Here is a 71855-nt window from a genome sequence, read left to right as displayed (position 1 = left end):
GGCCTGTTCCAGGCTACAAGCTCCATCCTGAGGCTCTTTTTCAGTGGAACGCCTCATTGGCTCTCTTCCCTGGAGGTCCAGGATTTGCCCTTGTCAGGGCTCACCTTCAGAGCGTGCTCCACCTCAGTGGCATCTCCATCACTCTCCAGGTTCCCTTCCCTGCTACTCACAGAGGGACTGCAGGGTTCTTTTCTCTCTACCACAAGCTTCCTCTCTTTATAGAACCCACACAGCTGGACTTCATCTTTAATTAGGCCTGGCTCAGCCTCCAGGTGCAACCAGATGGGTTAATTGGCCTCTCAGGTCCACATTATCCTTTCACCTTCTGCAGGGGGTAGACATCCCATCAGAGGCCCATTCTTCTCAGTTGTCATAGGATACGGGAGGGTCTCTCCTCCTAACCATGGAGTCCTCACTGCAGGCTGGGATCCCTCCTCCTCCTCCTCAAGGGGCCACTTGTCCTTGCTTTTAAGATAAGATCATAGCAATCTGCTAGGGATGCTCCTGAGTGACATCTTGGTCCCTCTGCAGTCATGGGGAGTTTTGCCATTGATTTCAACAGAGCAGGATTTCACCTCTCTGCATGCACCCAGAATGTCAGCCCATCAGGAGGTGTGCCCCCAGGCCCAGGTTAACCAGTGTCCACTCAGTGCACTTACACAGAGCCCCATCTCAGGGGGAACCCCTGGCCACTGGGGGTCGGGAGGCAGTGGACACACAAAAAACTGCCAACTCAGGGCCAGGAAGGGGACCCTGCCTGCACACTGTGGGGAGAGCCAATGAGCTGGAGTGGGGAGCCAGCCCAGCCCCTTGGGGCAGGAGCCACTGCGGGATGAGTGGGATGGGCTCACTCTACAACACCTCCCCCCCAGGGACAGGTCATCACCCCTCTGAGGGCTTTCACCCTTCAGGGGCAGGACCTGACTCCCCTTCCCAGGACCCTCTCCTCCCTCACCCCAGGGCCTCCCACTCCTTTGGGGTAGGGAAGGTGGGGGGCATTTGCATTGTGCACAGGGCCCCAAAATGTGGTAATCCAGTGCTGGGTGCATCTGTGGCCTGGGGAGCACAGCGATGCATGTCACCTGATGCACTCCCTCAAATAGGCAGTAGTGACATGATTCATCCTGACGGGGGCTCAGAGGGAGGGGAAATTAAATTATTTATTAGACAATTATTGTGAAAATTGTCAGTTATAAAACACTGCTCAGCACCTCACAGAAATGTCTTTGAGGCCTATAATTCCTGACGGGCTCTGGCCTCTCCTGCTCTAGAGGGTCCTATTGCTAGTGAACATACTGGGTCAGATTCTGGGCTCAGTTACAACCACGCAACACAAATCAAGCTGTGGCCCCCTATTAACACAGGGTGGGTCTATGTCTCTCTCTTCTGGTGGGTCCCCATAAGCGGTTACTGAATCTGCTTGTGCTTGCAGCTACTGAACTCCATTCTGCAATCACCAACCGGGTTCAATTGCTGCTGCTGACCTATCAATGCTGGGTGCTCAGCAGCTGTCAGAACAATCCCCTTTGTTTGTGGCACACATCTTTTGTTGCTTTCTATGAAGGTGTCCAGGAAGCAGTAAGTGAAAACACATTGGTGAATTATTCTGACAAGTTCAGTAACCAAGAAGAGCTCACCACCTCCTCCCAGGCTGCTGCTGCAAAGCTAATGTGATCCCAAGGCCCAAAAGCAAGCAGGCATGCTGGCTTGTATGTTGGATAATATAGGAGTATGCCGCATGGCTGTTATCAGAGATCAGGCTCAGACCTATGTGCGGGGTGTGGGGAAGCTTATCCCACATCTCCCTGCTGCAGAATTTTTACACCTTCCTCTACAGCATCTGGTACTGGCCACTTTCAGGGACAGGATACTGGGCTAGACACTCTGACCCAGCCTGGCAATGCCAATGTTCTTTATACTGCGCATTGCACGTTCTAGTGCCACAGTCCTGAATGGGCGCTGCCGTGGAGAGCTGAGCTTTTGTCCACTGCCATGTATCTGCCGTCCATGTGAACTGCACTTGGCTGCATTTTCATCACTCTGGCTGAGCAAAAAGTTGATAAATGGAACACTTGAGAAGGGACAGAGGCAGGACATGCTCTGGGTTACTCACTGAGATAAAGGACTGTGGCTGGGGGCAAAGGGGGGAAACAGAGGCAGCCTTTGGGTCTAGACAGGGCTTGAGGTAACTGCGGGTTATTTATAGCCAAGGTTGGTTTGATTGCAATGGGAACACCTGGCGTGCAGTGTCTCTGAGCACCAAACCACTCTCTAACTATGGTACATCTGAGGGAAGGGAGCAGAAGGAGACTCCACCGACTGGAAGGCATGAGATGCACTGTCCTAGGGATGGGGGTTCCACAACCACCGCTCCTAAGAGAAGGAGGTGGGTGCTGGTGGTTGGGACTCTCTCCTCAGGGGGACTGAGTCATCTATCTGCCGTCCCGACCAGGAAAACCGAGAAGTATGCTGCTTGCCAGGAGCTAGGATTCACAATGTGATGGAGAGACTGCCGAGACTCATCAAGCCCTTGGAGCACTACCCCTTCATGCTTCTCCACGTGGGTGCCAATGATACTGCCAAGAATGACCTTGAGTGGATCACTGCAGACTACGTGGCTCTGGGAAGAAGGATAAAGGAGTTTGAGGTGCAAGTGGTGTTCTTGTCCATCCTCCCTGTGCAAGGAAAAGGCCGGGGTAGAGACCGTCAAATCGTGGAAGTCAATGAATAGCTACGCAGGTGGTGTCGGAGAGAAGGCTTTGGATTCTTTGACCATGGGATGGTGTTCCAAGAAGAAGGAGTGCTAGGCTGAGACGGACTCCACTTAATGAAGAGAGGGAAGAGCATCTTCGCAAGCAGGCTGGCTAACCTAGTGAGGAGGGCTTTAAACTAGATTCACCGGGGAAGGAGACCAAAGCCCTGAGGTAAGTGGGGAAGTGGGATGCCGGGAGGAAGCACGAGCAGGAGAGCACAAGAGGGGAGGACTGCTGCCTCATACTGAGAAAGCGGGACGATCAGCGAGTTATCTTAAGTGCCTATACACAAATGCAAGAAGCCTGGGAAACAAGCAGGAAGAACTGGAAGTCCTGGCACAGTCAAGGAACTATGATGTGATTGGAATAACAGAAACTTGGTGGGATAACTCATGTGACTGGAGTACTTTCATGGATGGATATAAACTGTTCAGGAAGGACAGGCAGGGCAGAAAAGGTGGGGGAGTTGCACTGTATGTAAGAGAGCAGTATGACTGCTCAGAGCTCCAGTATAAAACTGCAGAAAAACCTGAGAGTCTCTGGATTAAGTTTAGAAGTGTGAGCAACAAGGGTGATGTCGTGGTGGGAGGCTGCTATAGACCACCAGACCAGGGGGATGAGGTGGATGAGGCTTTCTTCCGGCAACTAACAGAAGTTACTAGATCACAGGCCCTGGTTCTCATGGGGGACTTCAATCACCCCGATATCTGCTGGGAGAGCAATACAGTGGTGCACAGACAATCCAGGAAGTTTTTGGAAAGTGAAGGGGACAATTTCCAGGTGCAAGTGCTGGAGGAACCAACTGGGGCAGAGCTCTTCTTGACCTGCTGCTCACAAACAGGGAAGAATTAATAGGGGAAGCAAAAGTGGATGGGAACCTGGGAGGCAGTGACCATGAGATGGTCGAGTTCAGGAGCCTGACACAAGGAAGAAAGGAGAGCAGCAAAATACGGACCCTGGACTTCAGAAAAGCAGACTTTGATTCCTACAGGGAACTGATGAGCAGGATCCTCTGGGAGAATAACACGAGGGGGAAAGGAGTCCAGGACAGCTGACTGTATTTTAAAGAATCCTTATTGAGGTTGCAGGAACAAACCATCCCAATGTGTAGAAAGAATAGTAAATATGGCAGGCGACCAGCTTGGCTTAACAGTGAAATCCTTGCTGATCTTAAACACAAAAAAGAAGCTTTCAAGATGTGGAAGACTGGACAAATGACCAGGGAGGAGTATAAAAATATTGCTCAGGCACTGCTACAGACTAGGGACCGAGTGGCTAGGCAGCAGTTCTGCAGAAAAGGACCTAGGGATTACAGTGGATGAGAAAACTGGATATGAGTCAACAGTGTGTCCTTGTTGCCAAGAAGGCTAACGGCATTTTGGGCCGTATAAGTAGGGGCATTGCTAGCAGATCGAGGGATGTGATCATTCCCCTTTATTCGGCATTGGTGAGGCCTCATCTGGAGTACTGTTCCAGTTCTGGGCCCCACACTACAAGGAGGATGTGGAAAAATTGGAAAGAGTCCAGTGGAGGGCAACAAATATGATTAGGGTGCTGGAGCACATGACTTATGAGGAGAGGCTGAGGGAACTGGGATTGTTTAGTCTGCAGAAGAGAAGAATGAGGGGGGATTTGATAGCTGCTTTCCACTACCTGAAAGGGGGGTTTCCAAAGAGGATGGATCTAGGCTATTCTCAGTGGCACCAGATGACAGAACAAGGAGTAATGGTCTCAAGTTGCAGTGGGGGAAGTTTAGGTTGGATATTAGGAAAAACTTTTTCACTAGGAGGGTAGTGAAGCACTGGAATGGGTTACCTAAGGAGGTGGTGGAATCTCCTTCCTTAGAGGTTTTTAAGGTCAGGCTTGATGAAGCCCTGGTTGGGATGATTTAGTTGGGGTTGGTCCTGCTTTGAGCAGGGGGTTGGACTAGATGACCTCCTCAGGTCCCTTCCAACCCTGATATTCTATGATTCTATGCAGATGTCTGATGCCAGCCCCCCAGTTTGATATTGCTGGCTTATGTGAGTTGTTCAGGGCCAGGGAGGGAGTTAAAACCAGTGCTAGGATGAGAACGCAGCAGGCCTTTATGGGAGAGCCTATAGAATTTCAAAGAAAACAAGAACCGTGTGATGGGTCGTTGTGTGTGGTTTTTTTTTAAAACCACCCTCTAGAATTATTTTTCTGCTGTAGAAAAATTAAGGATCCTTCAAAAAGCAAGAGGAAGGAGTAGGCTCCAATGGCTTTTCCAGACATTTCTGCAGAGCCCCTTTATGCTGCTATCAGCCACCATTTGATTCCCCAGGACCATTGCAGGTGCATGTGTAGACTGATTTGATTGGACTGTTCCCTGGGGAAGGAGGGGGACCAGATGCTATCTGAGTCGATAGGCCTGCCTGTTCCATGCATGGAGGGTGTGGAGAGGGGAAAACCATATTCGATTTGATAGGACAGCAGGCTGGAATAAGCAGATAGGAGTCCCATGGGCCTTTCTGGACCAAATTCTAAAGTGACAGGAGCCATGGTGTAACTAACACATTGTGCCCAAATTGGGCCAAGCATGGTGTAAAACAGTGAGCACCAAGGTGTAGGTTCTGTCTAGCAGGTGGGCAAATGAGTATGGCTGGCACATACTGGGAGGTGGAGGAAAGGGGTGGCTGGAAGCAACTATCAAGAGGTGTAAGATAAAGCAGATCCACCCCTCCCCATTTTAATTTACAAACACTGCACCATCTTCAGCACGTCTCACAGCAGAGAGAGGCAGTACAAGAACCAAGAGCTGGAAGTTAAAGCCAGACAAACTCAAAGTAGAAATAAGATATAATTTTTTAACACTCAGGGCGATTAAGCACTGGAACGAAGCACCGAGGAGAAGGGAGTCTCCATCTCATGATGTCTTTAAATCCAGACCTGAGGCCTTTCTGGAAGATCTGCTTTAGCCAAACACAGGCTACTGGGCTCAATACAGGGGTGAGCAGGTTAAATTCTCTGGCCTGTGTAATGCAGGAGGTCAGACTAGTTGATTTAATAGTCACTTTGAGCCATAAACTCTAGGAATGAATCATTGGGTCACTGCCTGGCACCTTGGGTGCTCCTTTACACTGGTGAAAAGCCAGTGTGGAGCATGCCCCACTCCCATTGGTAGGATTTACACCTCCTTAGCTTGGACTTTGCACTGGTGGAGGATTGGGGGTGACAGAACAGGCAAGTGATGGCAATTCAGGCCAGTTGTGTTTGACACAGTGAGGCTGTGCTGAGATCAGCTCCTTCCTTTCCTGCACACAGGCATACGTACACACACAGAACTATATGTGGTGATGAGATATCACAGAGAACAAGCAGTGAGGCAGGTACAGGCTGTAGATAACCATCACTGTTGGGCTACACTTCTTGTTTCCTGCAGGCACAATTCTCAGCCATCTGCTTGCCTGGTGTAACTTTAGCTCTCTCCCTGCTGCCTTCAAGCCAGGTGCTGTCTCAAGTGCTGCTAATTGAAACAGCATAGCAATGAGATTGGCAGGGCAACAGCAACTGGTCTGATGGGAACTAAATGTGTTGTTAAAACCCAATTGAATTAAGATATTTCCTCTCTGTGCATGCCTCCCCCAGAGAGCTCAGCTCTTGCTAAAAGCCGTGGCTGTGATTGCCACCCAGCCCCTTCCATAACCACTCTACTTTCATCTTGCTGTTCCTGCTCTAGGTGGCTGGAGTTGGGTGGGGAGTGGGAGGCTATGCCTGATACCCTGTGGATGCTGCTCTGCTGTGGGACAGCTATACTGCACTCACTTGCACTTCAAGACTCAGCACTCTGCATGATGGGGCAGATCCCCAGCTGCTGTGGATGGATGTAGCATCCTTGAATGGATCTAGTTCTGTCCAGCTTTGGGGTGAAATTGCTCAGTGCTACTGCTGAAAAAGGCTTATAGCAAGACCCGAACCAGGCAGTGTCTGGGCAGGTTGCTCATCAATGATCTATATCAATTATAATGCAATAGTTGCTGTGAACACCTTCTAGTGGTGGTTGTAGTTACATTATTTCTCAGTACAGCACAGGAGATGGCTGCTGGGCCACATACCCAGTCATGGAGTAGCACATACTGAAACAGGTCCTCACACATGCAGATTCTATGGCCTACTGGAGCACAAGGGTCAGCCGCAGCCCCAAAGTGCTTGGGAGAGACATGGTTTTCACAAATATGTCTGTAAAACCCATAAAATCACTAACTTCAGTGAGAGACGTACTCAGCACCTCTTGTGATCTGAGTCGGTGGCAGCCGTGGAACTGGGAATGATTTGATCAGACAGGTAGCACTGAGTCCGCATACCTATTTGCTGTTAAACACAGGGAAAGCATCACAATAGCAAATTCATAAAACTCAAAGTCCTGTCCTGTGGGAGGAACTCCAGGTGAGCACACACATGTGCAGGTTTTTTACATCAGGTCATTCTTCCCTATACATCCTTACTATCATAAAAAACATTCAGCATATGATCCCACCACCTGAAAAAATACAGTGCTGTTATTACGGCACTTCAATCACCCTGACATTAGCTGGGAGAGCAATGCAGCAGTGCACAGACAATCCAGGAAGTTTTTGGAGAGTGTTGGGGACAACTTCTTGGTGCAGGTGCTGGAGGAACCAAAGAATAGCAAATATGGCAGAAAGAATAGCAAATATGGCAGGCGACCACCTTGGCTTAACAGTGAAATCCTTGCTGATCTTAAACACAAAAAAGAAGCTTACAAGAAGTGGAAGATTGGACAAATGACCAGGGAGGAGTATACAAATATTGCTCAGGCATGCAGGAGTGAAATCAGGAAGGCCAAATCACACTTGGAGTTGCAGCTAGCAAGAGATGTTAAGAGTAACAAGAAGGGTTTCTACAAGTATGTTAGCAACAAGAAGAAAGTCAAGGAAAGTGTGGGCCCTTACTGAATAAGGGAGGCAACCTAGAGAAAGAGGATGTGGAAAAAGCTAATGTACTCAGTGCTTTTTTTGCCTCTATCTTCACAAACAAGGTCAGCTCCCAGACTGCTGCACTGGGCAGCACAGCATGGGGAGGAGGTGACCAGCTCTCTGTGGAGAAAGAAGTGGTTTGGGACTATTTAGAAAAGCTGGATGACCACAAATCCATGGGGCCGGATGCGCTGCATCCGAGGGTGCTAAAGGAGTTGGCAGATGTGACTGCAGAGCCATTGGCCATTATCTTTGAAAACTCATGGCGATTGGGGGAGGTCCTGGGGGACTGGAAAAAGGCTAATGTAGTGCCCATCTTTAAAAAAGGGAAGGAGGAGGATCCAAGGAACTACAGGTCAGTCAGCCTCACCTCAGTCCCTGGAAAAATCATGGAGCTGGTCCTCAAGGAATTAATTCTGAAGCACTTAGAGGAGAGGAAAGTGATCAGGAGCAGTCAGCATGGATTCACCAAGTGCAAGTCATGCCTGACTAACCTAATTGCCTTCTATGGGGAGCTAACTGGTTCTGTGGATGATGGGAAAGCAGTGGATGTGTTATTCCTTGACTTTAGCAAAGCTTTCGATATGGTTTCCCACAGTATTCTTGCCGCCAAGATAAAGAAGTATGGGCTGGATGAATGGACTATAAGGTGGATAGAAAGCTGGCTAGATCGTCGGGCTCAACAGGTAGTGATCGATGGCTCCATGCCTAGTTGGCAGCTGGTATCAAACAGAGTGCCCCAGGGGTCGGTTCTGGGGCCGGTTTTGTTAAATATCTTCATTAATGATCTGGAGGATGGCATGGACTGCACTCTCAGCAAGTTTGCAGATGACACTAAACTGGGAGGAGTAGTAGATACGCTGGAGGGTAGGGATAGGATACAGAGGGACCTAGACAAATTAGAGGATTGCGCCAAAAGAAACCTGATGAGGTTCAACAAGGACAAGTGCAGAGTCCTGCACTGAGGATGGAAGAATCCCATGCACTGTTACAGACTAGGGACTGAATGGCTAGGCAGCAGTTCTGCAGAAAAGGACCTAGGGGTTACAGTGGACGAGAAGCTGGATATGAGTTGACAGTATGCCCTTGTTGCCAAGAAGGCCAATGGCATTTGGGGCTGTATAAGTAGGGGCATTGCCAGCAGATTGAGGGATGTGATCATTCCCCTCTAGTCGGCATTGGTGAGGCCACATCTGGAGTACTGTGTCCAGTTTTGGGCCCCCCACTACAGAAAGAATGTGGACAAATTGGAGAGAGTCCAGTGGAGGGCCGTGGAAATGATCAGGGGGCTGGAGCACATGACTTACAAGGAGAGGCTGTGGAAACTGGGCTTGTTTAGTCTGCAGAAGAGAAGAGTGAGGTGGGATTTGATTGCAGCCTTCAACCACCTGAAGGGGGGTTCCAAAGAGGATGGATCTAGACTGTCCTCAGTGGTGGCAGATGACAGGACAAGGGTCAATGCTCTCAAGTTGCAGTGGGGGAGGTCTAGGTCAGATATTAGGAAACACTTTCACTAGGGGGGTGGTGAAGCACTGGAATGGGTTACCTAGGGAGGTGGTAGAATCTCCATCCTTAAGGTTTTTAAGGCCTGGCTTGACATAGCCCTGGCTGGGATGATTTAGTTTGGGTTGGTCCTGCTTTGAGCAGGGGGTTGGACTAGATGACCTTCTGATGTCTCGTCCAATCTTAATCTTCTATGATTCTATATTTAATCCTCCATAACCCTCCAGCCTAATAAAAGAATTTTGTTATTAATCAAGGCTGTTGTTAATATGGAAGAACAAATAAAGCTACATCACCTCATACAAAGACCTATGGGGATGCAGTGTTGTCTAGTGGTTACATTACTGGACTGGGACTCAGAAGACCTGAGTTTTCTGCCATTGGCAGACCTCGGACAAGTCCTTTCATTTCTCTGTGCCTCAGTTTCCCCATCTGCAATATGGGGATAATGAGACTGACCTGCTTTGTAAATCACTTTGAGATCTATGTCTGAAAAATGCTATATAAGAGCAAGGTTTTATTATTAGTGCTCCATACTCAATTCCCCACAATCAGCTTGAGCATATATGAACAGAGCATCTCAGATTTGTGCAGCATGCCAGCACAGACTGAGCCAGCAGCACTGCCTGTGTTAGTGCAGGGGGTGGTGCCAGTCCAGCTGCTTTGGTGCTGCACTCTGGACTGAAAATGTTGCCTTTGCTTTTCCACATTATGTGATATGCATTAGGCAGCTCTTATATTTGCTATGTTAGTTACCGAGGGTTAACAAACACTCCACCTTGCTTTCAATCTCCTGAATGCACACCTCTTGACCACCCTCACCTGCTGAGCATATAACCACGTCTGTATCTCTCTGGGTTGGTGCAATACTTTTTTAACACAACACATTCAACCTGTGGAACTCACTGACACTAGATCATGGTCACTGAGGCCAGCAAGAGCTTAGTAGGTTTAGACATTTATATGGACTAAAGTTAGAAGAGAAGTTTCTGCCCTGAGACAGGCTTTACAACCCCTAACTGACAGGGGTAAGGACGGAGCTTCCTCAATGGGCAGATTATTCCATAATTGCCCACTAATGAGGCTTCGTGCATCTTCCTCTGAAGGACCTAGTGCTGGCCACTGTCAGAGACCAGACACTGGACTGGGTGGACCCTGGGTCTGATCCACTCTGGCAGTTCCTTTGCTCCTAATGAGGCAAAGGTTTTGTGACCCAGAGGAAAAAGTGAGTCTTCAGGGTCTCTGGATTCCCGGTGGGGACAGAGATAGCATTAATGTCAGTGGAGCTCAGTGCAGACAGGATTCCACTCCATGATGATCTGCTAAGGTTTGCACCAGCACTGAGGAGTATGGTGAACTCCCTTATGTTGGGCTAGACCGAGGCTTATTGAGGAGGACTCAGAACAGGCTCACGGGTTCCATCACCAGCTCCTGCCCAAGTCAAGAATCCTGATTGCTTACATTTGTCCATCCTTCCTGGTGCATCAATCAGTGTCACATGGCCCTGTGCTATACGGGCACTCTGCCACAACAGCCCCAACTGTGGCCTTCCTGGCAGCATTGAGTGGTAACTAGATGGGCTACCAGCACTGACAGGGCTATTGCCACTCTTAGCCCTCAGGGGGCGGGGATTGGTGATGCAACATCGGGGCAAGCTTAGCCTAGAGTTCCAGGAAAGATTCCTTTCTTCTCCTAAAGTTCTTCAGCCCCCTTTTTCTCGCCCCAGCTCTCGAGAACAAGTTGGTCCCATCAAATGGGTGGTCACGGTCCGGACTCCACATTCGTGCTCCCCCTCCCCCATTGGAGATCCTCTGCAAGTGCTTGGGCACTACGTGCCTGACTGATGCACGGTGAATGCCACACACTGCTTGTCCAAGCCTCTGTGGGCTGTAATATTTGAGTCTAGCATGCAGGTGCTGAGTGGTGTTGGTGCCTGTAACATACAGGGGGGAAGACTGGATGTTCTGCTGGTCCCCTCTGGCCTGGAACTCAACGACTCTGGTTCTGTGAAGGTGCTTGGGGCATCTCTATCTCCTCAAGGCAGCTGCCTCATGACTGCCTTCCAAAAGCTGCAGCAGCCAACCCTTTCCTGGTTAGCATGCAGTAGGGTTGCCAACTCTCAAGGATTGGCCTGGAGTCTCCAAGAATTAAAGAATAATCTTTTCAGAGTGACCTAGACAAATTGGAGGATTGGGCCAAAAGAAATCTGATGAGGTTCAACAAGGACAAGTGCAGAGTCCTGCACTTAGGAAGGAAGAATCCCATGCACTGCTACAGGCTAGGGACCGACTGGCTTAGCAGCAGTTCTGCAGAAAAGGACTGGGGATTGCAGTGGACGAGAAGCTGGATATGAGTCAGCAGTGTGCCCTTGTTGCCAAGAAGACTAACAGCATATTGGGCTGCATTAGTAGGAGCATTGAAGGCAGATCGAGGGAAGTGATTATTCCCCTCTATTCGGCACTGGTTAGGCCACATCTGGAGAATTGCATCCAGTTTTGGACCCTCCACTACAGAAAGGATGTGGACAAATTGGAGAGAGTCCAGCAGAGGGCAAGGAAAATGATCAGGGGGCTGGGGCACATGACTTACGAGGAGAGGCTGAAGGAACTGGGGTTATTTAGTCTGCAGAAGAGAAGAGTGAGGGGGGATTTGATAGCAGCCTTCAACTACCTGAAGGGGGGTTCCAAAGAGGATGGAGCTCGGCTGTTCTCAGTGGTACCAGATGACAGAAAAAGAAGCAATAGTCTCAAGTTGCAGTGGCGGAGGTCTAGGTTGGATGTTAGGAAACACTATTTCACTAGGAGTGTGGTGAAGCACTGGAATGGGTTACCTAGGGAGGTGGTGGAATCTCCATCCTTAAGGTTTTTAAGGCCCAGCTTGACAAAGCCCTGGCTGGGATGATTTAGTTGGTGTTGGTCCTGCTTTGAGCAGGGAGTTGGACTTTGGCCTGGTCTACACTGGGGGGGGGGAGGTGAATAACGTAGCTGAAGTCGACATACTTAGATTGACTTACCGTGGTGTCTTTACTGTGACTACTGCCTCTCCCCCATCGACTCTGCCTGCGACTCTCGCTGAGCTGGAGTGCAGGAGTCGACGGGAGAGTACTTGGGGATCGATTTATTGTGTCTAGACTAGCTGGATCGATCACTGCCCGCCAATCTGGCCAGTAGTGAAGACATACCCTAGATGACCTCCTGAGGTCTCTTCCAACCCTAATATTCTATGATTCTATGATTTAAGATGATGTCATGTGATGAAATCTCCAGGAATACATCTGACTAAAATTGGCAACCCTAGCATGGGGTGAGAGCTGAGCCCTCCCTGGCTTCCACTCTGAGCTAAGGCCTAAAAATGGCAGTGGCACTAGAGGGCTGATGGGCTTTCCCCTGGGGAATGATGGGAATTTGACCTCTTCTCCCACAATTCCTGAAAGGTCTTTCAAAATTTTCCAGAGGCCACTGCTTCAGAAAGCTATACCACAGGAATTTTCAAACTGGGGGTCATGAGGTTATTACATGGAGGGGGTCGCAAGCAGTCAGCCTCCACCCCAAACCCTGCTTTTCCTCCAGCATTTATAATGTGGTTAAATATATAAAAAATTTATAAGGGGGGGTTGCACTCAGAGGCTTGCTATGTGAAAGGGGTCACGAGTACAAAAGTTTGAGAACCACTGCTATACCAGGTACCCAGAAGGTGCAATACACTGGTAGTGTGAATGCAGGACAAAAGTAAAACCACACTGGCCTTGCATGGCTAGCATGGACTCATTGCACTGAACCGCTGGTAACTGCATTTCTCCAGCACAGACTAAGGCACCAAGTTCCCAGAAGGAATCCTAGTGGGTGAGGGATGCAGTGGGGGTGTGGCATTTTGTCCAGGCTCTGTGTTTCAGCTGAGAGAAGAGGGAGATGGGAGGGTTAGCAAAGTTCTTTCCTGGCATAAAATTGCTTAGACAGAAGGTCCAAGACTATGGATAAACCAATAGTATTTAATTTATTTTTTCAAAATAAAAAACGGAAGGAAGTTAATAAATAATGTAAGATGGAGAATGCATTAATGAAAGAGAGCGAGAGGGAGGAAAAGAAAGGAAGGGCCAGAACGGAGAACGAGAAAGAGAGAGAGCACAAGAGGGGAGAGATTCCTGCCTTTATTGATTGTACATGATTACATTAGGCCTATCAAATATTAATACTACATCCCACAAGAGGTCCTGGTGTTTGCTTTTCCAAGTGAGCCTTGCCTTGGCGATGGGAGCAGACTCCAAATGGGCAAAGGCTATGACATCTTGAGCTTCCTGTCCCAGTGTCTCCAGCTGGCAGGAAGCATAGGAAGCACATGACCCTCAAGCAATGTGGCTGAGCAGTCTGCACAGGAAGGAGGATCTGGGATGCAGATCCAGAACAGGGCTGAGTGGCAAAACAACCCTTATGTCTACCAGCACTGCTGCAATGTTAGACCCATTTTCCCACGGAGAAGTCCCAGCCACAACATTTGGAACCAGAACTGGTTCCATACTTTGGATTGAACCGTTTTAGGTACCAGACTTTGGATTGAACCGTTTTAGCTAGACCGTAATGGATCAATGTACTCCACATAACATACAATTATTGTACACACCACACACAGCAGGGGAAGTGGCACTAAAACCATTGCCATCCAGCTCCAAGCACACAAGCTTCCGCTCCTTAGACTAAAGGAATATAATATCAGGAATATACCCCTTATTTTGCCAGTGGGCCAAGTCTCTAAAAGGCAGTATCACTCACTCAAAGCTAGTAAGTTATAATAAAAGTCAGCCACAGTTTGGATTTGGACAGAGACCTGAACACGAACTCTGCTCAGAAAGAACTGAGGACGGTCAGATTTGGGCTTTTAGTCCAGGCTCATGTCTGCCCACAACATCTATTGCCACAAAAGCAGGGAGAGAGGATGGCCTGACACCTTGGGCTGCCCTAGGATAGCTGCATGTTCTAGGATATGTTTAGCGCTAGGCAAGCAGTGGTGGTGGCGAAGCATTGACCATGACGGGGACATGCTGAGATGGGCCAGGAAAACCAACATCAGAATCTTGCCTTAAGTATCATAGTTTCGCGTTCACATTATAGCCCATTAAACATCATGGGCCAGATCCTCAGGTAATGCAGCTCTATTAACTTCAGTGAAGCTCCATCACTGAGGATCTGTCTCTATTTCCCGTTTTAGCCCATTGAACTTAAGGTTCCTCCTCCACATCCACCACTGCTGTTTCACAGGTCTTTGAACAGCCCTTCTCCCAAGGAACAGGGATCAGCTGTGTCAATCACTTATGGTGTTACAATGAGCTCTGCAAACTGGGCTTATCCTTGTACATCAATTAAATTCTAGATAATGACAAAAATTCATGTGCCTAGGCATTACAATAGGGAGAGCACTGATCCCTTGAGGTCTGGGGACAAATACTGTGTTGGGAGAGAGTTGCGCTAGCGGACTGAGCACAGACTCAGTCCAAATTCCAGCTCACTGTGGGACAAGTCCCTCCTCTGCTCTGGGGCTCAGTTTCCCCATCTGTAGACAGGGGCCAAGGACACTGGTAGGTCTGTCAAGAGAAATTTGGGGTCCCACTACCTCATGTTTGCCTCCCCTTTCATTTTATTTACACAGATATTTGGGGGTGGGGGCTGAGCTTGGGTCCCCAGTACAATTGTCCCCCCTCTTGTCAGCCTGGATACTGGCCAGTCTCACAGAGCAGTGGTGCTGATGGTGGTAAAGCTCTCTGGGGATGGAAGGAGCTGTGCAGTTTCCATATTCACAATTAAATTGCAGGCCTGATTGCAAATGGAAGGGATGCCACCTCTCAAGTGACTGACTAGATACCTACGTGCCCTTCACCCCTGAGTATCTGAGCACCTCACACTCGCAAATGGATTTGAATGCCACAGCCCTGGGAGGCAAGGAAGCAAAAATGATTAGGGGGCTGGAGTACATGACTTATGAGGAGAGGCTGAGGGAACTGTGATTATTTAGTTTGCAGAAGAGAAGAATGAGGGGGGATTTGATAGCTGCTTTCAACTACCTGAAAGGGGGTTCCAAAGAGGATGGATCTAGACTGTTCTCAGTGGTACCAGATGACAGAACAAGGAATAATGGCCTCAAGTCTCACAAGGAGTAACAGTCTCACAAAACTAACTGATTGGGCAACAAAATGGCAAATAAAATTTAATGTGGATAAATTTAAAGTAATGCACATTGGAAAAAATAACCCCAACTATACATACAATATGATGGGGGCTAATTTAGCTACAACAAGTCAGGAAAAAGATCTTGGAGTCATCATGGATGGTTCTCTGAAGACGTCCACGCAGTGTGCAGAGGCGGTCAAAAAAGCAAACAGGATGTTAGGAATCATTAAAAAGGGGATAGAGAATAAGACAGAGAATATATTATTGCCCTTATATAAATCGATGGTACGCCCACATCTTGAATACTGCGTACAGATGTGGTCTCCTCATCTCAAAAAAAATATACTGGCACTAGAAAAGGTTCAGAGAAGGGCAACTAAAATGATTAGGGGTTTGGAACGGGTCCCCTATGAGAAGAGATTAAAGAGGCTAGGACTTTTCAGCTTGGAAAAGAGGAAACTAAGGGGGGATATGATAGAGGTATATAAAATCATGAGTGATGTGGAGAAAGTAGGTAAGGAAAAGTTATTTACTTATTCCCATAATACAAGAACTAGGGGTCACCAAATGAAATTAATGGACAGCAGGTTTAAAACAAATAAAAGGAAATTCTTCTTCACACAGCGCACAGTCAACTTGTGGAACTCCTTGCCTGAGGAGGTCGTGAAAACTCGGACTATAACAGCGTTTTAAAGAGAACTGGATAAATTCATGGAGGTTAAGTCCATTAATGGCTATTAGCCAGGATGGGTAAGGAATGGTGTCCCTAGCCTCTGTTTGTCAGAGGGTGCAGATGGATGGCAGGAGAGAGATCACTTGATCATTACCTGTTAGGTTCACTCCCTCTGGGGGACCTGGCATTGGCCACTGTCGGTAGACAGGATACTGGGCTAGATGGACGTTTGGTCTGACCCAGTACGGCTGTTCTTATGTTCAAGTTGCAGTTGGGAAGGTTTAGGTTGGATATTAGGAAAAACTTTTTCACTAGGAGGGTGGTGAAGCACTGGAATTGGTTACCTAGGGAGGTGGTGGAATCTCCTTCCTTAGAGGTTTTTAAGTCAGGCTTGACAAATCCCTGGCTGGAATGATTTAGTTGGGGATTGGTCCTGCTTTGAGCAGGGGGTTGGACTAGATGACCTCCTGAGGTCCCTTCCAACCCTGATATTCTATGATTCTATGATTATCCCCCCATTCCAGATGGGGAACCAAGGCCCAGGGTAGATTGCGTGGCCTGCCCAAGGCCAGCGTGGCTATGGTTGAGCCAGGAATTAAATCCAAATCCCTTATGGCCTAAACCAGTGCCCAGCCTACCTGTCCCAGGGCAGCACCTCCAACGCCAATAGTCTCAGGGGAGCTTTCCCCCAACCAGCGAGTTATGTGGCAGCACTCAAAGTTTCTCTTGTCTCACTCAGGAAAGCTCCACAAGAGGGGCTCTCTGGATGACTTTGGCAGGTAGTAGCTGAGCTTATTCAGCAAGGGCAGCCATCACTAAGGTGGGCGCTTGAGTTGTGAGTGGCACTGGTCATATTTGAATTCTGGGACTCCCACCCTTTCATGGTCTTGATGCAGAAGCCTGTGAGAATCAAAGGCTGCTGCGATCAAGCAAATCCAGTCCAGGCCCCTCCTCATCTCCTAGGAGAGGCTGTGTCCATGCAGGAGTGCGCTGTGGTGCCACCAGGGATCATACATGAGCCAGATCCACCCATCTGTCTGCCCAAGTCACAAGCGTCTCTAACTTACCCTGCTTTTCCTGCCCTTCCCAGCATTCCCCTCTGCTCTGGACTGGCCTCACTCAGGGGCAGGCGGAATGGTGTCCTTATTACTTCAAAGCTCAATGCAGTCAACAAGGGTCTTTCCAGTGCCTCCTTGGGCCTTGGATGAGGCCCCTGAGACATCCCCCTTGTCTGCCCTATACCCTTAGACCTGGTTGAAATACATCTGGTTTGTTCCTTTAAGTGTTTCTCTTTCACCTCCTCAATGCCTCCGGAGTATGGAGACCTAGGCCTGAGTCTTGCCTCATAGGATACCTCAGTGGGAGTCACTTGTCTCCTACAGGAGAGATTCAGGAGCTTTGTTTCTATTCCCAGCTCTGCCACTGGACAAGTCCCATCCCCTCTCTGTGCCTCAGTTTCCCCCACCTGTTAAATGGGGATGCTGCTGCTAACCTGGCTTTGCAAAGCATGAGGCTGCGAAGGGCTCAGTGTGGTTATTTTCTCTCTGTGCCTCTCTCTTGCTTAAACTGGAATTTTTGAATCAGCTTCTGCATGCCGCAGACTGGAAAGCTTTCCTGCCCTGCTAGCAGCCAGTACTAAATTATTCATGACTGACAATGAGGAGCTTCAGCCCAATCTATCTTCCCCCCATAGAATGGGCCATGATAAGTGAAGCAACCAGATTAATAACATTTAAATAAAGAAAATCGCTCCCTCTGCCTCCTTGCTGTGGAGTAACCGAGATGGCCACAGGAGATTCACTTTCTGCCTGGCAGGGCTACTGCTGAATTTGTTAACACACTAAACCTGTGCTAAAGTCAAGCTAAGGGAGGGAGAAAGGTAGTAGATGAGCGAGAGAGGGAGAACATGTGTTCTAGCTCAGCTGCTCTGTCCCACCCCAGAGGAGGCTGCACTTCAGTGGTGTGCGGGTTAGCCTACAGAATGGAGGGTGCTATAGATAAGTCGAGGACACTGTGATGTAAGTATTTGAGGCACATCAGAGGCACCTTTTCTTCTCTTCTGTCCCATTACACCCCCACAGCCTTCCGTCTCCTCATCCTCACAACACCTTCTAAAGGGACCATGCCTCCCATACATTCATGAGTGTGTTCTCCCATCTCTGCTCTTTGGTGGTGGGGATGGGGTGTTATGTGGCCTTCATGTCTAGCAGTGGCAGTAGAGGCCTCTTCTGGGGGAAGCTGTGCGTAATGTCTCCGTGGGGCTTTGAACCTGGCTAGCACTAGCAAAAGGCTGAATATTAAAAAGAAATAAAATAACCCCTCATTTGTGCTATTCTGGTCAGGCTGTTCCACATGCCCATTGCCATGGTATCTCAGTGCCTGGGGGAAGTCACACTCCAGATCCATATCTGCACCCCAGCGTTAACCTTGTTCTTGTGTAAATTATGCAACAAATTTAACCAATCCCCAACAGAACCATATCCCTTCTGCACACTCACAACAGCATTCCAGCCAGCCCTCTAACCCCACCTCCTTGGAGCCCCCAGACCTGAGACCCCACTGCATCCTCTCTGCCGAATCACTGCACACGGCACCCAGGAACTGCCAGCACCAAGACCCCACTGCATCCCCTCTGCCAGATCCCTGCACACGGCACCCAGGAACTGCCAGCACTGAGACCCCACTGCATCCCCTCTGCCGGATCACTGCACACTGCACCTAGGAACCGCCAGCACCCAGACCCCACTGCATCCCCTCTGCTGAATCACAGCACATGGCACCCAGAAACCACCAGCACCGAGACCCCACTGCATCCCTTCTGCTGGATCACTGCACACAGCACCCAGGAACCGTCGTACCCAGACCATACTGCATCCCCTCTGCCGTATCACAGTACAGAAGTACCAGTATATCACCCCTACAGTGTCACAGCACTGGAAGCCCTGGCTCTGGGACATGACTGCATTGTCTATGCTTCTAGAATGACACCACATGGGGGAATCTCCAGCAGTGCATTGTATGTGCTCTGTGTTATCTAGAACCTTGCTGGACCCAAGACCCATGCTATTGCACCATTGCTAATCCATATCCTAATGCACCTTCCACCCCTCTGCCTCCCAGCTCCGCAAACATCAGTGCAGCTAGAGACAGAAATGCATTCTCCTGTTACATTAATAAAAATTTTACAGCACGGTGGCAGGAAATGCATTTTCAGTTCATCTGCTGCAGCTATTAGCTTACCAGGAAATGGCTGTCTGGCAGGCAGCCACGGTCTCTTACTTAAAGGGCAGCACACACCCAGAGGAAGACAGGGAGAACGAGAGCAGGAGAGCTGCACTGGTCTAATGGACACATTGCTGAGACACTGTAAGTACCTGCAGCTGCCACTCAGAAGGGGGGTGGGGACTGGGGAGAGAGAGAGAACATCTGGACACTTGAATGCAGATGTAAACTCACATGTAGCAGAGACACCAGGAAGCCGAGTCAATCTCTGGCTGGAAATGCTCCCGCACTGGTAGTGGATAGCGGGGAAAGGATGGGTTTGGCTTGTTCCATTTACTTATTTTTGGATGAAGCTGGGCTTTGTGAAAGCAACTCACTGAGAGCACTGGTAGAACCAGGGGAAGGAGTTGAATGGGAGGAGATCAGTAAACTTCCTCCACGCAGCTCTATGGATGCTCCTCAGTCCTCACCTGCAGCCCACGTGACTAATCCAGCTGTGGGTGCCCAGTACAGCTCTGTCAATGCATCTCAATCCTCCACCACAGCCCCTGCTATTCCAGTCCTGGCCTCGTATACAACTCTGCCAATGGACCTCCATCTTGACCTAAACCCTCTGGCTCAGATCCAGAGGTATGCCCTACATGCTGGCGCCCAGATACCATGGTGATGGGCAGAGTACAAGAACCTGAATAGAACAGAAGTGATGCTATTGAGAGAATCACAGCAGGCTCTGTTATTAATTCGTGGCCTTAATAAAGTACATGGGGGCCAAAATCTTCTTAACATCACCTTGGCCAGATGTAGAGCTCACCGGAGGTGTGCAGAACTGGCTGGGCTATTCCAGGCCAGTGGCTGGTTAACAAGAAGGGACTGCACTGCTGGAGATTCTCACCTAGCTGTCAGTATCTTTACAAAACTGGCTGAGGCTGGGAAGTCTGTCCGAGCTCACCTGTGACAGAGCTGAGGCCTGAACCCTGGATCCCCATCTAGCACCTTAGCACCAAGTGCATTTTTCCTCCCCTGCTAAGGGGCAGTCAGTAATGAGCCTACAACACTTCTATAAGAGAGGGGTAACAAAGGTTAGAACCCAGCCCCCAGCTGTTTCATCTCTCCAGGACTAGCAAGAGTTAGGTCAGTAAAATTTTCTGGGTCAGTAAAATCAGAAGATGCACAAAGACCAGATAGGTTGGTGTGATGGGGTGCACTCACTGCTAGTGGTGCTGCCTCCTGCTGGCTCTGGGGATTAGCACTGGCCAGGCGTTGCCCCCTCCTCTGGCAGTGTCTCTCCCAGCGTCCTCTAGCCATCTGCCACTTGGGGGCATCTCTTTGTGACTCAGCCCTGCAGCCAGGTCACCACATGTTTCCCCTTCTGGAAGATGGAGTTAACATATAACATTTATCTGAGTCTAGCTCATCTTTGGTGCTTGTCATCAGTTGATCTCAGAGTACTTTACAAAGCTGGCCAGTAGCATCATCCCCATTTCACAGATGGAGAAACTGAGGCACAGGAAGGTGAAGTGACTTGCCCAGGGTCACCCCATAGCAGAGCTAGGAATAGAATCCAGGTTATTTAATCACAGCCCAGAGCACTGTCCCCTACACCGCAGCCTCCCTGCTAACAGCCAGACACCTCTTTGCTTTCCACCCTGTACCTCTCCAGTCTGGATGGGGACAGACAGGCCCAGTGACACGGGGGTAAAAGCAACGGAATGAGTTAAATTTCTGTCCTTTAGAAAAATGAACGCCGCAGGTGGGGACAGGCTCACAGTCTATAAATACCTTCAAGGTAACAGTATTAATGAAGGAAGGGAATTGCACACAGCCCCTGGAGATGGCTAGGCAAAGGGGCAAAGGCTCGTAGGCAGGGAAGGACAAGTTTGTAGGCTAGCTGTAGTCGTAGAAGAAAGTCCTTAGAGGTGACCGCAGCCATGTGCAGAATGCCCCACACTGAGGTGGGCAAAGGTGTTATTCCAAACTTTGTGCTGGCTTCCCCTATAGTCAGGCCAGCCAACCTCGGCTTAGCTCAGATGGGATGCTCCCAGAATGCATCACACTCCAATGCCAAGGGCTGAACACAGGATGTTTGCTGCCATCCCATTGGTCACTAGGCTGGTGTGTTCCACCCCTTCCCCCACCTTGCGTCTGTCTGGTCTTTGGGGCAGGGACCACCCGCTACCCTGTGTTTGTACAGGGCCAGATCCTCAAAGGGATTTAGGTACCTAACACCAACTGAACTCAATGCTTAAGTCCCTGAGGATCTGGGCCACATGGCTGAGCACATGGGGCCCTGGTCTCAGTTGGCCCTCAGGCACTGCTGTAATAGACATCATTCATAATATTCACGGATTTTTATTCAAGGAATTTTCTAAATGATTATCTGATATCAGCATGCCCTGCTGGGCTTCCCCAGTTCCTCCTGGGGCTGACCCTTGTTTTCCCTGGAGCACAGCATTCATATCCTCCCATTCCTCCAGGGGTGCTGGGTCTCCCTCATCCTCGGCCGCAGCCGGCAGCTTCCTCATTTGCTCCTGGGGTGAGGCACAGGGCCTCCCTTTTAGCAAGATGTGCCATTGCACTCCCACCGTTTTCTGCTGGGTGTCATCTTTCTTGTGGGGCTGTAGTGAGCTCCTGGGAGGTGGGGCCATGTCTCTCTGCTGGGGTGCAGCATTAGGGCTTCCCCAGTTCCCCCATGGGGATCCCCTTTCCTGGGCACAGTGGTGAGCCCCCGAGTCGAGTAGAACAGCTGAGGACAATAGGAAACAGCTGTGTTTGGAATGCAAATACAATTCTAAAGCAGGTGTCTCAGCCCAGCCTCCTGAGCCCATATTCCTGGCTCCTTTCACCCTTGTCTTTTGGGCAGGAGGCTAGACTGGCAGTGGCCTTCGGTGTTTGCTTGGCTGGTTGCCACAAGAAGGTGCTGAATCCCTGTGCTGGAAGATTTGGGTACCCACTCCTGTACTTGGCAGGCGACTAGGCAACCTCAGTCGTGCCACATTTCAACCGGTCATCAGGTATGCAGGGCCCAGAGTGCATCCTGGGTGTCCCCTGCACAACCAGCCCAGGTAACAACCCTTCACTTTCCCCCCAGCCAGGCAGCTTCATTGGCTGTGATTGTCCTTCCTGTGGCTCATGATGTCCTGCAAAGGTGGCCATGAGAGGGGGCTGTGGGGAGGGGAAGGAGAAGGAGAAGGAAAGAAAGGATGGTAGAAAGGAGGGCGAAAAGAAGAAAGAAAGACGTGACAAGGGAAAGAAAGGCATGAAAGTAAAAGCTAGGCAGGAGGGAGAAGAACAAGGACGGAAGGTCTGTGATACATAAGGGAGAGGTTTATTAAAGTTTAACAGAAAAGAAACCCCAGTTTGAGAGGAGGGGCCCAGCTATATTTAGTGTTGGGTAGGATGTCAGCTCTGAAAATAGCCTGTTAATGAAATCCTCTCTCCCTCTGTCACATAGAGCGGGCAGGGGAGGGCTGGAACACTCTCACACCTGCAGCTGAGGAGCTCCTGACATTCACAATGACTCGTCCTTTTTCATTTTCCGGTTTCTCCTATTCTTAACTTCTTCTGCCTTACGTTAAGCAGAGGAGTTGCACTGGCCAAAAAAAATGAATGTGGGGGCGGTGATGCTAAGCGACTGCCAAATCTCCAACAACATGTGACCAGATTGGCAATTTAATACCAACTCTCTCTCACACACACTGAAGTTAAAGTCACATTGAGGCTTGAACTTAGAGTGCTGAAAGCAAGGAAATTCAGAAATGCCCCCACGCCAGCCTGAGTGATATTATCAGCCACCCCTGGCTTTAGGGGACTGGCAGAACGTCGGGGAGGTGGATTGCATGTGCATAAGGACTGGAGCTGGAGGCAGAGGAGCAAGTTCCATGTTTCTTAGGGCTGGAGACAGAACAAGGAGCAGGGAGGCAGGTTGCATGGGGAGGATATGCTGTGGGAACTGAAGAGGGATCCAGCACTGGGTAGCTAGCGCATGCAGAGAGTTCATGTCCATAGGAGTTAGGGATGGAAGCAGCAGCAGGGAGGCAGGTCATGTAGGAGGACAAAGCTATAGGAGTGGGGGATTAGAGCAGGCAATGGAGAGGCCGTTTGCATGGGAAGTGCATGTCTCCTGGATTCACTGGTGGAATTGGCAGCTGGAGAGAGGGATGCTTGGGAAGTTCAGGCACAATGATTCACAGGGACAGCTAGCTGTGAGCAGCGCACATCCCTGGCAGTCGGGGGGAAACAGTAGTCAGGAGTTAGGCCATGTGTGGGTCAGGGAGGGAGTCAAACAGCAGAGAGGCAGGCCACCTGGGAAGCACGTGTGCACAGAAATCAGCAAGCATGCCTGGAAGGTACAGAGGTGAATTGGGTCATGTGAAAGGGATGCATGCTGGGCACTGGGGACTGCGGCTAGAAAGAGCTCTCCAGTAACACTCTCAGTGGCCCATACTGTGAAACTTTCAGGCCTGCTAGAGCCCATCCACCTAAGACACAGCCTGTTATCTAAGGTTAAAGCACCTGTTGGGAAACCTTGCCATGTCCTCTACACAGAACACATTATCTTCCTTTTGCCTGCATCTTCTGTCCCTCTCCCTCCACCCTTGACTTCTTATCAAGGATAGTTGTGGTCCACTTCCTAGTGGAAACAATCTTCTCCATCAGAAAAGCACTACAAGTGATGTTATTTGGCGCCAGCATTGGCAGTCTGAGTGGAGAGGCCAAGAGCTGGCTGGGATATGTAAATGCTATTCCCTTCTCCATGGTAGAGGTGGCCTCGCCAGATCTGGGTTGGGCATATGGGCAGGACAATGTGGGGGAAGCTTGCCTTGTTGCAGCCTACCTGCCCTGTGGATAACCAGAGGCCTTCTGTCTGCAGGGGCGGCCAGTCTGGGACCCTTCCCCAGCACTACATGGGCAAAATAAAAAGAGGGCACCAAGAGAAGGTCATGGCATTGTGGTGGTAATGAGTTTTGTCACAGATGACTAATGGGTAGAGCTGGCTGCTGCAAGCATTGTGGAAGAACTGCCACCCTATGGTGTGCCCACCCTGGAAACGTGGGCTGGAAGATGTGGTTCAGAAATCTCCCAGCAGTGACACATTTCTACAGAAGAACCCCTTACGGGCACCATCCATTTTGGCAACATACTATATGCCTAATCCCTTGGTTGCCACAGTCCATTGCATTAGTGCATAGTTAGTTTTGTAAAGGGACCACTCATTGCAACAGAAATAAGTCTATTCACAGGACTGCAGACTGGGAACTTGATGCTTTATTTAATTGCATCACAACAGTGTAGGTATGAGGGAGAAAACACCACCTGATTAAACAGTACGTTAGAGAGGGGTGGAGCCTGGCTCCATCCCGTAATACTCTGGTAACCCAGTTAACCCTCTCATGACCACCTTACTACAGTTAGAGAGAATCAGTGAGAGCCAGTACCAGCAGGTATTCAGGCAGAAAGCATGTTTGGGTCTTGGGTGGTTAAAGTAGGTGACTCAGAGTGTGAAGCTCTGGGTTCCTTATCAGGGTCTCTACAGACTCGCTATGGGACCTTGTGCAGGTCACATCCTCTCTCTGTGTCTCAGTTACTCCATCTGTAAGATGGGGATGCTAATGTTAATTTACTGCATGCTGGCACTGTGAGGCTAAATTTGTTCATGTCTGTAATGTGCCATGAGATCCTCAGAGGAGGGGCTACACAAGTGCAAAGTGTCATAGCACCAACAACATCACAAACAGGAAAAGGAGGCAGGTTAGCAGAGGGACGGTTTGTGTTTGATTCTTCATGTTCTTGCAAAGCCTTGAGCAAGCTGTCAGATACCCACAACAAGGCACGGGGAAAGCACAGCAACTACAGCTACCTACACATCATCATCATTATACACTTAGCTGCTGCTTCTGTGTTTGTGTATTAGTACAGAGGAACTGAAATGCTGTGACAGATGTAGAAGTCTGTTAAAAATCACTGCAAGCAGGGCCTTTCCCCACCTGCCCTACAACCATAGCCCACATGCTGTGTAGAATAACCCCCCCGCCTCCGGGTTTGGCTTTATCAACAAAGCAACAATAAGAAAAAATTCAGCTCAAACCTACTCCCCAGGATTGGGTGCTGCTATGCCTCCTCTCTCTCAGCCCACACCCTGGATCCTCTTTTCCCAAATAGCCCCGCCCACCTCCCTTCTATAAGTAGCAAATTGAGCCACCTGCCTTAATGGGTCAGCAAAACCCACTTAACCAGACATCATCTGCTTCAGTGTGGGATATTCTCTCTCCCCCTACACTGCCTGCTACTCTTCAGTGCTTCCGGGCTGATTCATGGTGGTTAATTATTAGACTGTCTGCACTGCAAAGATGGTTAGACAAAGGTGGATGGACAGCATGTCTAGAAAATAATGCTAGACTCTGCCTTAGCCTTGTTATGTTAAAATGGAAACTCATAACTAAGTAGTTTAAGCTCCAAATTTAGCTATTTTGTTTTCTTTAACATTTTTGTGGATTGAAAAAGGGGAAAAAGAGCAATGAAAATATTTTTGTGGGGAAGGGGAATTAATCCACTCCCTGAAGGATTGGAAATCCAAACACAGGAAGTAGATAAGAATCTGAAAGTGAAACTGATTAGAAACTGAAAGTGAAACTGACTGGTCTAGTTTCATTGTCCCATTGGAGGGCTCAGCAACAGGTGAAGGAAAGTAACTGAGATTTCAGGGTTGATCATGGGGCACTTCCATCTTCCTCTGAAGCAATGGGTACTGGCCACTGTTGGTGACAGGACACTGGACTAGATGGGTCTGACTGGGTCTGGAAGTGCCTATGCTCCTTTCAGTGTTGCTAATCTCAGGAGTTATTAACACACAAACACACACATACATTAGGGGCCAGATCCTCAGATGGTATAAATTGGCATGATGGGGAAAATGATAAAGGATATAAAACATGAATGGCCTAAAGAAGGGAGACAGAAGGGAAATAAGTGCCCTTTCTCATAGCACAAGAAGGAGACATTTAAGGAAATTAAAAGGTGGCAAATTCAAAACCGAATAAAGGAAATCCTTTTTCACATAATGCAAAATTAGGCTGTGGAACTCACTGCCACAGGCAGTCATTGAGGCCAAGAATTCATCAAGATTAAAAAAGGGATTGGACATTTCTAAAGATAACAAGATTATCCCGCTATAATAGTTAAGGCTAACAAGTTGTGGAAGGGATATTAAACCCCCTTCAGGGTTTAAACAAACCTCTAACTAGTAGGGAACAGGATGAGACCTAATGTAGGGAGCAGATAATCCCACATGTGCCATCATGGGGCACTTCCACCTTCCTCTGAAGCAATGGGTACTGGCCACTGTTGGTGACAGGACTAGATGGGTCTGACTGGGTCTGGAAGTGCCTATGTTCCTTTGGCACTGAAGCTCTGTGGGTTTGTGGTAGCTCAGGATCTGGCTCTAGATTTCTGTTTTGACAGTTTCTCTGAACTTTCTTGCTTTGTAAATTCATCTCCGACTCCCAGCCTTGCTTCTCAGACAGAGAAGTTCAATAACTCACCAGGAGGCTGCTATTCTCCCTCCTATTCCCACCCCTCCCGCTGGTGTTAATATTTCTGCATTCATCTCCTCACCCTCCCGCCTTAGAGCATGAGGAATCATGGATCTCTAGCTGAGCACAAAGTATGCTGTAATAGGGACATTGTGAGCCGAGAGGAAAGCTTGAATGGCCAGAATCCCACAGTGGGAGTGGTGGATTTAGGCTGTGGCTTTCAAAGTCATCTTGGGAAGCTAGATGCCCAAATCCCATTGAAAGTCAACAGGATTTAGACACTTAGCCCTCTTTGAAAATCCCATTTTAGCTTGATGCACATATGAGGGGGAGGGGGAAGAGTTTTGAAGGATGCCAGTGCAGTGGGGGTAAGTTCCAGAGGAAAAGGGCCCTCACTGGTGCAAGACCCCTGGGCCCGGAGGGATCTAATGTAGCCCCAGGAATGTTGGAGCCAGGCTGGGCAGAACTGACCCTGGTTCAGTGCTTATGCTGGACAGCCTACACCTGCTGAGCTCCTGGGGAGCCCTGGCCAGAATCTGAAGTTGCTCCCCTCAAAGGTTCTGCCAAGGGAGAACATAGTAGTAGTCCCAGGGGTGAATTTGCTTAGAGGTGCAACCTGGGCCTCCTTGCTCCCATGGAGGTGAATCTGGACATACAGACTAGACCCTGGGTTGAAATAAATTGGTAGAGCTCCACTGGAGTCAGTGGGGTTACACCAGTTTACAGCAGCCAGCTGAGGACCTGGTTTACAAGTTAAACTCCACACCCTTATACAGGCTCCTTGGATTTTCTAACCAGCAGCTCACTTTCACAATCCCTGCTTTCATTATTAATCCTGTGTCCAGCCCTCAAAGTCCATGCAACTTGTGTTCTGCACTCTCCTGGCTCATTCTCTCTCTCAAGACACCAGTGGCAAACGACAAGTATGTGATTATCCACATGTGGTCCAGATGCTGCTCAGCCATCAGCAGTGATAGTGATCAGCCTCGGGGAGGGTTCAGGAGATGGGGACCATCAAAAGGGGAGCTAGGTAACAGTGACTGGATGGCTCAGGGATTGACAAGGACCTACGGAGCTTTGTGTATCAGTGGTTCAAACCCAACTCAGGTCAAGAGTGGCTGCATGTGGTTACCCTCAGATGGCTACTTGAGGGATGGCCGTGAGTGCTATGGCCTCAGTCCAGTTCCTAAGAGACATGAATCCAGCTCCCAAAAGCCACTAGCATGACTGATGTCCTTAGCAGCCTCTGCAGAGGTACCAGGAGGGGATGTGCAACCAGCCATTAGAGGCACTCCTGTTAAAACAGGGGTGAAGTGGGTTGACAGTGTGCTGTGAAAATAGCAAGCACTGGTCATACTGCACCTCTTGTGTAGGTCAAGATAGGGCTCTTGTCTCCAGAGCTATCAATCCAGGACACATTTCATACAAAATTGGGTTGAGATACCATCACAGTTGTCCCTGTTTACAGCCTGTCATTGCACAGCTGACATGCTAATGGTAGAGGCCAAGGTGATGAGTGGGAGCATAGAAGACTCCGTCCAGCTTTGAAGAGGGGAGGAAACTTTCTCAGCTAGGATGAAATGTGATGGACGGGATGGTCTAGATCCCATTCAGACTTTGATTTAAGTGTTTCCTCTCCTTTCTGAAGGGGTGGGAGTGGCTAGATTGTTGTACGTTGCTGGCTTGGCCTATGTGAGAGTGTTGTAGGGTTGCCAACAGTCTAATCAAACAAATCCAAACACTTTTGCCCTGCCCCCTTCCCTGCCCCCTTCCCCAAGGCCCCGCCCCTGCCAGCCCCTTCTCCAAGGCCTCACCCCACTCACTCCATCCCCCCTCCCTCTGTGGCTTGCTCTCCCCCTCCCTCACTCGCTTTCACCAGGCTGAGGCAGGGGGTTGGGATGTGGGAGAGGGTCTGGGCTGGGGCCAAGGAGTTCGGAGTGTGAGAGGGGGCTCTGGGCTGAGCCTAGGGCAGGGGGTTGGAGTGCAAGAGGGGGTTTGGGGTGCTGGCTCCAGGAGGGGGCTCAGGCCTGGGGCAGAGGGTGAAGGAGGTGATGAGAGGTGTGGGCTCCAGCCGGGTGGTGCTTACCTCAGGCAGCTCCCAGTTGGCGGTGCAGCGGGGCTAAGGCAGGCTCCCTACCTGCCCTGGCCCCATGCCGCTCCCGGCCGGCACGTCTCTGCAGTCCCTGGAGGGGGCAAGGGGCTCCATGCGCTGCCCCTGCCTGCAGGCATCGCCCCTGTAGCTTCCATTGGCCACAGTTCCCAGCCCCCCAGGGGCCACAGGGACATGCTGGCTGTTTCCGGGAGCAGCATGGAGCCAGGGCAGGTAGGGAGCCTGCCTTAGCCATGCTGCGCCACCGGACTTTTAGCGGCCTAAAATCTCCCAGTTTGGCTTCAGTGGCCTGTGGGAGATACAGCCCGATTCTGGGAGACTTCTGGAGAAACCGGGAGGGTTGGCAACCCTAGAGTGGTGGAACAGCAGAAGGAGCTCATTTCCAGGCTGGCCTTAGATGAGCATCTGTGCTTGCGGCTGCAGGTTTTCAGGTTTAATTTAGTACTTATTTGTATTACAGAAGCAGCCCTCCACGATCAGGCCCTCGTTTTGTTGGGCACTGAACGTGCACACAGCATGAGCCCTGAAGAGCCTATACTCTGAATAGACACGGGTAGAAGAAAGGAGAGATCATCCTCCCCATTTGACAGACAGGGAACTGGCACTGAGAGGGATTAAGTGATTTACCTAAGGTCACACAGCAGGTCCGTAGCAGGGATCTGCTCAGGCCTAATTTTTAGGCTCAACCCAGACAGGGTTTCCCAACACAGCTCCCCTCCCCAACCCCGCCCCCGGGGCGGCTCTATGTTTTTTGCCGCCCCAAGCACAGCAGTCAGGTGGCCTTCGGCGGCATTCCTGAGGGCGGTCCGTTGTTCACACAGATTCGGTGGCGTTTCTGTGGGTGATCTGCCGGTCCTGCGGCTTCAGCGTATCTGCTGCCGAATTGTCGCCGAAGCCGCAGGACCGGCGGACCTCCCGCAGGCATGCCGCCGAAGGCTGCCTGACTGCCGCCCTCACGACGATTGGCATGTGTCCCAAAATTAGATGAAGGTTTCTAACCATCAGAGGACTGACATTCTGGAACAGAATCCCAAGGGGAGCAGTGGAACAAAAAATCTAACGGGCTTCAAGACTGAACTTGGTAAGTTTATGGAGGGGATGGTGTGATGGGACTGCCTACAATGGCATGTGGCCCATCAGCCACTGCTAGTAGTAAAAATCCCCAATGGCTAGAGACAGGACAGTAGATGGGGAGGGCTCTGAGTTACTGCGGAGAATTCTTTCCCAGGTGTCTGGCTGGTGGGTCTTGCTCAGGGTCTAACTGATCACCATATTTGGGTCAGGAAGGAATTTTTTCCTGGGTCAGATTGGCCCAGACCCTGTGTTTTTTCGCCTTCCTCTGCAGCCTGGGACATGGGTCACCTGCAGGTTTAAAGTAGTGTAAACAGATTCTCTGTAATGTGAAGTCTTTAAACCAGGATATGAGGAGGGCAGTTACTGAGACAGAGGTTCTGGGTCTATTTTAGGAGTGGGTGGGTTTGGTTCTATGGCCTGCAATGTGCAGGAGGTCAGACTAGATGATCAGGATGGTCCCTTTTGAGCTTAGAGTATATGAGTTCTAGGTATCAGACTCCCCGTTTCTGGCAGGCTGGGAAGATGGTTGGAGAAAGAGAAGAGCTGAAGGGGGAAAATGGAGAAAAGAGGGTGGTCAGACCATCAGGGTAGCCAGCAGAGCTCAGCCACTCAGGGGCTAAGTGGTGGGGGTAAGCCTGGGCCAGAACCGCTGCCGGGGCAGTTTTGGGGAGGGAGGAGCGGAGGAAGGCAGCGCTCTCCAGACGGAAATATTGAAATGGAGCCTCCTTAATACGGTTAGGTTTTTTCCTCTCTCTCTTTTTTAATTCTGTTGCAGTCATTATCCAGGGAGCGGATACACGGAGCCCTATGGGGAGTTCTAATGGGCCGATTCAATTTCAGCTGGATGACGCCACTTAGCCAAGGCATTAAGAGCTCCAGCTCCGGGAAGGCGAACAACAGAGGGAGCGAACAGGGGGTCGGAGTGAGCGAGCTTGTACCAAGGAGCAGCAAACCCCTCCCCTCTCACCCATTCACAAGACGAGAGCGGCGGAGAGCTGCATTCACAAATCGCCAGCCGGCAGCCCCAGCTCCCTCCCGGCCCAGAGCCACCCCCACCGCCAGCACCTACCTGACTAGCCCCCGCAGCACCTCGCCTTGCCCAGCTCATGCTGGCTCCCTGCACCGCCCAGCAGGCTACAGCGAGAGGACGGGCCGGATCTGGGCAGGGAACCTGGGCGTCCGGGCTGCTCGCTGTAGAGCGGGATCTCGCTAGCCCTTAGCCGCGCACACATAGACCCCGAACTCGGGGAGAGGCAGCAGGAGCGGGTCTTGCCCTGGCTCTGAGGAGGACCGAGAAGGAGTTTTCATTCAGACTTTCTCCAGCGAGAGGCGGTCCGGGAGCGTGCGGGGCTCTGGCCCCAGCTGGGAAGGTGCCGTTAGCAGCATGTACCTGCACTGGCCTCGAGGTAAGCGCGCCTTGCCAACTGCCATGCGGGATGCCCGCGGAGACCCCTGGCTGTCTCCCTGAGCGGAGCAGGCTGTTGTGCGCCGGGCTGGGGGGCACAGAACCCCAACGCTCGCGAGCGATCTCGGGGCGCTACCTCTCCGGCTCCTCGCCGCCCTGCGGGGATGCGCCGCTGGCGCAGGGGCGCGCACTGGAGAGCTGAGCCGCGCAGAGCCTGCGGAGCCAGTGCGTGCCGGGACGCGGCGTGCACGGGTAGCACCGCCCTGCAGGGGCTGTGGCGACTCGGCGAGAAGCAGAAGGAGAAGCCTGGTGTATTCTCGCGGGCTGCGAGCTCCCGGGCTCGCCTCGTACACCCAGCACAGCAGCTCCCGGGCACCACGGCTGGAGGCGTGTGTTAGGCCGGCCGCTACAGTGTCCGAGACGCCGGGAGCAGGTCACCCAGTGCCCGACAGGTCCTGGAACCTCGCCCGGTTCCCAAGCAAGCCCCGCTCTGGGAGCCAGGCTGGGCGGAGGCGCTGGCTGGAGAAGGTGAACTGCCACCAGGGTCCCCGCTCTGGGGGTGGGTGCGGGAGCTGAACCGCAGGGCACTGGCCCACGGAGAAGGCTCGCGGTCCCTCCCCAGGAACATAGGGAGGGAGCCTTTGCAGGAGGCACGGGATAGTGAAGGAGAGAAAGGAGCCCGGCACCGCCAGTCTCACAATCCGGGGTAGAGGCGATCTCCCCGCCCGGCCCCTGGGAAACTCGTTCCTGGCTGCTTGGCATGTTTCCTGCGGCTGAAAGCGTCTGTGAATCATTTGCCTTTACAATCTCGCCCTATGGCCCATTATCGCACAGACTTCACAGGGTTTTGGGTAGCCCGGGGCCATAAAACTGCCAGGCTTCCGGGGCTTGTCAGGCAGCGATCATCAGCGTGGGAGATAGCGGCGTCGGGCTTGGGGGAAGGAAACCTGGGGCAAAGGGTCTCATTAGAGTACCCTGCCTGTTAGCCAGGTGGTTGGTCTGGGCTCTTCACTAAGGAGCTAATAATATGAAATACACACAATACTGTAGTCAGGAGGGAAAGCAGACTCAGAACAGAGGCATGAATGGCTGTGCGCACTCAGGTTTTCAATGGGGTTATGGGGGTGTGTGGAAATAGGACTAGACCTGCTTAAGTCAATAGTGAAACTCCCAGGCTGCCATGGGAACTGCACTGGGCACCAGGTTTGGGGAAAGTGGGTATTTCAAGGCCCAGAGGCGATACCAAGCTCCTTTGGTACAGGAAAAATCAGATGTAAGGCGAAAGTGACAGCAGCAGGCAGACTTCAGTGGGCTGTGGGCCTCCTGGACAAAGGAGTGGGAGTGCTGTCCTTCAAAGCCATGGCTTTAACCCCCCCCCCCTTCTGCCTCCCCTTTTCCTCTGCCAGGGAAAGGCTGAACTAGAAGGCAGGCAATGGGTATCACCTCAGCTGGAGTTGGGGTGGGGGACAGGGTAGTGCCAGACAAGACCCAGGTGTTCTGGACTGCAAAAGGGGGTTGGAGAAGAAAACTGGCAATTTAAATTATGACACCAATGAACAAATATTTTTGATGGAAAAAGTGTGATTTTTTTTTTCATGCTCTCAAAAGCTTAAATGCTCTCGTGAAGAATACTATACAAACTCCTGAGAGACCGAGAGAGAGAGGTATGAGGCTAGATAGACAGATCTATCTATCTATCATATATGGGGTGGACAGACTGGGCTAGACATACATGCACACACATATAAAAGAATGGGTATGCGGATAGACAGACAGACAAAGGAGCTTGTACATGGATGGATAGACAGACATACAGAGAGATGGAAGGGTGTGTTTGGGGTAGATAGATACACAGACAAAGATAGCTAGCTAGAGCTCATAAATAGGTGCATGGATTTTGCTCACATTTTCCCATATAATTCACCTTTGGGTTGAGACCCAGACTGGAAAAGTTCAGCTGACAATAACCCCTCCCCACAGCTATGAGGAATTTGTTATGGCAGTGGGTTTGCAACTTCAACCATGGGCCAAATCCCCAGCTGGGCTGAACTCCTGCAGCTGCCTCTGAACCTGCTGGGAGTCGCAAGTCCCCAGCCCTTTGCAGGACATGGCCCCATAACACTAGCACAGATAGTCTTATAGGACGCAACAGATGCTGGAACTAGGAGGCCTGATGTGGTTTCCATCATATATAGGGTTTAGAGTTTGGTTCAATGGCTCTCAGCACCCCCACTATACAAATTGTTCCAGTACCCTTGGATCCAGAGGAAAGCAAACCCCAGTAGGGTGACCAGACAGCAAACGTGAAAAATTGGGACAGGGGATGGGGGGTAATAGGAGCCTATATAAGAAAAAGACCCAAAAATCAAGACTATCCCTATAAAATTGGGACATCTGGTCACCCTAAGCCCCAGTGGCATCTAAATACACAGTATTGGGGCCACCTCCTTAGCTGGTGTGAATCAGTGCAGCTCCACTGAATTCAGCTGAGCTCTGAAGAGGATCTGGCCTGTGAATCTCTCACCACACTGATCTGTGGTGGCATGGGTATGGCTAGGTAGATACATTAATAGACAGAAGTGCGTGTGTGTGCGTCTCGAGCCCACCCTACCCCATCCCTGGTAAATTTCCCAGCTCCTGTTGCTGCTGCTACTCCCTGCTGAATGGGCTGTTCTCTTGATCTGAAACAGGCTGTAGTAGTTTTTTCTCTCTGCGGCTGCCAGTTCCCTGCCTATTCATCCCTGACTTTTTTCCTTTACCTGCGCCTGCAGTATCTATTTCGGTCCATCCTGCCGGCTGGATTGGATTCATCACATCCGGAATGGCAAACAATTTATTGTCATTCAATCCATTTTTATCCTGTTGGTCATCGGGAGCCCTGCTGGGTCCTAGTGCCCATTCTGTCCAGAATCATATCTTCTGAGCCCAGCCTCCACCAAGCCTTGAATCACATCCTCTTGGCCCTGGCACCCACCGGGTTTGGCATTGTAGCTACTGAATGCTAGATTCTAACAGGTCCAGAATCAACTCCACTGAGTCCCAGTGACCAAGCAGGTCTGGAAGTGTACTGTAGTTACTAGGCCCTAGCCCACATTGGGTCTGAAATCCTCTCTGCTGTGGCTCCTGCCCAGGGATCTGGAATCCTCTCCAATGTGTTTGAGTATCCTGAATCCTATCTGCCAGATCCCAGTCCCCAGCAGGTCCTGAAACCTGCTGGATCCTTGATCTCACCGGTTCCTGAATTCTATCATCTGAGTACAAAGTCCTGTCCACAAGATCCTAGTGCCCACCAGGTCCCAGAATCTAGCCATCAGGCCCCAGTGTCCAAGCCCTGCAGGTCCCATTGTCTTCTGAGACCTTTATCTTAGTTCTGCTGGTCCCAGTGCTCTTCAGTTTCCATGTCCTTTCCTTTGGGTTATAGTAACTTCCAAGTTCTGTATCCTAGCACCCAGTCATACTGCCCTCAAAAATGCTGGGTTTTACTGTCATCTCAACCCTCACATCCTACCTTTTGGGTCTTGGTTCCAAACCCTATGCTCTCTGGGTCCTGTTTCTCTCCAGCTAGCTCATGCTACCTGCATGGGATCTAGTGTCCAATGGGACCCAGATCCTACCCTCTGGTGCCTTTCTAGATCCTGAGTGTGATCCACTGGGCCAGGCCCTATACTGACACACAGCCATGGAATTAGCAGCAGTACTGCTAACATGCCCTGGACAAAGTCATAGAATCATAGAAGATTAAGATTGGAAGAGACATCAGAAGGCCATCTAGTCCAACCCCCTGGTCAAAGCAGGACCAACCCCCCAAGTAAATCATCCCAGCCAGGGCTATGTCAAGCCGGATCTTAAAAATCTCTAAGGATGGAGATTCCACCACCTCCCTAGGTAACCCATTCCAGTGCTTCACCATCCTCTTAGTGAAATAGTTTTTCCTAATATCCATCCTAGACCTCCCCCAGTACAACTTGAGACCATTGCCCCTTGTCCTGTCATTTGCCACCACTGAGAACAGCCTAACTCCATCCTCTTTGGAACCCTCCTTCAGGTGGTTGAAGGCTGCTATCAAACCCCCCACCCCACTCTTATCTTCTGCAGACTAAATAACCCCAGTTCCCTCAGCATCTCCTCATAAGTCAAGTGCCCCATCTCCTAGAACTGGAAGGGACCTTGAAAGGTCATTGAGTCCAGCCTCCTGCCTTCACTAGCAGGACCAAGTACTGACTTTGCCCCAGATCCCTAAATGGCCCCCTCAAGGATTGAACTCACAACCCTGGGTTTAGCAGGCCAATGCTCAAACCACTGAGCTATCCCCCCCCCCCCTAATAATTTTTGTTGTCCTCTGCTGGACTCTCTCCAATTTGTCCACATCCTTTCTGTAGTGGGGGGCCCCAAACTGGACCCAATACTTTAGACGTGGCCGCACCAGTGCCGAATAGAGGGGAATAATCACTTCCCTCGATCTGTTGGCAATGCTCCTACTAATGCAGCCCAATATGCCGTTAGCCTTCTTGGCAACAAGGGCACACTGTTGACTCATATGCAGCAGAACTACCACTTAGCCAGTCAGTCAGCCTGTAGCAGTGCATGGGATTCTTCCATCCTAAATTCAGTCCCCTCTCATTCAGCCTGTCCTCCAGGCACTTGTGCTCTCCAAATTCATTCTCCAAGTTCCCTCTGTGTGATCCTACATACTGTATTACCAGTTCAACTGGTTGTTCATAATCTGTGGTCTCAAGGACTGTAGCTGTCCAGCCTACACATTAGTGGTGCAGCATAGAAGTTCTATGAGCCCATGTGCCTTCCCTACCCAGCTTTCTCTAGACATCCAAGCCTACCTTGGGTTCCTTAGGGCCAGCTGTTTGCTCCCATATACTGGGTTGGGTGTCACACAGAAACCCCCTGGAATTAGCCATCCCAATGGTCAGCATCCTTGTGCCTCACTAGCTCAGACTACTATTTACACCTAATGACTCTGTACCCTTCTGAACCCATGCAGTCAATAATGTACACTTCTGGGGAGAAGCTCATTCAGATTGTCCATTACACAGTGGACATGGTGAGCACATCTCGTTAGAGTCTGGTGCATTTCATGGCCATTCTGTATTCATCCTGACATTTGCTGGATCTTATTGCCCTTCACCCCTCCCTCTTAAACTAGTTTCTTCTGGTCTTATTCCTGGCTGCTCATCTGACTAGGGACCACCTGTCTGAGAAAACCCCACATTTATTGTCAGTGCTACCTGGTCTGGCTCATTAGCCAGAACGGCACCCCCTTTCTCCCCTGTGTGCCCCCCTCCCCCCCGCGGTGGGATGGTGGCTAGAGAGAAGGCATTATAAAGATACTGAAACCACTTGTCCAACGCTTATTAAGAAATGTTGAAAATCCACTGTTGGGCAAAGGCAGTCCTGACACATCTTTGAAGTCCCTTTAAGCAGCTGATCCTAATCCCTTCCTCCCATAAAGCAGACTGGAGATTTTAGCAGCACAATACAATACAGTGAAATCAGATTGGTTGCCTTTTCTTTCCTTCCGGAGACTAGGGACAGGACAGATCTTACTTTAACAATCAAAGTAAGTTGCCTTTGCTCTTGTCTGTTCTTTCAAGGGCAGCCTAGCTAATGAAAATCAATCTTCTCTCCACTTTGTGTACTGCATGGGTAGTATTTTACCCATAGTTCCTGGCCTACAGGCAAGTCTCCTCTGCCATCATCAGACTGGTTTGCTGAATATGTCTAAAGCCAGTGAAGGGGGTCAGTATTTAAATAGCTTCCTTCTGCAGAACTGTGGGCTGTGAAAACATCCATGCAGCTTATGGTTGCCTGTAGAACTTGCAAGATGAGGACAGATTGTCCTAAGAAAGCCAGAAAATACTACACAGCAACCCATCTGTCAATGGAAAATACATACTGTTGATAGGTACCACCAATAGGTACAGTAAAAGATCATGACTTTAAATGATTTGCAACCGAGGCTGGGGTTGTTTTCAGTGTACGACACAAAACAATTAACTTTCCCTCCTTAGGTGGTGTTGGGTCACTTCCTGTACCCCAATTTACACACAGCAGCACTATAAGAACTATATAGCTTTGGTTCTCCCTGCCATGAGGCTGTAACTAGAATCCATAGGCACACAAATCCTGTTCATGTTTTTCTTCCTCCTCCCCAAGGACTGCCCATATTCTATGGTCACAGGTGTCTCGCTACAGGCCATACCCAGGTCCAGAAATGCTGTCATCATGAGAGAGCATTAATCCCTGAAGCTGAGTCAGATGGCAAATACCTTCCACCCATGGATCTTCCCCTGAATATTGGTCTCACCTTGAGGCTCCCTTAAACAGCATGGTTGGAGGCCATTCCCATCCCTGCGACCACTTGGCATAAAGCCAGAATGTGTTTCCAGTGCTGCAGTGAGAATCAGGAAAACAAAATCCTGGCAGCCTCTATGCAGGTAGCATATCCTCTGACAAACCCTGATGGCCTGGAGCAGATCTGGTTAGCACGAACATTTTCACTATTGAGGGGAAAAAAATGCTTTTCTCTGAGTGTTCATGAAGGAGGTAATCATGATCTTTGTGTCATGGGGTATGAATGGAAATGCTCTGGAGACCCCAGCAAAAAACAATGTGAAACTAAGTCTGAATCAAAGATATCAGAGATTGAGATGTTGGCTCATTTTGTTCATCCCCTGGCTAGTGCAGGGATTGATCCATAAAGTGTATGTTCAGCATTTTGTGCAAGTGAGGGAAGGGTGGGGTGGGGTGGGGTGGAAGCCACAGGACAGATCATCATTCTCTTCCCAGCTCTGTCCCAGGCTCTCTGTGTAGCTTGGAGAAGTCACTTCACATCTCTGGGCCTCAGTTGCCACCGCTCTAAAACAAGGACAATACTTCCCTACATTGGAGGTGTGGGACTTAATTCCTCAGTATTTGCAAAGTGCTTTGAGATCTGCAGCTGGGAGGCACTAGCAAAGATCAAAATATTACTCTTTGCTTGAGTGACCCTGTGACAGGGCAATAGACCTCACCATTGAGAAATGTTTCTTATTGCTGACTAAGCTGACTAAGTCTTCCTGTCCTCATATTCAGTCCAGTCCTCCCAGTTATGCCCAGTGGAATAATTCCTCTCCCTCCCTGGTGTTTATGTTCCTGTGGTAGCTTGTCCGTGGCTCTCCCATCATCCTTTGCTTCCCAGTTTGTTTCAGTGCTGGGGTTACGGTTGTAATTCAGGTGTCTTTTCTCTCTCTCCTGCTCTGTCTCTCTTCCCTAGGATTTTCCGATGTGCCCTGATGCTGCAAGCCCTTGTTGCTCTCATCCAGCGTGGCTGAACTCAACAGTGACGAGACAATGGATCTGCCTGCTGAGGACTTCCAACAAGTCCTCTCCATTGACCAGATCTGCTCCATCCGTGCCAGTAATGACTATGTGGAGAGGCCCGCCATCTCCTTCAAGCAAGCTCTGTCCAACCCATCCCTCTCACAGCAGGCCCACAAGCAAGAGTGGTCTCAGGACTGCCTGGTGTCTTCCACCTTCCAGGACCTGCGCCACAGCCACAGCCACCACCACCAGATGTCGGCCTTGCAGCAGCACCTGAGTCATTCCAGCACTGCCAGCTCTGTGTCTCACAGCACCACCACCTCGGACCAGCGGCTGCTGAGTGGGGTCACGCCCTCAGATTCTGGTCACTCCCTCATCCGGACGCAGCCCAGAGCGGGCGACCTGAAGCCCGAGGAACCACTGAAAGGTGTGGTGGAGAAGGCCACTCTCCACTCTGGACACCTCTTCATCTGTGAGGAGTGTGGGCGTTGTAAGTGCGCCCGCTGCACAGCCACTCGCAGCTTGCCCTCCTGCTGGGTCTGCAACCAGCGCTGCCTCTGCTCCCCAGAGAGTCTCATCGACTATGGGACTTGCCTGTGCTGTGTCAAGGGTCTCTTCTACCACTGCTCCACTGACGATGAGGACACCTGTGCCGATGACCCCTGCTCCTGCGGCTCGGGGTCCTGCTGCGCCCGCTGGGCTGCAATGAGCTTCCTCTCTCTCCTCATGCCCTGCCTCTGCTGCTACTTCCCTACGCTGGGGTGCCTCAAACTTTGCCAGCAGGGCTACGACAGTCTGAAACGTCCTGGCTGCCGCTGCCAGAACCACACCAACACAGTCTGCAGGAAGATCTCCTCCTCCAGTGGCACGCCTTTCCCTAAGACTCTGGATAAGCCGGTATGACCTTCCCAGGGAGCAGAATTGGCTATTTTTCTCCTTCACTCCCTCCGCTGCATACCCCCTTTGGGCACAAAGCAAACAGATGAACAATCCGCCAGCCACCAAGCCCCACAAAGGGAGTGTGAAGCATGTTCTTGAGACAAAGGAATTGTGCTTCTGTGCCCAAGCCAAACGTGACGGGGTTTGCACATTTTGGCAAAGGACTAGGACAGAGGGAATCAGATGCTGACAATGCACTAGTGATCAACGGGGGGCTTTCAACATGGGAACTGGCTCAGGACTCTGTGACCTCAGAATGCCTTAGGAGCTGTTTTTCTGTAATGGGTTTCAAAAGGGTGACGTGTCCAAGCACTAGAATCCTCTGGGGACCAGACCACAGAACCCACATCTCTTTCATTCATTTTCTCTCTGCAGCTTTCCTAAGTGGCACCTCCCACAGGCTTTTCCTCAGTTTTCTTTGCTGTTGTGCTATAGGCCAGTCCCTGCAAAGGGAGATGAGCCACTGCACTGTACCAACCAATGGCAACACCTTACTCCCCTCCCCTTAGCAGATCAAGAGATAAAGCTCTCGATAATTTCAAGGTAAAAAGGAAAATGTGAGCCCAAATATCCAGTTTTTAGGGGCTCACTGGTCAGTGGAAATAGGACATGGATAGATTAAGGATCATGCTGGCATGGAAAGGGTGATGTGGACAGAAAGGAGTCCCACTCCCACTTTCGTACATCAGTGGGCCTTCAGCAAGGGGAATTGACTGTAGTAATTGGTATTTCAAAGTAGATTTGGCTAAGAGTATGAAGCAGGTTAAATCCCAGGCTGAGGGGCGGGGGACTGGATACCCTGAGGGAGTGGTAAAGGTCTGCTTGCAGAGACTTACAACTTGTAAGGTGTCACTGTGACTCTAGCCCAGGTTGGTCGTGACTGACTGGTGACACCATCTGTTTAGTGGTGTGTTGGTGGTTTCAGTCCATCCATTGGTGGTAAGCCTCTACCACAAGTGATACTCCTGTTGGCAGGCTCAGTGTAGAGGCCAAGAACTGGGTGGGCCATGGAACCTGGCCTTCCTTCTTACCTCTGGATGTCAGAGAGAGGTATATGAGTATGTGTAGGAAGCTTGCCCTTCTGCCCTGACCAGTAGATCAACAGAGTCCTTCAGTCTCTGGGGCTGCCAATTTGGTACCTTTCACCAGCACTGAATTCACTTTAATAAAAGAAAAGGAAAGCTGAACCTTAAAAACAATTAAGAACCCCAAATTCTCTCCTTGTGCTGATGCTATAAAAATGATCACTTCCTTGCCTGGGCCTGAAAATGGTGCTTCGCTGAGGCTCCAGCTTTGGGCTGGTGGGGAAAGGGAGATCTGTGTGTTAGAAAGCAGAATGGGATGGGTAATGCATGAAGCCAGCCTTCCCTCCCCAACTAAAGCACCTCAGCATCCTCACTCATCTCCACATGTTAGACAGAAAGCTACACAAAAGCAGATTGGCTGCACAGCTATGCATCCTATAGGCAAGCCTGATGTTGACACAGGTGTTCTGAGACAGGAGACACCTTCTGCAAACTAGAGATGGGTCTGAACCAAATCTTCAGACTATGGGGAGGTTTGGATTTGGGTGATGGTTCATGGTCAATACCTATAATAAACCAAACCAAACCCCTGTATCTGAACGTTCCTGGTCCTTGAGGAAGTTCAGATCCAGATTGTAATCTGAAATTTCTGGCTCACCCATCTCTGCTGTAAAAACATGGTGCCAAACTCTCAGTTACAACCCCAATGACTTCAGAAACTTGGCCTGTGGAATGAAAGCCAGGTTGACCCTTCAGTGCTATATCCCACCATCACATCCGTCCTCGGAGGCACGTGTGTGTGGGTGTCTGAAGAGAAGAAGGCATAATAACCTTCCTGTTCCATTGGAGTAAAGGTTCAGGAGGGCTACAGGAGGTGCGAGAGCTGGAGAAATACATGCAACGAATCCCTCAACAGTCCCAAAACTTCCTCCAAGGCACTCCAACGTTTAGGGCACAGACGTTGCACACACCTATCCACTGACGACTCCTCTTCATTTAGAATTACTTTGATATATTTTTGTTTATATAAGTATAATGTTATGATGGCTAGGACTATTATAATAATATTTGTGATATTGCTGTGAATGGTGCCATATGCAAGGTTTGGCTTCCTGGTACATTTACAAACTCCAAAGGAATATCTCCACTCTGTTATGCTAATCCTAGATCTTGGTTTATAGGTAATCTGGGGTATTTTATAGGCTCTCCTAACAGGGCTCTGTACTAAGTGGGCTGGTGAATGGGAAGGGTAGGTGGAGAAGTCAGGAGTTCTATCCCTAGATGAAAGTTTGCTCATTGGTGAGGGTCTTCCCTTTCAGCCAAGTCCAGAACCATATTGTGGGAGTTTGCTTGTCCCATTGGAAGCTGGGAAATGAATTTATACAAGCTGTGGCATTCATATGGCACACACACACACACTCTGTAACTCACTTATAGTGAAATTCAACTTACAGTGAAGTAAGATGTGCAATTCCAAGGATAGCAGAGTGATCTGTGAAAAACACCAGGTCTTCCCTGTGAGAGTTCCACTAGAGGTGTGTGGATCTGTGTGTGTATAGATGATCAGTCCACATCTCTGTTCCATAAATTATATAATGGATTGCAAACGTATTTATATATATATGACAATAATTGGTCAGATTTATAATTCCAATTTCTGCTGTCAGATAAAGAGTAAGGTACACAGAGACATGTATATTGGAGGGACTTCCATAACGAGACACACCTTACTTCTTTACTAGCACCATTCACTTGTCACCAGAGTTAGTCAAACATTTTCTGTCATAAGAATTTTTTTTAATGGAAAATGACTTCTTCCACAAAATGAAAATTTTAATGTAAAAAGCCCCTTTTCATGGAAAAATATTCTTTTTTGTTATTTTAATAAGAACCCAACATATTTAGAAAAGGTTTATTTGATGAAAAATCAGTGTAACTTTTCATTGGGGGAAAAAAACAAATATCCCTCCCTCACATCCCTGATCAGCTTTGCTTTTCATGGTTTCCTTTAAAGGGGTGGGCATGTCCATTCAGTCAATGCCTTTCTTCCTTCACGGTCCATCTTTTCCTCTCACTTGCTCATGGAATTACTTGATAATGGGTGTGACTTCTTGAATGTTTCCACGGAGAGGAATCATGATGTCATGAAAACACAATGGTGAACTCGTCAGAGTGCTGGAGAAGTTGCCTGGTGAGAGGAAGGGCCTGATCTTCCAGTCCCTGTGCAGGCAACATGCCTATGGAGTATGAGTCTATGGACATTATGCTTCTGTTATTCCACCACAGATACCTCCAATAATTGTCAGAAGATTAGTGGCAGGTCATGGTGATTTCTGTTTACATGTTCTTTCTTCTGTGTCAGTGTGAAAGTTCCCGCTCTAAAGAGCACATTGTGCCATATCATGGGTGTTATGGATCAGGAAATCTGGCTTATTTTGTAATATTTTAGAAATATTTTGTAATTTATCAATTTTTTAGCAATACATTCTGTAAAATATGGAACACTTGAGTGGAAACCAGAGATTGGACTGAGTCACAAAACATCAGATCCAAGGCTGTTCGGTACCAGGGCCTTGGTTGGGCCATTCTTGGTGTCAGTTGTGAAATTCAGAACCAGGTTCAGGATCTGAGTTGTACCCCTTCAAAGTTCAGATTTGTTTGGATCCAGGGGCTTAGTTGGGACTCACCTCATCTCTATTGAAAACTATCAATTTCCTCTTCCAGGGGAGGGGCAGCAGGAGAATCTACTTATTAGACAAGGACAGAAAACACAAGGCCAGGATTTACCAAAATCTGTCTGAAGGTGAACAACATGGGCTAATTGGTTAATTAATAACAAGTAGCCCATCTTCAAACTGGGTCTCCCTGTGAGTTTCTCAAGATCTCCAGCTTGGTAGAGCTTTTTTCATTTCTGTCAAAACATGCAGTTTACCATCAGATATGGATCTAGTGCCTGCTGGGACCACCACAAAGTGGGAGGGATGGGATCGGCTCTAAAAGTGTGCAGCAGGTTGCTCTAGTGTTTTATGTTTGATTTACCTCGGTGTCCAAATGTAAGTTACAGTTGTCCTGTGACAGAGAGTAAGAGCTTTGATTGGGATTCCCAGAGTTTGATTATTAGACAGCTCCATATGTGGAAAGCTATGCTCAGTGCATGTGGTGTTCTGCATCTGATCTCATTCAGAAAATAAAAGCTGGTTGGGGTAGGTTTTCCAGCTGAAATTAGAATAGGCAAAGTGCATTACAGCGTACTTAGATGGGGGAAAGGGACTTATGTCAAAGGCCCCTGTAGGGCTCCAAGCTGCTGAAAGGGGGAGATGCAGGGGTCTGAGCTGCCTCCCTGTCTGGTCCCACTGTTGGAGCAGAGAAAGGAAAGGAATCTGCTATGGCTTCTTGCCGCCCCATCTCATTCTACTGCTAGAAAGAGACAGAGCTGGCCTGTGAGTTGCAGAACTTGCATGAGACAAAAGGGCCCCAAAAGAGCCAGGCCTTTAATAGCCTCTTGCTTTGCTTTTGCCCCTCTTTATATGAGCTCCAAACACCACTTGGAAGTTTGCACCTTGCAGCTCTCCTCTCTTTTTCACAGGAAGGCGAGGTGCTGCTCACCTCCCACACTCCTGCACTGGCCAGAAGGGGGCACTGCAGAGTGATGTGAAGTGCCCCCTCCTGCCACAGCACTATGAGGGCAGGCTAAGAGACAAAGAACCACATCCTTGTCCGCACCACGCCCAGCACCTGAAACACCTTTAGTCTCATTCCAGAAGCATGACCCCTTTGAACAGAGTATCTCCAAGGGGCTTCTAGCTGATGGCTAGTCTCAGATTCACTCACTCCCCACCCTTTGCTCTAAGCCCACTGGCCTGACCTCTTTCTATCCCCACTTGTGGCCAAAAGCACAAAAGAGCAGTTTCAGAACAACTGCATTAGTGCAATAAACCCCACTGAATTTGCATGGCTAGACTGGCCTGAAGATAAGCAGATGGCACATTTATAATTTTCCCCACTCTCCAGCACACACTTTGTTACTGATCTCTCTAGCTGCCTCTTGCAACTGTTGCATTTCCAGTCTGATGGAGCCTGCAGAAGCCAGGGGAGCTCCACACCTGGGAAAAGGGAGAGTGGACTTGCTCAATATCCTATTCCAGGTGGTCAAGCAAATCTAGTTCAGGATCTTCTGCATGAAGTATCCACAGTCTATTTCTGCTGGGTGCTCACATGCAGTTGAAATACAGTACTCAGCCTCCATTCCAGGTGGGCAAAGCAATACTATTTAGCATCCACCGCCTTATTCTAATCTGCTTAGGGGTCCTTCTTAGTTTGAGACACTAGACACTAGTGCAGAGCTCATTAGCAAATGCTTTCTGTCACTGACAGCCTGAGATCAAACCCAGCCTGCATTTCTGGGCCCACCTGAAATTGATTCTTTGTTCCACCCCTTACAAGCTACTTCAGAAGATGCTCAAAGGGCACATCTAGAAAGACGATGATAGGAAACGGTGCCAAAGATCTTTCATTTTTGTGTGGAGTGCGGTCAGGAAAGACTTTGGATAGATGGGAGCCAAGTCGAACTAAGTCTCTTTCAAACAGTCCCTTGCAGGAAACCTTTCACAATGCAGACCACTGAATGTATCAGTGCTGACCAAAAGGGAATCAAGTTTTGCATGTAATGCAACTGGGTTTGGAGAAAGAGGGCCAGGCCCCACTGCTACTGAAGTCAGCAGCGAGACATGCGCCAACTTCAATGGGAGTAGGATGGAACCTGTCAACAGCAAACTCAGGGATTTGTGGTGAATGCAGCTTATGTTGCTCGCCTAGCATCAGGGCATAGTTCTTATGCGCACTGAAGACCTAGGCTGTGCTAACCCCGACCTCAATAGTGATGAGCATTGTTATTTGTGGATGCGGCCCATTCAGTTCCCCCGCACTGCTGCTCCAATCCCCTTTCTCGTCTCTCTCCAACTCCCAGCCTTTGTTCGAAGGCTCCCTCACATATTCTGCTGCCTCCTTATACCCCAGCTGTCTGTAGCATAAACTCCTTCGAAGACTCATTCCCTCTTGACTTCAAAGGAAAGCCCAGTACCAAGGACTGAAGCATCTAACTCTCTGTTTATCTGGTACAAAAGGTATCCTGTACAGTGTATAACGAGAGCCCCTCCCGCAATTGTCATGTTGAGATTCTTTTGCCTTTCTAGACAGTATAATACCTGGCGATAACCCTGTTACTGTTTTTTGACAATACTCTTGTACCAGTTATGAAAAAATAAAGTATTTATTTGAAAAGTTTATTTTAAAGATAAAAAAAACTACCTATTTATTTTAAAGCACCCTCTTCTGTTTGGTTTTCTTCTCTTGCAAGCTAATAACTGTTACTGAACCACTGCTGAAATAAAAGAAGTAATTCTATGTTTGGCTTTCCAGGCCACTGAAAGCAACTATTCAATAAAATATATATATTAATTTTGAAACCTCTCTTGTTCTTGTCTCAGGGGGAGGGGTAGGGAGAGGCAGGTCATGGGCATGACTCAGTCTGCTGCTGCCTTGGCAGAGGGCAAGCTGGCACATTAGTGGTAGGTCTACATGGCACACTAAGCCCGGGTCTGTGGGACCCAGGCTTGTGGACTCGAGTTTCCAAGCCCACACTTGAGTGTCCACATTGCAATGGAAACCCAAGCTTCACACCTGTATGCAGACCCAAGCCTGAACTTCTGCCATGGTGGCTGTGCACTATCATATACTGCACTGACTGTTGGAGTTCATGCTGGCATTATCAGGGAGCTGTGAGGTGGGTACTGCTCATGCTGGCACTGATAGGGCATCAGTGTTTGGGGGTTTTAAGCTATTTTATAACCTCAAAGGGTATATAACAGTTTAAAAGAAACACTGACAATCACATGCCTAAAGGTTGCAACTTATCTGAGTCCCTATGGGCTGCGTAAATGCTCCAGGCAGGTTTTTGTTTCTGCAACCTCATGGCACAGTGGATACCACAGTGACTAGATACCATGGTGATTGGATGCAGACATGCCAAACCCATGAAAAAAAAAGCAGAAATTGGGCTTGTTTTTGGCTTAATTAGCTTGTGAGTTGCTTGTTGGGTAGTTCTTGGCTTGTAGCTTGTTGCTTGTTTGGCTTGTAGCTTGTTGCTTCTTTTTTTTGATCAGCTCCCGGCAAGCAGGGGCAAGGACGGGAGAGAGTCAGGGGTGCACAGAGGGCCCACCGCAGTCCCAGACTGCATGCTGGGGGGATCTAGACACATAGAATGTTGGGGATCTTAGGGATTGGCTTGTTTTGGCCTTGTTTTGAAATGGGATTAGCTTGATTTTTGGCTTATTGTGAAAGTTGGGGTGCTTGTTTACCATGTGAAAGTTGGCAACTGTGAGTGGATGACTAGACAGATAGAAAGAGTAGACTAGAGATTCACAGTTCATAGTATTTATGGCTAGAAGGGACCATTAGATCATGTAGTCTGACCTCCTTTGGTACATTTCACCCAGATGCCCTTGTATTGCAACCCATACGTGTGTTTGGCTAAAGCCTCTTCTGGAAAGGCATCCAGTTTTGAGGTGAAGATATCAAAAAATGGACAATCCACCACTTCAATTGTAGTTTATTCCAGTGGTTAGTCACCCTCGTGTTAAAGCTCTGTGTCTAATCTCTAATTTAAATTTGTCTGGCTTCATCTTCCAGACATACATTCTTGTTCTGCTAGGTTAAAAAGCTATTAGTCCCCAATATCTTTTCCTTGTGAAGGTACTTATACACTGTAATGAAGTCACCTATCACATTTATTTTTGCTCTTTGAGTCTTTCACTGTAAAGCATTTTCTCCAGCCCTCAAATAATTTTTGTGGCTCTTTTCTGCACTTGCTCCAATTTTTCAACATCCTTTTTAAAACATGGACACCAGACCTGGATGCAATATTACAGCATCACCAATACTGTATAAAGAGGTAAAATCACCCCCACTTATTCCTATTCATTAACCTGCTTATACATCCAAGAATCACATTAATTCTTTTTGCCACAGCATCCTACTGGGGTCTCATGTTAACTTGCTGTGACCCCTTTTTAGAGTCACTGCTTTCCAAAACACGGTCCTCTAGTCTCTAGGTATGGCCTGCCTTCCTTGTTCCCAGATGGCTAACTTTGCTATTGGCTGTATTAAAACACATTTTGTTCAAACAGGCTCAGCTTACCAAACAATCCAGACTGCGTTGTATGTCTGTCCTGGCCTCACCATTATTTACCACTCTGCCAGTCTTTGTGTCATCTCAAAATTTTATGCACAGTGATTTTGTAGATAAATGTTAAAGGATAGCTAGCTAAGTAGATAATCTATCTATCTAGCTAGCTAGCTAGCTAGCTAGCTCATCTCATCTCATTCAGAAATTTGAAGTCCTCTGAGTTATCCACAAAGCCCCAGAATTGTGTCCTCATCCTGCTTTGGCAGGGACGAGGACAAGCACACTCTATGGGCAAGAAGGGAATTGTGTCTCCATGGCTCTTTCAGTTCGTAACTACCAGATGGTGACAATACATATGGTCATTCTGAGCACTGGACACTAGCTCACAGGTAATGGGAGGCCATCACAATTCAGAGTGTTGCTAGTCTTGAGAGTTCAAAAATCACACATCAGACTCCCCCAGAATCATGAGATTGTCTTAAAACTCATGACATTTTAAAAGAATAATTAATGTTGGATACTTATATTTGCTTTCTCCTTTTTGAATCTTTATGAGTCATATTTTCAAGCTTTTCTCTCCAACCACGATGACCAGAAACTTACTATTTTTCAAATGAAAGCTGAGATTCTCATGTAATCACCTGGCTCCAGGAGCTGGGGCTTTAAGGAAAACACCAAAGATCACAAGCCTCATGATAAAGGAAAGAGACTGGGCCAACACTGAATTCATTTCATGTGGTCCAGCCAACAGTACCTTCAGTGACTACCAAACTGGGCTCAATTCCGATCAGTAGCCAGAGGCAGTGTGGGCTGGTAAACCGGGGAATGCCCTGGGTCCTATTCTCAGTTCAGCCACTGACGAGTCACTTTAATAGATTCAAAGAGTTTCAGGCCAGAAGGTACAAATAGAAAATTTAACTGTACAGTGATTTTCACTCTCTCTGATATTGTCACATGGATTTGACTCTATGACCTTAAGCAACAGAAGTAGGTGCCTTATCCTCCTCCACCACCAGCCCATCTAAAAATCTGAGCTGAACCAGGCTTTGAACCCAGGCACACTAAGCAAGTCTTATTCTCCTAAACTAACATTTTGGTGGTGCTGGTTCCCCACCCTTGATCTTGTTTACTTAGGTTGTAATTTCTTCAGGAAAGTCATTGTCAAATACCATATGTACATACAGCACCTAGCTATGGGCCCCTGATCTCAGCTGGGGTCCCTAGGGACTACTGTAATATGCATACATTAAGACTCTTTATCCAATTGTTCTGAATGGCCGCACACAGGGCCGGTGCTACCATTTAGGCCAACTAGGCGGTTGCTTAGGGCGCCAAGATTTGGGTGTGCCAAAAAGCGGCACCCCCAATTTTTTTTTTACAGTGGCCACTGCACTGGGAGGGAGAGGGAGTCTGAGCCGCCGGCAGCCTGCCCAAGGGTTCCCCTGGGTCAGCATGCCGCCGGCAGATCCCCGGGCCAGGGGGTGGGGAGCTGCCGTGCGGGGGGGGGGTGCCTCAGGGTGGAGGGGGGGTGGGGAGCTGCTGCAGGGCTGGGGTGTGTGTGTGTGTGTGCAAGGTGGAAGTTTTGCCTAGGGCGCGAAACTTCCTTGCACCGGCCCTGGCCGCACATAGAAGTTCTCTGCCGGTGTTTGGGGAAATCAGTCTGGGCCTTTCCTTTGTATGTATGTACTCCAGTCCAGTTAACTTTCCAGATGCATCTGTCACTGCTGGGAATTAGGAAAGTGTCTGAGGATGACAAAGTGTTTTCTGTGTGTGTTCAAAGTGCTGCTGTTGTTCCAGATTAAAGCCACAGCCCTAGGCTCACATGGGCTGCTTCAAGGCAATCTACTTCCTGCCATTCGCTTCCCTCCTGGGCTGGTGCTGTGATGAAGGACTTTGCATGTGGCAGCAAGATCTTTGGCTCTTGATGTGCAAATTATTAGTTGAAAAAATGACTCTAAAAAATTAAGGAATGTCACTGGGGGGGTTCTATTTATGTCTCTCTCACTGAAACCAGAACAAATTTGCCCCTTTCAAAAGCTAAATGATTTTTCCAGCTACCAGTGCTGCAAACTCCACCAAGAATCTGAAAACACAGCCACGCTCCTTTTTGCCTCTGATGTAGTCACTGGCAGTGATAGATATCCCACCACCAGCACTTAGCTGGCAGCTCTGTTAATGGTATCGCAGGCAGACTCACAACCTGTCTCCCTCCTGTAGCTGTTATAACTTGGCAATGCCGCCAACGGGAGTCAGAATTTGCTTTCATCCGTAGTAAATCAGCTCTGACTCAAAGACACACAGGGAGTGGATCAGCTGGGTAAGAAGGTGCCAGATTGCTTATGTGAGCATAAAGGTACTTTAACCATTAGGACACTGGCTAATCATGAGAAGTTTTAGCTGGAGATATGCTCCAACCCCAGCTCTGAACACAGGGGGCTTTGGGGAAGCTCAGACCATCTATAATTAGAGCATGCTGTACCAGAGATGAGGAAGAGTCTGTGGCTGGAAGCCAGAGGCCTGAATTGTCTCTTCTAGGCACATTCGGTGACACCTGCTTCTCACCCTGGCCAGGAATAGTCTCATCTACCCAGATGACTTGTCTTTCTGCCTCGTCTCTCCCTGTTGGCAGTCCTGCCCCTGCTGCATGCTGGGGAGCAAGCTGCCACAGCCAGAGAGTGTAGAGTAGGCATTGAGCCTGGAAGACCCTTTGGGCTGAGATGCTGTCTGGCAGGGAAGGTCAGGATCTGCATTTTGGCACTGGTGGAGAGGTGGGGGAGCACTCCATTGGCTTCAGTGGGGAGCAGAAAAGGAAGAGGAAGAAGGTGTGAGCTCCTTGGAGTGGGGAGAGAGATGGGAGCTGAATTTTTTCCATCCTGTCCTTCATCTGAGAGCGCCAAGAAGAAATATACTTGTCCTCACTCCTCTGAGGAGCTGACCCTGCTGTCCTTGCTCTGAAGCCTTTGAGAACGTTGCCTGAACAAGGAAAATCTTGTGGCTGATTTGGGCCTCAGAGATCTAGGTTCTGCCACTGGCTCACCACGGGCCCTTAGCAAGTCCCTGTGCCTTGGTACCCTTCCCCTACAGAATGCTGATAATATACTTAATTATCCAAGGGGCTCTTTGTCCTCCTCTAACGTGTATATTGTGGTAGTGCCCAAAGGCTCCAACTGGGAGTGAGGTCCCTTTGCGCTGGGTACTGCACCCAGGGGCCAGACCACGTAGCAAGATTGATGAGACTGACTACTCCCAAACTGAAGGAGCAGCTGTTTTAGCTTGAGCAGTAGAAGCTCATGCATTTAGCTCCAGAGATCCAGTGTTCAGCTCCAACAGCTGACCCAGCCAAGGCATCCTGACACTGATTGCTCTGATACTATTTCAGCAGGACTCTGAGGCTTCATCAGTGTTTGCAAAGAGCTTTGAGATCATCAGATTTAAGGAGTTTTTCTTATAATCTTGCTAGTATTGTAATTGTCCCCACCAATGACCTGCTGCACTGGCTGGAGCAAACTAAGTTTGGGTAGGGCCTGAAGCCTGAGGAAAGAGAAAATGTGAAAGAGAAAGGTAATGGATTTGTTACGTTTGCACACAGGGAACAGACCACACCACTCGGCAGAGGTGTCTTCTGTGCATCAGGTTCAGGGTGACCAAATGAATTGACACCAGGAAATTCTCACTGGAGATAACTATACAAACTAATTGAAAATAAATTAAGGAACATGACACCTTGCTTGCAGATCAGATATCTATAGCTTACCTTTCCCAAAATAACTGCCTACTGCATGTCATATGCAAAGGCAAAACCAGATATATATACATAAAATAGGCCACTCCAGCAGGGAACGGAAAGTCCCTTTATTCCTAACTGGAGACACCACAAGGGTTAATTAGAAATGGCCCCAACCCTGCACTCTACTTGCATGACCAGCTCCCATTGACATCAGTGGAAATCATGCATATGGATCAAGGGTGTTGGATGGCCCAATATATTGTGCTTTTGACCTAAAAAAAGTTCTCAGGTATTTCTGTGTAGCAAGGATAATGCTCTCTCTCTCTCTCGCTTGCAGATCCTAGCTCTGCCAGCCTTGTGGCTATTGACTAGACACCTCTACAAGAGGAGAGTTGTGTTGCTCTCACCCCAATAGGGTTTAGGTTAACACAAGTGATGAGTATGTTTCTTAACAAGTCTGCCCTCTAAGCTTGAAAGCCCCCTAATCACTTTTGTATGATTCGCTGCTCTTTCGATTCCTGTGGTCTCGGTGTCTCATTCAAAGGGGAGATTTAAAGAGCTAGGTTTCTTTTCTTTTCTTTTTTACAGTTTGCACATTCAAAGCTGATCCTTCAAACTGGATGCCACTCATAGGAAGTACCACCACCTGTGTGAGCTCTCAGATCACCACTTAGCCACATCACACCTAAATGACAGTCTGAATGCAAGAAATAGACATTCTCTTAGGGGGCCCATATATGCAAATTGGCCCTATACTATGTGGTTATATAAACCAACATTTTCAATCACAGGAGCCTAAATTCATTAATATTATCGTAGCCTAGAGGACCTAACCAAGATCAGGGCCCCATTGAGCTATTCACTGGACAGAGTAAGAGACAACACAGAGAATGTATGAACATAAATAGCTTGTCCAACATCATGTAACAAACTAGTGAAAAAGCAAGGAACTGAACCCAGCTCTTTTGGAGGCCAGCATAACCTTGTAGCTATCAGACTACCCCCAGCTTCTCTGAGTTTTACTGCTGATACATGGCCTGATTTTCAAAGTTGCTGTATACACACAACTCCCACTAACTTCAGGAGGAGCTGCAAGTGCTCAGATCTCTGAAAATCAGGATGTTTTTATTTTGAGGTCTAAATATGGATTTAGATGCTTAACTCTGCACTAGATCCCATGGTCATAGGGCTAAATACTTTGCGTTGTTCTGGCTGATGTGCATGGCATTATGCTGATTTACCCTAGCTGAAGATCTGGTTCTGTCTGTTTTGCAACAATCATTCCAAGCTGCAACACTGGAAGCTGGGTCTGAACTTCTTTAAAGTTCAGTGGGGGTTGGATCCAGGGTTTGGGTTCAGCCTATTACAGAAATAGGGGTGAGCTGCGAAGCTCAGATCTAGATCCTCTCAAAGTTTAGTCTGGGCTTTTTGTTGCTGCTTTTTGTTTGTGGTTTTGTGTCTTTTGCTCTTTACCTTTGAGATAGACTCCATACCTGATTCTCTTCTCCTTTGCACTGGTTTACATTTTGTTACTCCTGATTTACACCCATGTAAGGGCCAATTCATTGAATATTGGAAGGAACATAGGGACGGCCATACTGGATCAGCCAGTTGGTCCATCCAATCCAGTAGCCTCTCTCTGACAGTAGCCAGCACTAGGTACTTCATGGGACGATACAAGAAACCCAGCTATGTTGGCAGTTGTAGAATAACCTGCCCAGAGGGAAAGTTCCCTCCCTCCATCACTTAGAGGTTGGCCTTTCCTTGGAGCACATTTAGGTTTAATATTTTTGTTTAACTGTAGAGTTTAGACCCAAGCATTGGGTTTTCTTCCCCATCTCCCCAAACTGCGGTTAATTTTGGTTAAATCTCTTTTTTGATGCAATGATGCCTGGTACCCATTATTTTTTTAAGTGGATAGCATCCCACATAGGAATCTTCAGAGCACCCCCAGAGCTGTCTTAGAAAACTGAACAAGAGGAAATGACTGGAAGAATGGTATGGACAGGGTGAGCTCCCACAGTTGTCATCTCATAGTGATCCCACATCAAATGATCTCATTCTACAAACCAAAAGATGATGTTTTTTTCAACGTGCCAGTGTCACAAACCCAGCTTGTCATCTGGAAATCTTCTTAGCAGGCTTGATTCTGAAATATGCTGAGTGCTACCCACTCCCCTAGCTTCAGTAGGGATCAGAGTGCTCAGCCCTTTGCACAAATGATTAGAATAAGTTCCCTGCATGGTGGAAGGGACCTCAGGAGGTCATCTAGTCCAACCCCCTGCTCAAAGCAGGACCAATCCCCAGACAGATTTTTGCCCCAGATCCCTAAATGGCCCCCTCAAGTATTGAATTTACAACCCTGAGTTTAGCAAGCCAATGCTCAAACCACTGAGGTATCCCTCTCCCATCTTTTATTTACATGTAGTTTACATTCCCCAAGGGGAATTTAGCTGATGAATAGATGCCAGCTGGCTCTCCCATAGCTTTATTGGTTCTTTCAGGCTAACAGAACTAAGAACTTGTTTGTGTCAGCAAAGTAAATAGCTAGGATTTAAAGACATGCAGTTCACAACCATTATTCTGTTTTCTGTGTACTGCACCTTTTAAATAGGAGGAGTCTGCCTGTCTATCTGCTGTTAGGCAGGGCTGTCGGATTAATGAACAACAGGGTCATGGAAATGTATAGCTGGCAGGGACTTCAGGAGGTCATCTACTCTATCTCCCCATTTCATCCGTGATGAAGAACCTCACAGGATGAGATCTTCTGGTGACATTGGGTGAGAGCTCCAAAGCCATGTAGGGGGTTCAAAAGAGATCATGGCCAAGAGTCTCAGAAGTGACCACTAATTTGAGGTGTCTCAATTTCAGGGTGTGGATTGCTGAACACTGCCTGAAAATCAAACCTCTTCAAGGTGGCACCCAAAACCTGAGGCACTCAATGACTAGTCACTTTAGAAAACTTTGGTTTATGACCCTAATCCACTGGTATTAGTGCACATATTACAGTAGCTCCTAGAGGTCCCAGCCAAGATTGAAGCTGTGCTAGTTGCTGTACAAACACATAGTGAAACAGGTCCTCACCCAGACAGCTCAAAATCTCAAGAGACAAAGGCTACGAAGAGATACAGAGGCACAGAGAGGTGAATTGATTTACCCCATGTCACACAGCAAGTCAGTGCAGAGCCAAGAAGAGAGAGACCCAAGGTCTTCTGACTCTTAGCCCATTGTCCTATCTGATAGACCACACTCTGTCTTTAGCAAGCTCAACCTTTCTATTTAGTCTTTCTTTGTTTTTTTCTCCTTAAACTAAACTGTAAGCAATCTAGACTGAATGGACATGTGTTTGCTTTCAGAGTAGCAGCCATGTTAGTCTGTATCCGCAAAAAGAACAGGAGTACTTGTGGCACCTTAGAGACTAACAAATTTATTAGCGCATAAGCTTTCGTGGACTACAGCCCACTTCTTCGGATGCATACAGAGTGGAATAAATATTGAGGAGATATATATACACACATACAGAGAGCATAAACAGGTGGGAGTTGTCTTACCAACAGTTGACAACTGTTGACAACTTCGGATGCATACAGAGTGGAATAAATATTGAGGAGATATATATACACACATACAGAGAGCATAAACAGGTGGGAGTTGTCTTACCAACAGTTGACAACTGTTGACAACTCCCACCTGTTTATGCTCTCTGTATGTGTGTATATATATCTCCTCAATATTTATTCCACTCTGTATGCATCCGAAGAAGTGGGCTGTAGTCCACGAAAGCTTATGCGCTAATAAATTTGTTAGTCTCTAAGGTGCCACAAGTACTCCTGTTCTTTATGTGTTTGCTTGTTGCAAACGGAAAAAAAAAATAACACCCAGAAAGCAGGTACAGGATGTGGATTAAAAAGGCACTATGTTTACACACATTAGAATGATTTATAATCTGCACCAAAACTGGGTGGCCTCACCAGCCCATTTGCAAACACTGAATAGCTAAGAGTCACAGTGAGATCTCATAGTACTGTGACTTCCTTACAAACCACACCACAGTGCATCCACAGAGCACAATTGCAAACAAATAGAGCTTGATTATAGTTGTTGGCATGAAGTGCACTTGGTGATGCACCATCTTTGCTCTATAATTGTGTGCGTTCATTGAGGGCTCAATCCTGCAAGATGCTGAGCACCTGTTGAGAGATGCCAGGGCCCTAAACTCCCGCTGAAGGCATTTATGGTGTTCAGTTTCAGGCAGGAATGGAAGCTTGTTCACAAATTGACAAAGTTTAGCCATTTCCATTGGGCCTGTCAGGCATTAGAGAGGTTACTACTTTAATGGCCTTACTTAGAATATGAACAGGACAGATACTGCAAATTCCAGTCTTAAATAGAGATGTGCTAGTGATTTCTTTGGTTGTTTATTTTTCAGTGGCTCTTTCACCAACTTTAAATAGCCCAGAGAAGTCAAGATTCAGAGAGAATCTTTCAGGGGCCGACTGAGTTAGATTTAATGAAAAGAAAAAGAAGAAAAAAAAGAAAAAGAAAACCCAGTTGGTTTAGCAATGAAAACATGGGCAACATTCTGAGCTGCCCTTTGAACTTTATGATGTAGGTTGCAAGGTCACAGAAACTTGGTCACACAGTATTGATCAGGAATCTTTTTGGCTGGCATATGGCACCAGAGTGCAAAGAAAGAGCAGCTGAAAAAGAATTAAGTGGGGGCAAGAGTGGAACGTACTGATTGAACGCCTGACCCCTGGAAGTCAAAGATCACAGTGCAAAAGGCTGGGTATGGAATTGTCTGTACAATGTCAATACATAAATAAATAAACATAAAAACAATGCAGGGAAAATAAATGGCTTGGCTGAGTCTCAAACCACCAGGGAATGGTTTACTGAAACCTCGGGGATGGATGGATATACAAATGTGTGCAAGTGTATGTGCGTACATGTAAAGGTGGGTGTGAACGGATATATATATATATATATGTGGGTCTGTCTATATGTGTTTTTTTCTTTCATCATTTGAACCTCCATCCACCAGAGATAGATTTCCCAAAGAAAGAAAGAAAGAAAGAAAGAAAGATGTATCTTTTTAGCATCCAATACATTTGGGTTGTGACAGGCCTTTACTGAATGGGTGGCTGGAATATCAAACTAACTGCCAGATTCAGCAACAGGAGCGTAAATTCATTTAAGAGCTGGCAGAAGCCAAAGCAAGACTCATGTTAAAATTCTTAACAGGTTTACCTCATAGAGCATTTTTTTTTGTGTGCAAACTGCACTCTGAATCACTTTATCCAGTTAAATAACCCATCAGGCAGTGTATAGCATGACTCATGAAAACAAGGTGCTTAGAAAAGCGAGAGAGCAAGATTCTGCCCTCAATTCTACCGTACCAATGTGGCTCTCTTGTGTAAGCCAGAGCAAATTTTGGCCTTTGGTGGTGAGTAAATCAATGTTCTCAGTGCTAAGCCTGATGAAGATGTTGTAGGTCTAAGTAAACTTCTAGCTGTGTTAGCATGCGGCTTTAAGTGCCATTCTGAGGCTCTCCTGGCCTTGAATTGTCCTAGATGGGCAGACTTCTTTTCTTGTTACTCTACTGTGTATTTCAGGGTTCTATCTATTGTACTACTTTCTATTTGGAGGTTGTCAGGTGTACCAAAGAAAGCTTTATCGCTGTTCACCCTCAAGCTTCGTGTCTAAGAGAAAGAAAAGACTTGGGATGCCAATGGGACTATTGTGACATCACTTCCTGTCTCTTGTCTTCCACACCATGACACATTTCCTGTTTTGGATATAGTCAACTCTGCTGACACACTGGAGAGTCTAGCTGGACCTTTTCTTTCTCCTTTACCTTGTGACATTCTGGAGATGGTTCAATGTGCCACTAAGAGAGACTCACTTGTTATGCCCCGAGCAATGGGTGCCTGTGGTTAATATACTAAGAGAATCAATATAAATGGAAAGGACTAGCAGCTTTGCTGAGCACATTGGCTCTGGCTGGACATCTAACCTAGAATGAACCAATGTCCCCTTCCCAACTATGTACTAGATCTTGCATAAAGCCTGGGATGGAATTTTTAAGTGCTGGGATTTACTAGGTTGTTCAAAAGGCATGGTCAGGCAGGTCCACACATGAGTTCTTTTCAGCCAACTGCATAGCCCATATCAAGGGCATAGGAGTCTCCCTTCTGGAGCAAAGAATCAATAAAAGACCAAATCAGGAAAGAAGCACGAGGGTTGGGAAATACTCACTGGATCCCCAATATTGCAGCTGTGTTGGGAACTCTTTGTGATCACCAGATTGCTATCCCCTTCAGTACTGAGGACAAAAAGACATGGACACACAGACAATGGGGCTCAAATGAAGAAGCCCTGTTGTTAGTAGATGGCTATGGTATATCAATGATATCCTGCTGTCATCTTGGGACATCTCCAGCAATAAGGATGAGAGCCACCCTTTGTGCTAAGGCCTTCCATGAGGCTTTGCTGTCTCTGCTGTGCTGTTGTAACTCACGTGGCAGGCTGTGAGTCTTTGAGCATCTTTAGTGCCTGGACCACATAAAGGGTTTATGTGTCTCATCGGGCTTCTAAGTACAGGCTTAATCCTATAGCTCAAGTAGCAGCAGGCCATGCTGTCGGTGCTGAAAGCCCAGGGTTCAAATTCCACTATCAATCTGAAGGGGGTTGTGAAACAGTCCATGTGCAATGCCACACAGCCTTTAGCTTTCTTGCTATCATAGCCCCTTATGAAGAACAGCTTCCCCATATATCCTTCATACTCAGTCCAAATATTTTATCTGTACTTTACCACAAGTCTGCCAGGACAAGAAACACTCACTTATTGCTCTAGGTATCTCCTCTGCTTGGGCTTCACTGATAGGCAATGCTCTGTGTGGCATACAGGGGATTTCCTTTCATTTCTGAGCACAGGAAGAGAAGTGGATATAATGGATGTAACTGAAATACTGTATCTCTGAGCTTCTATCAGAGGATCTCAAAGCACTTTGCTGACATTGGGCTCGATTCGCCTCTCACTTAGACTTTTTACCCTGGAGTAACTCCACAGAGTTGGATGCAACCATTCCTGATTTATGAGGGATAGCATCCAAGGAGGGAAAGGAAAGGGAGCCAGAAAGGACACTTTCAAAAGAGCCTGATGATTTGGGAGCACAAATTCCATTGATTTTCCCTGGGACTTGTGCTCCTAAATCACTTAGGAGCTGTTGACAATCTGCCCAGAGATGATCACTCACAGAAGTTCTCCATTGCTATTTTGACTTTGCTGTGTGTCTCACATGACCTCTTGAGGTCCCTTTCAACTCTGATATTCTATGATTCTATGATTCACTAGGGATAGCTGGTAACTCCAGGTACTGTGTCCAGTGCATACTTGAAGTTCTGTCTATCGATCACCTTCAGAACTAATACCCTCGGCATCCTACTACAACCAGAGGCAAGTGTTTTACTTTCTCCCCTTAGACAGAGCAGGTCAGAGGAAGTCTTGGGGCACTAGGGTTAATGGTTCTTAGACTGTTTTGCTGACCTTCTAAAATGAGCTTTTCCAGTTGTTGGACCAGATCCTCAGCTGCAGTAAATCAGCATTAGAACACTGACCTTAGAGGAGCTGTGCTGATATACCTCAGCTGCAGAGCTGGCCCTGTTGTGTTATCTTATTGCTGTTGAATCCTATTTCATTGCAGTCTGAAAGTAATTTTATATAGCACTCAGCCAAGCCCTCTCTTTGGATTGTAGAGCTTTGAGGGTAATTCAGGACATCCTTAAAGGGGTGGGTTTCAAAGGGTGAGGTAAAGATTAACAGGACTTGAACCCAGCCCTGTAGGGCTCCTTGGCAACCAACAGCCTCACTCTGCCATCCAGCAGCTGCAAGCTAACTGCTCCCTGTGACCCACAAGTCACAGAGGTTGCACGCTGTGGGATGTTCTACAGACAAGTTGTCTTAGTGATTCCTGATTGGCTCCTTTATCCTATATAAACCCATCAGGTATAGAAGAAGTGTCTAGTAGCCATGTGGATCCTTAGCTAGATGCTGTGATTGCCCTGTTCTCTGCCTCTGAACTCCTGGCATTAACCTTGGCCCTGACTTGGCTCCTGACCCCAAACAACCCCCAGAACCTCAGCATGTACCTTGATACCTAGTATTACCCTAAGCTTGATTCCTTCTCTGAACCTTGCCTTGACTTCTGACTCTGGCTTTGACCCTCTGCTTGACTCTGACACCAGCTCTGACCCCTGGTGTTGGTTCCTGGCTCCCAAGCTCCTGTCACTAGTTCTGCCTACCTTTGCCCAGGATCCTTTTCAGGGATCTCAAGATAAGCATCCAAGAATGGAAGTTCCCCCAAATCTCTTCTTTTCCCAGTTCATCATGCTTAGAACCTCTCAAAAGTCACTTTACCAATGGGTAGGACAGAATCCAATAGAATAGCAATATGCTTGACTTACCAAAACGGGATCAGCTATTAAGTTCATGTATGCCCCCAGAAGTTAGATGTTTCTTTGAACTCCACACACCTCTTGGGTCTGCCAAATGGTCTGGATGGAAAGTAAAGGTTTTGGTACCTTCAATACACTCATCTGTCTTTTACCTAGAAAAGTACAGATAGAATATTGTCAGGATCACATTGTAAATTTCATAGGATATACTTAGATCCTTATGCATGATAGGAAAAAGTGGCTTAGTTTTGTACTGGCCACACACTGAATATTTTATGTGTACACATGCTTGTTTCTGTTTTCAGTTCTGCTGAATGAATTTGTGCTAGTAAAAAATGATGGACCTACAGCCCTGGAGAGTGAAGTGCTCTGTTGTCTGCAGAACAGACATAGCATGCATAGCAGCAGGAAATTTCCCTCCACACTGTTCCATTGGTGGACTTCAGCGCTGAGTGAATAATTCAATAATGAATAACTTATTCAGCCTGTGGAACCCCTACCTGCCCACACTGTGCTAGGTGTTGTACAAACATAGAACAAAGAGACAGTCCCTGCCTCAATGAGCATGCAGTCTAAGGCCTGGGCTACACTGGGGGAAGGGAGGGTTCGAACTAAGATACGCAACTTCAGCTACGCTATTCGCGTAGCTGAAGTCGAAGTATCTAAGTTCAACTTACCTGGCTGTCCTCATGGCGGCGAGTCAACCGCCGCGACTCCCCCGTCGACTCCGCTTACTCCTCCTGCCGAGGTGGAGTACAGGCGTCGATTCGGGGATCGATTTATCGCATCTAGACGAGACGCGATAAATCGATCCCTGATACATCGAACACTACCCGCCGATCTGGCGGGTAGTATAGGCGTACCCTAAGACAGATGATACAGACAGATGGGAGAGTATAAGAAAACAATGTAGTGGTCAACATAACACTGCAGCAGACAATTTGTTCACTAGTCCCAATTTCTTCACAAATCCTGGGTTTAAACAAATTTTAGCCCTTGCATTGGTACCTGCAAGTAGTTGCAAGTCACTATTTGCGCTGAGCGACTGGTCACCTAAGTCTCATGGTATTGTGTCCGCTGCCTCACTGGCTCTCAAAGAACTGTTAATATGAATGTTTGAATGAAATCATGCTCCACAGCAGATTCATGTATAAGGGGTTGTGAACACTAAAGGAATCTTCATGTATTAATCATAACTATATTTATGACTTCCCCCCACTCGCATTTACCCATTTTCTGCCTCAATGCTGCCCTGGATGACTACATCTAGGAATGAATGTGGAATTCAGTCTCAGTGGGCCTTCAGTCCTCAAAGTCTTTGCTACCAGTGTGGTGTTATTGCTGACAATAGAAGTTGGGTGTGTTCATAGTGCAGATACCTATGTCCACTAGGAATTGGACAGAAGCCGCCAACAAGTGGAAGAGATTGGTTTGGCTTGAATTCTGTTGCTGGCTATTGTTTTCATGTAATAATATTATTAAAAACACACCCATTTAATCCTGGGCATGATAAACATCTCTAACATAAACTCATTTCACATATGCTATTGAATAGCCATCCTATGGCAACAAATTCTGGTCACTGCTGATTTAAACCAGATTCAGAATGAGACCCAGTGGTGTGAGGTTTCATACCCCACTGTCATCTCCTTGAGCCAAACCAGTCCTCCAGTATGATGTACTAGGCTAACTATATGAAGAACTTCCATATCACTGAGATTGTGCATCCGGGTTCTTGTTGGGGAAAAGCCTGGGGGTATGAATCCTAAGACGAGCAGGCAAGAGAGCTCTGAGCTTGCTGGATGGCTGCCTGGAACACAAAACTATTATTGGAAACAGGAGGCTTTTATGGTAAATAATTGTAATGTTATTGGGCATTTTCCTTAAATAGTCTGCCACACTCTCACACTCAGGCAGCTGATGTTAAGGGGAGACATATATGCAAACACAAACAAGAAGGTGAACTGCTTTTGTTCAGATAAGATGTAAAATGAAGGCTTTGCCTGACCAACTGTGGTGATGAAAGATCTTCTGACTCTTTCCCCCAGAGCAGGGTGTTAGCCCTGGTTGTCCTGGCCAAATTCCAACCTGTCTAAATCCATTCCTCCTCCCTAAAATTATGAGCTGAAGGGTGAAAACATTCTTCTTCATGTCCTGTCCTGAACTGGTGCTGAGACGCATTCTGGGAGTTTTTGAGGATGAGAAGGTTCAGAGAGTTCTAAGCAAGACCAGGTGGGTGAGGTAATCTCTCTCCTTGGACCAACTTCTGTAAATGGAAGAGACAAACTTTTGAGCTTACAGAACTCCTGTTCAGCTTTCAGTTGTGGGAGGCATGAAAGCTTGTCTCTTCCACCAACAGAAGCTGGTCCAATAACAGATATTACCTCCCCCACCTGGTATCTCTCATATCCCGTGACCAGCACTGCAAGCAAGAGAATTAGGGTCATTTTCCTGTTTGTTCTGGTCTCAGTTGATAGTGCAATCTCCTTGGGGCAGGCCATCCATCTGTGACTGTATTGTAAAATATTTGTGGTGTTGGCTAAGTAATGGCCCAGATCTTCATCTGGACTAAACTGGCATAGTGCCATTGAAACCTCATAGAACGAAGTCTGCATTGTGTTCAGAGAGCTCCAACTGCATGCCAATTTTGACTTAAAAGTGTTATTGGAGGAGGATCACACTGAATTCCTCTTGTCCTTCAAGCTTTGACATCGCTCAGGCTACATCACTGCATCCTTCTAAAGGGCACACAGAATGGAACATTTGTTTTCTATGTACAGGTGAAAGGGCCTAATTATAACAACTTTCTTTTGCATGCAATTGTGTAGTACAGTGTAACCTGAATGGGGAATTGTTCACTGATGTCACAGGAGCCATTGGTGGACTTCATTGAAAGATTAGGTTCTAAAAGTGAATCAGTCTGCAGCATTAGTTTAGTGACTCACACAGCTATGTATGAAATGGGTTTGTATGCACATGAATGTCACAGGGTGTCTCTACACAATGGTAGAGTAAGGATCCAATTCTGTTTCCTGCTAGTGCAGGATCAGCCACTAATGTACATTGACTAATACATGCATGCTAGTTGACTAGGATGACGTACCCCCCACCCTAGTTTTAAATGTTCCAAGAAACAGGGTAGCCACCATTCCCCTTGAGAGATCATTATCTCCCTGTTGGGAAGTTTTTCTTGATATTCAGCCTAAATGAACTCTTTTTTATATGTCACCCCATTTCTCCTAGTTCTCCTACTTTAATAAGGCTAAATAATCCTTCATTCCCCTTCAAGTGTGTGATTGATCTTGGAGTGTTGAGCCTTGCACACTAATTTATTATTGTATGCCTACACATGCCAACATCTGACAGCTATAACTAGCCAAGCATGTGCACAAGTAGGAAAAAGGAATGCACCTTTGAACACCATTGAAATCCAGGAGCGCTCTGTGAAAGAATGCAACATAAATATTTTGCTAAAAAAATGGATATGGACTGTCTCCTCTAAATAGGCTGGTGGAAGGGGTTGGCAGCAGCATGGGCTAGTAGTAAGAGCAGAAGATTGGGAATCAAGACTCCTGGATACCATTCCAGGCTCTGCCACTGAATTCCTTTGTGGCCGCAGACAAGTTACTTAACCTCTCTGTGCCTTAGCTTTCCCAGATGTAAAAGGGGCATAATAATATTTACCTAAGTCATAGAGCCTGATCCACTACAGCTTGGAAAGTACTATGAGAGCCTCAGAGAAGAGATATTATAGAAATGTGAACTAACACCTTATTCCTACAAATATCTGCTCTAGTATAGACCCTAGTGCCAATATTGAGTCTCATGGAAGTCAATGAGGTCCAGGCATGTCAGACTGCAGAACTGGGGACTATATTATTACGTGTGTGAAGTGGGTCAGCTTTCCATATATACTCTGGAAATAGATAGACGATGCCACATATGCTTTGCATCTTCCTCTGGACTAGAATGGGATAACAGTGTGAGAAATCTTGTTATTGAGGGTGGGGGGAATCTCATTAGATGTGCTGTTAGATGCATCCTCAAGTGCATTTTCTTTTCCTCCCAGCCTGTGTTTTCTTTCTTGGAAGTAAATATAAGGAAGATTTCTAAAAGCGCCCAAGCTATTTAGGAACCCAACTCCCACTGCCCTTCAGTGGGTCTTGTGCTTCTAAATCCATTAGATGCTTTGGAAACTCTCCCATTGTATCTTATGTTAAGGACCTTGGGGCTGCTCCAAGTCTTAGTGAAGTGAATGGAAAGCATCCCATTGAGTTCAATAGGGGGAAGGTTGGATCACTCTAGGCTAGGTAAACTGTACAAATCCAAAAACCCAAATAAATCCTCCTTGCTCTCAAACCTTCCACTGATCCAGAGGTTGGATCTGGGATTCATTGGAACGTTGCAATGGGGAGAACACTTTGAAATCTTCCCTTCAGATAGGGCTAACTCCTGATAAAATAGTGAGGGCTTTTTTGCCCCTTTTTAAGAGTTGTTTTTATTAACTGGTAATTCCCATGCTGTCAAAACTTTCACTTAATCGTACACCTACCTCCCCATCCATCCATCTTGCTCCCGTTGCCCTGGAAACTGAGGCCATGACACCTTGGCCAGAGTGACAGGGCTGAAACAAAGACCTCTTTCATGGTATCAATTGGATTGAATTGTTCTAGGTCCCCCTCCCCCAGCTCTCAGAGGACACAATGTGAGGGGAGAGAGTGCCGGGGGTGGCCTGGCATAGCAGGGGGACTCCGAATACTGTCCAACCTTCAAGGGTCCTGACTTTCTCTCCTCCCCCGCCTTGTTTCTTTAGCTTTCTTTGGGTCAGAGCAGGACAAGGTTCACTGACTCGTCTTAGTTATGAAGCTAAGGTGGATTAAGGAGGGGGGTAAGGGCCCATTCTTGTTGCTATTGCTTGGCAGAGGCCAGGTCAACTGTCCTCAAAACCCCTCACACACTCTGTTGGATCCACAAGTGTCATTCAGGATGAAGGAAGCTGTCCATCAAAACCAGAGGGATTATGGGAATACCTGAGAAGGACTTGCAGAGCAGGAGATGGGAATCTCTTCAAAGATGGGGGCGAAAGGAGTGCAAAGCAGTCTACTGAGCCTGCAGAATTAAACCCCGTTCCTTGATTATATATGCAATCTGTACTGCCTCTGTGTGACCAACCTGTGGAACTCATTGCTGAAGGATACAAATGAGGGAAATAGAAAGATATCCCAGAAAGGGATTAGAGATTTATTCGAAGAAAATACTACCCAGGATAAAACTATAGGGGCTATCTAGCTACCCACTTCAGGGCATACCTGGGCCACCAGACAAGATTTCTCCTCTGATTCTGATGAGATACTAACGCACATTATGGGACATTTTTTTATTTACATCTTCTGAAACCACTGTTAGAGACAGATCCCAAATGTACTGAGATCTGACAACTCCTATGTTTCTGTGAATAACACCATTGTTGGGAGATGAGCAACGGACATGGTATAAAAAAGTACGGATATAAAACCCTCTCGACATGTGTCATACGGTGATTCAAATATATGATGCAGACATGCACAGCATCTGTGAGGCATATGGACAAATGGTGCAATTTCACGTTACAAAAATACGAGGCATGACAAGAGATCAAATACATGTTTACTTAATACACTCTGGCTGTGATGTGTGTATGATGCATATTTCATCTTTTAAATATAGGTAATATTGTATTATACAATTGTTGGGATTCTCCCTAATATGTCAGATCTACTTTACATACACACAAAGAGCTAAGTGTGTAGAAAATACATGTTCCTCCTGGATTGCTATAGTTAGGGGAACAGTGATGGGATGGAAATGAAAAACCAAGGCCCATCTCCATGGGGAATAGAAATGGTGATGCCCACCCAGTGCAGTTCAGTGGACAGGGAAATGGACAGGAAGTCAGGAAAGCTGAGTTTTAATCTTGGCTCTGATACTGACCTACTGTGTGACTTTGACTAAGTTGTTATGCTTGTGTTTAGATTGTAAGCACTTCGAAGCATTGACTGCCTGTCACCTTGTGTTTGTACAGCATTAAGCACATTGGGGCCTCTAGGTGCTATTGTAATATAAATAATTATGCACAAAAACAGGTTAAAAGAACATTATTAAGGTTGCAAAGTTGAGCACTCAAAATATGGCAAATACTAGAGTTAAGTTTGCCATTGAAACTTTAATTCGGTCTCCTTGTGCATATGAATTGTGTGACCCTGTCTTTTATTACATGATCACATACTATTTTTTCCGCAGTGAAAGTCCTTTTCTCCTCCTTGAAGCCCCAACTAGAACATGCCCTATGTGGATAGAATCTTTGGGGAATTTAGCTGATAAAATCTAAGAAGTCTCTATCGAGCATGTGAGAACTGTGATTTTTCAAAAAGCTCATAACTTGGCCAAACTTAGGTGGATTTTCATGGACAAGGCAAAAAGCACATCCCTGACACAGAGGTTGCCCCCTCCAAATTTCAAGTCATAGAATCATAGAATCATAGAATCATAGAATATCAGAGTTGGAAGGGACCTCAAGAGGTCATCTAGTCCAACCCCCTGCTCAAAGCAGGACCAATTCCCAGCTAAATCATCCCAGCCAGGGCTTTGTCAAGCCGGGCCTTAGAAACCTCCAAGGAAGGAGACTCCACCACCTCCCTAGGTAACGCATTCCAGTGTTTCACCACCCTCCTAGTGAAATAGTTTTTCCTGATATCCAACCTGGACCTCCCCCACTGCAACTTGAGACCATTGCTCCTTGTTCTGTCATCTGCCACCACTGAGAACAGCCGAGCTCCATCCTCTTTGGAACCCCCCTTCAGGTAGTTGAAGGCTGCTATCAAATCCCCCCTCATTCTTCTCTTCTGGAGACTAAACAATCCCAGTTCCCTCAGCCTCTCCTCATAAGTCATGTGCTCCAGACCCCTAATCATTTTTGTTGCCCTCCGCTGGACTCTTTCCAATTTTTCCACATCCTTCTTGTAGTGTGGGGCCCAAAACTGGACACAGTATTCCAGATGAAGCCTCACCAATGTCGAGTAAAGGGGAACGATCACGTCCCTCGATCTGCTGGCAATGCCCCTACTTATACAGCCCAAAATGCCGTTAGCCTTCTTGGCAACAAGAGCACACTGTTGACTCATATCCAGCTTCTCGTCCACTGTGACCCCTAGGTCCTTTTCTGCAGAACTGCTACCTAGCCATTCGGTCCCTAGTCTGTAGCAGTGCATGGGATTCTTCCGTCCTAAGTGCAGGACTCTGCACTTGTCCTTGTTGAACCTCATCAGGTTTTTTTCGGCCCAATCTTCTAATTTGTCTAGGTCCCTCTGTATCCGATCCCTACCCTCTAGTGTATCTACCACGCCTCCTAGTTTAGTGTCATCTGCAAACTTGCTGAGAGTGCAGTCCACACCATCCTCCAGGTCATTAATAAAGATATTAAACAAAACCGGCCCCAGGACCGACCCTTGGGGCACTCCGCTTGAAACCGGCTGCCAACTAGACATGGAGCCATTGATCACTACCCGTTGAGCCCGACGATCTAGCCAGCTTTCTATCCACCTTACAGTCCATTCATCCAGCCCATACTTCTTTAACTTGGCGGCAAGAATACTGTGGGAGACCGTATCAAAAGCTTTGCTAAAGTCAAGGAATAACACATCCACTGCTTTCCCCTCATCCACAGAGCCAGTTATCTCATCATAGAAGGCAATTAGGTTAGTCAGGCACGACTTCCCCTTCGTGAATCCATGCTGACTGTTCCTGATCACTTTCCTCTCCTCTAAATGTTTCATAATTGATTCCTTGAGGACCTGCTCCATGATTTTTCCAGGGACTGAGGTGAGGCTGACTGGCCTGTAGTTCCCCGGATCCTCCTTCTTCCCTTTTTTAAAGATGGGCACTACATTAGCCTTTTTCCAGTCATCTGGAACCTCCCCCGATCGCCATGAGTTTTCAAAAATAATGGCTAATGGCTCTGCAATCTCACCCGCCAACTCCTTTAGCACCCTCGGATGCAGCGCATCCGGCCCCATGGACTTGTGCACGTCCAGTTTTTCTAAATAGTCCCGAACCACTTCTTTCTCCACAGAGGGTTGGTCACCTTCTCCCCATGCTGTACTGCCCAGTGCAGCAATCTGGGAGCTGACCTTGTGCGTGAAGACAGAGGCAAAAAAATAATTGAGTACATTAGCTTTTTCCACATCCTCGGTCACTAGGTTGCCTCCCTCATTCAGTAAGGGGCCCACACTTTCCTTGATTTTCTTCTTGTTGCTAACATACCTGAAGAAACCCTTCTTGTTACTCTTGCTTCCAACCATGGGGGTGCCAGAGCTTTTTAATGAAAAGATCGCCAGAATTTCTTAACATTGGCAAAACAATGGCTTTTCCCCTAGCCTCATTCTTAGAAATGGCTGAACTATTTGCCTGAAATTTTCCCAAAAACTCAGACTGAGGCAAACACCTGGCTGCCAGCTCCTCTAATAATAGTGATAGTCAATTCCAACTCCTGCTCTTCTCCTGCTGATCACAGCCCATCACGGCTCCTCTTTGACATTGTTGCAGGCTCCAGTGAGGGGCATTGGGATGGATGGATGTAGGGACTCAGAAGTAAATTAGCATGCAATGTTGCAAATGAGAAAAGAGGCACATTAGCTCAGCTGTGCATGTAAGCCAGCGTCCACTTCTTCCTGCACCCATCATCTGCTTTGTTTGTAATTATATTTTGTACTTCTGTCTAGTATAATTAATTTTAGTTAAAATTCTGGGTAAGGAATACGCAAGCACTAAATATAAACCCAAACTCAGCCCCCTGTCCATAGAAATACTTGCTTAGTCAGCTGGACATATCACTTCTGGAGAATGGATTTGTAAGGACTCTTCTGCTAGCTATCCTGGGCTACTCCCAGCTGGTCCCAAAGCCCTCAGTGAGTGCTGCCGCTAGCCACATACACAGATCTATTCTTGGAGGAGAAAATGATACAAGAGCAAAATTCAACTGAAGCGTGTCACCTTAAAGGCCCTCTTCTGGGAGAGCAGGCTTTATCTAATTCAGACTCACACTATGCATCACTTCTTTAAAGAAACAGTAACACTAATGTAACCTGTCTCAGGCCAAAGAACACTGCATTCCTTTGGGATACCATCCAGCCCTCTGGTTGCCCTTATAGATTTCAAAGAGTTTTATCAAGGAGGTCAAGTTCATTACCCCCATTTTACAGATAGTGAAACTGAGGCACAGAGCAGTGATGTGACTTGCCCAAGATCACCCAGCAGCAGAGTTGGGACAGACCTCAAGTCTCCTGACTCCTAGCCCAGGGCTCTATTTACCAGGCCACACAGCTCATCATAGGACTAGAAGCCTTCTTCATCCACCCTACAGAACAGAAACAGAAGAAAGAAGGAGCAGACAGGAAAGAAAATTGAAAGCAAGAGTCACTGCATTTGAACTCCTTGACACACAAGTGATGTGCTTGAGTTACTCCTGTTACTAGCTACAGAAAAGTGTTACTCCTGCTTAGAGCTGCTCAGGGATTTTTTGACAATATATTTTTTTTCCCACTGGAAAATGCTGAATTGTCAAAACTGAAACTATTTGCAGGAAGGACCCAGTTTTGATTCATTTCTCTTTTCAAATAAAAAAAACTGAAATTGTCAAAATGTCCTCTTTCAATGGTGTCAAAACAAAAAATTCCCTATTTTTTGGATTGAAATTACTTTTTGTTTGAAGTGTAAAATGATTATAGTGAAAAAAACCTTAAAATTAAAAAAAAAAGGTTAAAATCAAAGTGAAACATTTGGAAAATGGTGAAACAAAACATTTTGATTGACCTGAACCATATTTTTTTGCAGATTGTCAGTTTCCGAAAATTTGAGTTTTCAAATTTTTGTCCAGATTTGGGATAGGAAAATTTTTTGAAATCTCATAAATGGGATGGGAAAACTGTTTCCTGCCCAGCTCTACTTCTGCACTGTCTCACCAAAACTCCTTCCCCCAGGACACCTACCCACCACCAATAAAGGAAAGTGGAGCTCCCACCATCTTACTACATGAGTTTCACTCTCGGAACATGAAGAAGCTTCCACATCTGCAATGAGCGTGTCAGTGCTCAGGGTGTGTGTAAATGCTAGAGATGGGCCCAAACTAAACTCCCAGAGCCAGAAACCTTCAACGACTTTGGACAAGTTTAGATCCTGATCTAGCTGGAACTTCGCTGTTTGGTCCCACATCTCCCCACTGACCCTATGCCACCAACAAATAATTTCATAGAATGTCAGGGTTGGAAGGGACCTCAGGAGGTCATCTAGTCCAACCCCCTGCTCAAAGCAGGACCAAATTTTTGCCCCAGATCCTTAAATGGCCCCTTCAAGGATTGAACTCACAATCCTGGGTTTAGCAGGCCAATGCTCAAACCACTGAGCTATCCCTCCTCCCTTGATGCCCCCTTACCTCTCTGCTAATCTCCTCCATATACCTCCCCTCCTCCAGCTGAATCCTACCTCACCAACCTACACTTCCCAGTTCCCTTCCCTAAGCTGCTGATCCTTTGCCTAATTCAACTTTTCCTTGCAGGTGACCTGTAGCCCCCCTCAATGCACTCATTTCTGCTGCTGAACCCCATCCCACAAACACACATTTCCTTGCTGCCGACCCCTCCCCCCCACACTTCTTTTGTCCTGTGGCTGATCGAGTTCTAAGTCAATAGCACTGCTAGAAAAATAAATACTTGTGCACACACCACAGGCGAGAGCCTTCCTCTAGGGCAGCTGTTTCTGGGAACTCCGTAGCATGATAGAGGAAGGAGCCATTATGGCTGCAGCCAGGGAGTGGGTTCTTTGTTTCCACACTTCAGCTCCTTCCTGCAATGCTAAACTCTGCTTTCCTGAGTGTGATTCCAAGCGCCCATCAATTCCCTGCAACATCCCCACCCTCTCCCCGGCCGACTTCGGGACCTAAAAATAACTCCTGTGTGGCTGATCCAGAAAAGCTCGGGGAGAGAAGTGACACACACACTCGCTCACACGCACACACGTACACAGGCACACAGCTGGGAAAGGCCGGAGCTGACTCATCATTTGAGGGCAGCAGGGGATTCTGCTGGCACTGGTATCCCACCTCATCTCTGCATCCAGAGGTACTCCCATGTTGGAGAGGGCCGTGAAGGCACCTCTGCCCAGGGATAGCAAACCCCTGGTCACGGGGTGAGGACAGGCATTGTCTCTGTCTGCCCTATGGAAATTCTAACTGCCTGTAACACCTAACGCTTGGGCCTGTTTTCTGAGGCTTGAAACTCTTTAGAGAATTTATTCATAGACAGGGGTGTGAGTCTGATGTTTTAGACCATGAAAAAACAGCATCCTACAACACAAAGCTACACTTACCCACCCATCCCCATGACACACCATACCCATCTATTGTACACCCCATCACACTGTACACCACATTCAGCTACACCTATTCACTTTTACCCACTACACACCATACCCATCTACTGTACACATTCACACCATACACCATGCACAGCTACACCAACCCATCTATCCCCATGACACACCATATCAGGGGTGAAAATAATATTAAACACTTACCGGTGCAGGGGCCCGGCTTTGGGCCCCTGTAAGGGGCAGGCCTTGGGTGGAAGGGGCGGGGCTGGGTGTTAGCCTCCCCCAGCCAGCCCATCCACGGTGCCTGTCCTGCGCTGCCCAGGGCCTCCAGTGGCGATTTAAAGGGCCTGGGGCTCTGGCTGCTGTTGAGGTAGTGATGGCAGCGGCTGGGAGTCCTGGGCCCTTTTAAATCGCCAGCCCCAGGGCAG

At 47.8% G+C, this 71855-nt stretch overlaps 1 protein-coding gene across 6 annotated transcripts; it reads left to right on the top strand.

Moving 5' to 3' along the window:
• The first annotated feature begins 19284 nt into the window (after nt 1-19284).
• SPRY3 (sprouty RTK signaling antagonist 3) lies at nt 19285-46125 on the top strand. Of its 6 annotated transcripts, XM_065556269.1 has the most exons (5): nt 19311-19408; nt 22125-22326; nt 29888-29984; nt 30753-31383; nt 38650-46125. In XM_065556269.1, exon 5 carries the CDS (start codon nt 38727-38729, stop codon nt 39597-39599), a length of 873 nt encoding a protein of 290 aa, XP_065412341.1. In that variant the 5' UTR covers nt 19311-19408; nt 22125-22326; nt 29888-29984; nt 30753-31383; nt 38650-38726; the 3' UTR covers nt 39600-46125. The 6 variants fall into 6 exon arrangements, with proteins under 6 accessions (XP_042714688.1, XP_065412341.1, XP_042714687.1 ...); XM_042858753.1 differs by lacking the exon at nt 29888-29984; XM_065556270.1 differs by lacking the exon at nt 22125-22326 and having other exon boundaries at nt 19379-19408.
• Nucleotides 46126-71855: the final 25730 nt, after the last annotated feature.

Source organism: Chrysemys picta, chromosome 9 (assembly GCF_011386835.1).
Source record: "Chrysemys picta bellii isolate R12L10 chromosome 9, ASM1138683v2, whole genome shotgun sequence".
NCBI lineage: Eukaryota > Metazoa > Chordata > Testudines > Emydidae > Chrysemys > Chrysemys picta.
This window is presented reverse-complemented; position numbering and strand designations above follow the sequence as displayed.

Excerpts from the sequence above, each read along its gene's own strand:
- SPRY3 (XM_042858754.1), top strand. The coding sequence starts at position 38,727 with ATGGATCTGCCTGCTGAGGACTTCCAACAAGTCCTCTCCATTGACCAG.